Consider the following 72,089-nt stretch of genomic DNA (forward strand, 5'->3'; position numbering starts at 1 on the left):
AGCTGATAAGACTGATAAGAAGTCAATCCAACAGTTGGAGTGACTTCTTATCAGTCTTATCAGCTGTTTGAACAATAGCAAAATACTTTTTTTTTAGTTGTTTCACAACAAAAGTTGTATGGGGCTTAACAGACAAGATTGGCAGATAGTTGTACAGATAGTTGGTAGGTGTGTATGAACCTTTAGGCACCCAGGAATGGGAGCAAATAGCAGTCATGGACTGCAGTGAAACCTTGATGCCCTCCCTGCCTCCTTCCTTAGTGATCCCTCCGGGTGATATTACATGTGCAGAAAGCCTAACCTTGCCCACTTCACCCCGATGCCTAACCTCGACAGAGGCGTCAAAGTATAAAACAGTTGAAAAGGAGGTAGCGGTGGACTTACCTCCAAGGAAGGACACAAACGATCTGATTCAAAGAACGAAAACTTTATTCAAACAAAACTCCACTATGCAACGCGTTTTGCGGGAGGCAGTGCCGTGACAAGGTCCTCCAGCACCCAAGGCTGAGACACCAAAGTGCGCCCCCCATCCCTCCCACCCCAGCCGTCACAATTTTTGCTACTAGACTAAGAGGTTCCCCAGGGCCCCAACACATGAATCTCTAGTTATCTGGCGTGCAATCACTGCCATATATCTTCATTTCTTATTTCTCTCTGCTTCATACACAATAGAGGAATGATAGCTGAGTGAGTTGTGCGCCCCTCCTACACTGCGCCCTGAGGCTGGAGCCTCTCTCGCCTCTGCTTTGGCCCGGCCCTGGCGGGAGGATAACCAGCTTCCTCAGATAAAATAAACTGGAGTGTCTGGTGCCCCTTGGTTAACCACTTGCAGACCGTTGGTCTCTGGTCCCTTAAGAACCGGAGACTTTTTTTTTTTTAACTGGAGTAGTAACCACTCTGAGTGGCTCACAGTGATAACAGGGTCAGGACAGGAGTCAATGAAATCGGCCCCTGACCGAGATACGGAGCTTTGCTGTCAGCGTGACATCAAAGCGAGCGGGCTGCAGCGATGACCGAGCGGCGGGATGGTGAGAACGACGGGTCCACGCGGTGAGAGTGACGGAAATCTACGCCCTGGCAGGAATAACAGGACATATACAGGACATAGATTTCAATTACTGCTCTCCAGAAGCAGTTAATAAACTTACAGGTAACAGTGCATAAATATTAACTGGAAAAGCTATAAAAAGTAAACATGAGCAGCGGCACAACAAAACTGAAATGAAGGCGTTAAATACTAGTGGGTGGAGTCCAGTGTTTCCATAGAGAAAGGTGTAGGAAGGGCTGAGGGCCATGCTCAAGGCATTATGATGCCCAGTAACCACTCCCTTCCGGTCTATTTCCCTAGTTCGGTCCATGTATTCGAGGGACTAGACCTGACACGGGGCAATCCAGCATATCATTACCTAGAAAGACATTGTGAATCCATGGAGTCTAACCTTGCCCTGGTCGGGACCCGTAGGTCCACAGGAAAGCCTAAAGTGTATGCTAAAGTGTTTCTATTTTGGTCGGAGATCCCTTTAAGCCAAGGTAGAGATTTCCTTTTAAATGAAAAAGGAGAAACAAATGAGGTATCCACTAAGGAGGGTGGAGGATGGTGATGAGGGTGGAGGAAGCAGATGTACAAGGATGGGGGCACAGTGATTCCCAAGGGGGGCCAGTGCCCCAGCGTGCCCCAGTGTAGCACCGCCCATGGATGAGGGTGCAGGAAGTAGACATACAAGGATGGGGGCATAGTGATTCCCAAGGGGGGCCAGTGCCCCAGCGTGCCCCAGTGTAGCGCCGTCCAAGGATGAGGGTGCAGGAAGCAGATGTACAAGGAGGGGGCATAGTGATTCCCAAGGGGGGCCAGTGCCCCAGTGTGCCCCAGTGTAGCGCCGTCCAAGGATGAGGGTGCAGGAAGCAGACGTACAAGGCCGGGGGCCAGTTATGGCTTCATCTTTTGATGTTCTCATATAAGGAGTTCTCGGACGTTACATTTCTTGGCTTCTGTAAGAAGAGAGAAGACAGCGAGTGCTCAGACATACCGGAAAATATCACTAGAATACATGGATAAAAGTCTTACAAAGGGACACAGGAACGATGTCACTATAACAACCATGTCTACAGGAGGTTGCTGGGGTCTTTAACCACTTGACCACTGAGCGGTTTTACCCTTTGAGCACCAGAGCAATTTTCACCTTTCAGCGCTCCTTCCATTCATTTGTCTATAACTTTATTATTACTTATCGCAATGAAATGAACTATATCTTGTTTTTTTCGCCACCAATTAGGCTTTCTTTAGGTGGAACATTATGCCAAGAATTATTTTATTCTAAATGTGTTTTAATGGGAAAATAGGAAAAAATGTGGGGAAAAAAACATTATTTTTCAGTTTTCGGCCATTATAGTTTTTATATAATGCATGCTACTGTAATTAAAATCCATGAAATTTATTTGCTCATTTGTCCCGGTTAATACACCATTTAAATGATGTCCCTATGACAATGTTTGGCGCCAATATTTTATTTGGAAATAAAGGTGTATTTTTTTCAGTTTTGCATCTATCCCTAATTACAAGCCCATAGTTTATAAAGTAACAGTGTTATACCCTCTTGACATAAATATTTAAAGAGTTCAGTCCCTAAGGTAACTATTTATGTTTTGTTTTGTTTTTAATTGTAATTTTTTTTTCTTTTTAATACAAAAAGAAAATAATTTGGGGAGTGTGGGAGGTAATGAGTTAATTTATAGTGTAAAAGTATGTATTTGTATATGAAAAATGTTTTGGATGTAGTTTTACTATTTGACCACAAGATGGCCACAGTAACTTTTTGTAAATGCGTCCTGTAAGCGCAGGAAGTGCGCTTACAGGAAGTTCAACAAGGCTGGGAAACTTTTTTTTTTTCACAATGATCGCGCTGCTTCTCATAGAAGCAGCCGATCGTTGCTGGGGGGCTGAGATCAATGAACGGGAACGGTTTTTCCCGTTCATTGATCTCCGGGCGAGCGTCCGGCAGCACGCATGAGCGTTGGAGCGCGCGCACGAGCGAGCGGGAGCACGGACAGCGGCGGGATATCTAGGCTCCTGGTGGGCAAAGGGTGTTAAAAGGAGCATAGATACACGCACCTGTGGGGTTAAAGTGGTTAAAATCTCAACGTCCCCCAGCTTCCTTTCCAAACAAATAAACATACTCTTAATATAAAACTTAATAAAACAAAGTAATGCCACTTATCCACCCTCCAGCTGTCCACTAACGGGTGAGAAGAGCCATGGGGGCAATAATGTTATGGGTGGGTCATAATGGCCATACTTGCTAAAGCATTCCTAGTAGAAACGCCCCCCCCCATTCATGGGCACCCCCAGCAAAACTTAGATGTGTCCCTTACAGCCTGGGGGCCCATCTCACAAGGGTCATAAAACAAGTGTGGCCATCAGGATCTTCTCACCCCCATAACAAGTGTAGCCACAAAACTCCTGATCTGAGGTATAGTCCCCTGTACTGGAGGAGGGGTAGGGGCCCTCACTGCTTGATCTCAGGGGCTTCTCCCCTCTAGTTTAGCCCCTGGTCACCACATGGTGGGTGTGAGCATGAGGAGGTCCCCCTCAAAGTTATTCTGCAGAACTCATAATTTGTAGATACACTCCTGCTGCTCTAGGAGATTTTCTTTTATCCCTCCTCTCCCCCCCCCAAAAAAAAAAGATTGGTCCTCATAGACTCAGAGGCGTATCTAGAGGGTTGCAGACATGGCTTGTGCCATGGGCACCACAGCACCATGGGCACCATTGCCTGCCCCTGTTCTGCACCGGCATGCCTGCCTCCATGCCTCCCTGTCATTCAGACCTCAGATCAGATGACTGCTGTTATCTGGGGAACTTGACTACCTAACCTATGCATGTAGGGAGCACGTTGCTTAGTGTTAGAAAAGAGGACAGAGAGGGAATAACAAGAGCTATTTCCAAAAAGGTACCCTCAGCAATATCCTGAACCAAAACACGCAAGCAACCATAGCACATGTACACAATAAATGATGCTGTTTTTAGAGGGGAAGGGGGCTCTGACTGAGGGAGGGGGGGGCGCAATTTCAGTGTTTGCCATAGGCGCTATTTTACCCAGATACGCCCCTGCTCATAGTTACAATTCCTCTGCCTCAAAGTCTGTCTCACACACCTCATTCCACAACTCCTTATAGTACGCTCCACAGTCCCCTCTTACCCCACTGCTGGATCCGGGGATCTGCCCTCAGCAGGTCAGGATCCAATGTGGGAGGGGCTAGTGGCGGTCATTTCCACGCAACCCTCTCTGAATGGCAGCAACAGGAAGGAGGGTGGTGACTTCTATAGCCACACCCTTTCTCCAATAGTATACAAAAGAGGGAGGAGCTGTATGCCTCTCCCCATCTAGGGAAACCGAACCCTGAGGATGGTTTCACACCAGATACCACCATTAGCGGTGCGGTGAGTCGCACCGTTAAAAAAAAGGCCTTCAGGGAACACCGCACTACTGTGCGTTGTTCCCTGTCTGACCATCGGCCAAGCAGGGAGTGACCTGCGCTTGCCCTCACTTCCTGCTTTGGGTATGCGGAAGCCTATTGTTAAAAAAGGCTTCCACGCATGCGCGCCGTGATGTCGCATCAGTGATTTAAAAAAAAATCTATGCGTCACCGTAGACTACCATGACTTCCGGGTCGACACAGATCGACGCAACTTGACGCTTCGCTGCAGTGGTATCGTAGTTGTGAACCTGCGTTGGGGATGCGGCGAAAACGTTACTTTCGTCGCACCGTAACGTCACAGTATGAACGTCTCCATACACTTTCATTGCCCGGCGGTGGGGTGCGGTAAAAACACTGCACTGCCTCGGTGTGAAAGGGCCATGAAGATCCCAGGACCTGAAATACACTGGATGATGTTATTGTGGGCCTTTATCAGGGACTTCCTGCATATGTTGGATGGGGGGCTCTTCTGTATGTGGGGAGGGGCCTGAGGGGGGAGGGTTGGGATGCAGGACAATCGCTTGACTTTTTACACTCACCGGTTTAATAGGAGGCCTTTCAGAGGCAGATGAGGGCTTTTTCATTACCGGAGGAGGTTTCGCCTGGAGAAAGATGACTCCGAAGGTAAATTGCAGTTACACTATATTAGTTTCATTATGGATATAAATAGCACCATCACCTTCCGTGTAAGATAAAAACAATATGTGGCTATACAGGGTGACCTCACACTGTGCTTTTTGTTTGTTTGTTTACCTTATTTACATTTACAAGGAAAACCAAACAAATGGCATCTGAGCAGTGCTTCTGTGACATGACAAAAGCACTGCTTCATGGACCTCTGTTGCCAAAATCTTAAAATGTAAAATACATGTAAACCACATACAAATAAGAAGTATGTTTCTTCCAGAGTAAAATAAGCCATAAATGACTTCTCTCCTATGTTGCTGTCACTTACAGTAAGTAGTAGAAATCTGACATTACCGACAGGTTTTGGACTAGCCCATCTTCTCATGGGGGGTTCTCAGGGTTTTCTTTATTTTTAAAAGCACTTAGAGAATGGCAGTTGCTCCGTCCAACTGCCAAAATAGTGTGCAGCGAGCAGGGAGGCTGGCCAGCATCTAGATATAAATCTTTTTCAGGGAATGTCTTTATAAAGAATAAAGGCCATGCTGTGAATTCCCCATGAACAGATGGACTAACCCAAAACCTGTCTGTAACGTCAGATTTCCTCTTTAAAGTGGTAAGAAACTCAACATTTCTTCTAAAAGATTATTTACAGCATAAAACCTACTACCGCAAAACAAAAATTGCAGCAGAACAGCATTCAAACAGTTAAACATGGCACCTTGTTAGCTCCTTGCTTCAGTGGGCAGCTTCTAGCCACATCCGAAGAGGTGACAACAACATAATTTTTTGTTTACATTCCTTTGTCAGATACATTTAGTAAACATTAGCAAACTGCTGAAACTGAGCTGTACTGAGTTGAGAAGCAGAAAGAGCTGAGAAGTGATCACTAGGTAGATTTCAATATACAAATACAGCAGCTATGCAAGAAAATGCAATGGCAGCTTTCAGAGCAGATAAACTATGCTTTTGTAATTTGTAATTTGTAAACAGACAATGGGCACAATTCACTATCATCGTGCTGGTGATAATAAGGCAAGTGAAAACTTATAACCACACATTGATCGGTATTTTAAGTGTTGATTCAATAATGAAGCTTGCCTTATTAACATGTAGTGATAAGCTTTCACAGTGAGAGTGTAGTTATTGTCACATGCAGTAGATAGGGAGGGGAGGAGCACACACAGGCAGGATGCAGCTCCGCCCCTCCTGCTGCCAGGACGATTACAGCTAGCCTAGGTAGGCCAGCCAGGAAAGGATATATATATAAAGGTGCTCAGCACACAGGACAGTTGGAACAGTGTCTCATGCTCCCTGTCACCTCCTTTCAACCAAAAAGATGGCTGCCATCATGAAATCAAACATTTGCCTGTTCTTTTAAAACAGTGTGGGTAAGAGATTATATTGCCTATCTATTTTAATTAGCATAACTAATGTAACATAATGACAGTATGTTTGTTTAAGCTGGAGTTCCTATTTAACGACCGCTCAGGCCAGGTGATAAATCATCACACACATTACACTTGCATTCCTCTCTTTGAATTAACAGCCTGTCTTTAACTTTAGAATTCTGTTATTTTAAAGAATGAAACCTTAACTTTAGAGATCGCTCCTTAACTTAACCCATTCAGGTTCCGTCGTTTTCACGTGAGAAATGTTCACCTCCCATTCATTAGCCTATAACTTTATCACTACTTATCACAATGCACTGATCTATATCTTGTTTTTTCCGCCACCAATTAGGCTTTCTTTGGGGGGTACATTTTGCTAAGAGCCACTTTACTGTAAATGCATTTTAACAGGAAGAATAAGAAAAAAATGGAAAAATTCATTATTTCTCAGTTTTCAGCCATTATAGTTTTAAAATAATACATGCCTCCATAATTAAAACTCGCGTATTGTATTTGTCCATATGTCCCGGTTATTACACCGTTAAAATTATGTCCCTATCACAATGTATGGCGACAATATTTTATTTGGAAATAAAGGTGCATTTTTTCCATTTTGCATCTATCACTATTTACAAGTTTAAAATAAAAAAAATATAGAAATATTTCATCTTTACATTGATATTTAAAAAGTTTAGACCCTTAGGTAAATATTTACATTTTTTTTTTTTTTTTTTTTATTGTAATGGTTTTTTTTTTTTATACTAAACATTTTATTTGGGCACTTTTGGGAGGGTGGGAGGTAAACAATAGATTTATAATGTAAATGTGTGTTAATTCTTTCTTTTTTTTTTTTTTCAGGTGTGGTATTACTTTTTGGCCACAAGATGGCGGCCATGAGTTTGTTTACATGACGTCACTCTAAGCGTAGCACGCGCTTAGAGTGACGCATCGGGAAGGAGACGGCCAGAAAAAGCACAGCTTCCGAGAGAAGCTGTCGCTTTTTCAGCGGGGGAGAGGAATCAGTGATCGGGCTCCATAGCCCGATACATTGATTCCTTGGCTACCGAATCCGCGGCCGGGAGTGCGCGTGCACGCGCACGATCGGCCACGGGAGCGCGCGGTAGCGCGCATGGTTCCTGGACGTAGAAACTACGTCCAGGAACCAAAATAGGTTAAAGACAAAATCCTTATTTTAAGGTTTGCCTGAGGAAAATTGCTTAGTGAAAACTGCATGCTTTATCACCATGGTGATAACAGTAAAAACAGCTCAGAAACGTTATTAAAGACACTTCTGTATTCCTGTAAGACAGGCGTCCGTACCGTACCTGGGATACCTGTGGCTTGGCCTTCCTTAGAGGACTGGGTCCAGCAGGATGGTGGATTTCTGCTTGATGTTTCTAAGGATGAATGAAACAAATCCCTTTAGGCTGCTTTCACAGTGGGACGTTACAGGCGCACGTTAGAGCAGCCTGTAACGCAGCCCACCGCACAGCAATGAAAAATCAATGGGCTGTTCACACTGCCCACGTTGCGTTACACATACCTCCCAACATTTTGAGATGAGAAACCGGGACACTTAAGCCACACCCCCTGACACACCCCCAACCACACCCCCTGACACACCCCTAGTCAAAATATATATATATATATCTGACTGGTGGGGAGAAGGGTGAGGGTGCCCATGGCCCTGGATGTGGAGGTGAAAAAAGGATTGAGGCGCCAGCCGGCGGCTTTGGTGTGTGGGATGCGGTCTGGGATAATAGTGTCCCTCCCTCCCTCTGAATGTGCCCCCCCCCAGTGTCCCCCTGTATGGCGAGATATGAGCGCAGCAGAGTGGCAGTCTTACCATTCCTCATCGCGTACGGGCATCTCGTCTTCTCCGCTTCCTGCTTCCTGTGACGTCACAGGAAGTAGATGGAAGCAAGAGATGCCCGGTACGCGAGGAAGATGGTAAGACTGCCACTCTGCTGCGCTCGTATCTCGCCATACAGGGGGACACTGGGGGGCACATTCGGAGGGAGGGAGGGACACTATTATCCCAGACCGCATCCCACACACCAAAGCCGCCGGCTGGCGCCTCGATCCTTTTTTCACCTCCGCTGCCTGCCGGGACACAAGGGGGGGTATCCCAGGACAGCGGGACCCCTCCCCCAACCCGTGACAGTCCCGGCGAAAACGGGACGGTTGGGGCCCCTGGCGTTAGAGTGTAACGCTGCACGTTCTATGAAAGTGCTGCATGCTGTGCGTTATAGGTGGTTTTAGCTGCGTTAGACTGTTTGCACATGCTCAGTAATGTTGTTTTATTGTTTTTTGTGTGCAGGAGAGGAGGAGGGGAGAGTCCACTATTTTGCCTAGCCACATGGCTAATTAAAGGGGCATTATTGCTAAAATCATCTTTTTTAAACCTTTTAGCATACATATTAGTTGATGGAGGACTGATTTTGCACGTTATTCATTTTTATTTGAAAGTATTTGTTTGCAGGCAATATACATTTAGATACATATAGCCACGTCAGCAGTTGTACCTTTCCGACGCCAATGTAGTTCATACCATTCTGCAATAGGGAGGCAGCTTGTAGTGGTGTGCGAGTTGTCAGTTATATTGTACCCCTCTGGACATTTCAGTTCGCTTTTCCCACCTTGTAACCGCTCTATAGAGCAGTTACTGAGCACAGCAGCCGACATAAAGTGATGGTTGCAGCCTCCTCCGTGCAGGGTGCGACGTTATTCAGAGTGGCTGTGTGTAGTTACGCTGTCCGGCCGCCAAGGACCCCTTTCCCTATGCTGGCAATGAAACGGACACCTATTGTTGTCCGTTTCTATGGTAACCATGTCCGGCTTTCCTATCTGCGCAATCTAGCGGCGGCATCAAAGAGCACACACAAGCGCTACAGCTGTGTGTTGCTCTGCGTGGTGTATTGCTTCCTAAAACCTTTTTTGAATGCCTACCTGCTTCCACAACACAAACACCTTTAAAACAGCTTTGCAGGCATTCAAAAAAGGTTTTAGGAAGCAATACACCACGCAGAGCAACACACAGCTGTAGCGCTTGTGTGTGCTCTTTGATGCCGCCGCTAGATTGCGCAGATAGGAAAGCCGGACATGGTTACCATAGAAACGGACAACAATAGGTGTCCGTTTCATTGCCAGCATAGGGAAAGGGGTCCTTGGCGGCCGGACAGCGTAACTACACACAGCCGCTCTGAGTAACGTCGCACCCTGCACGGAGGAGGCTGCAACCATCACTTTATGTCGGCTGCTGTGCTCAGTAACTGCTCTATAGAGCGGTTACAAGGTGGGAAAAGCGAACTGAAATGGCCAGAGGGATACAATATAACTGACAACTCGCACACCACTACAAGCTGCCTCCCTATTGCAGAATGGTATGAACTACATTGGCGTCGGAAAGGTACAACTGCTGACGTGGCTATATGTATCTAAATGTATATTGCCTGCAAACAAATACTTTCAAATAAAAATGAATAACGTGCAAAATCAGTCCTCCATCAACTAATATGTATGCTAAAAGGTTTAAAAAAGATGATTTTAGCAATAGTGCCCCTTTAATATTCACTGCACTGCAATGCTTTCTCTTCCTGCTAGCAATGATTCATATGAATCATTCTCTGCCTGCTAGCAATGATTCATATGAATTTTTCTCGGTTCTCTGCCTGCTAGCAATGATTCATATGAATTATTCTCGGTTCTCTGCCTGCTAGCAATGATTCATATGAATCATTCTCGGTTCTCTGCCTGCTAGCAATAATTCATATGAATCATTCTCGGTTCTCTGCCTGCTACCAATGATTCATATGAATCATTCTCGGTTCTCTGCCTGCTAGCAATGATTCATATGAATCATTCCCTGCCTGCTAGCAATGATTCATATGAATCATTCTCTGCCTGCTAGCAATGATTCATATGAATCATTCTTGGTTCTCTGCCTGCTAGCAATGATTCATATGAATCATTCTCTGTTCTTTGCATGCTAGCAATGATTCATATGAATCATTCTCGGTTCTCTGCCTGCTAGCAATGATTCATATGAATCATTCTCTGTTCTCTGCCTGCTAGCAATGATTCATATGACTCATTGCCGGTTCTATCGAACGAAAACAGAGCACCAAGAGCCGCATAATGCAGCTCTATGTAGCGTCCACCTTTAGCACCACCGTGCGTTGCGTTAGGAGAATGTTATACGACCTTAACGTCCCCTGCAACGCAACGTCCCACTGTGTAAGAGCCTATATGGAGGCTGCCATATGTATTTCCTTTTAAGCAATACCAGTTGCCTGACTATCTGGCAGTCCTGCTGATCCTCTGCCTCTAAGGGCCCGTTTCCACTAGGGCGAATCCGCATGCGTTGACCGCATGCGGATTCGCATAACCAATACAAGTGGATGGGGCTGTTTCCACTTGTCAGTTTTCCTGAGCGTTTTTCTGTGCAGGATTTTTCTGCACGGCAGAGCTCACAGAATTCGCCTGCGTGTGGAATGCAGGCGAATCGCAGGCAATGTATTTAATAAGGAAATCGCATGCGTTTTTTGCATGCGTTTTTTCCCGCGATTTCATGTGCGACTTCGCATAGGTACCCATGTTAATTCACACAAGCAGTGACATGGTTAAAATCGCATATTCCCTGCCTATGCGAAATCGCGGCAAAAAGCGCATGCAGAATCGCATCCGCATGCGATTTCGTCAGCGGTGGAATCCAGGCGATTCCGCACCGTAATAGTGGATACGAGATCTAATAGATTTAGCCATAGCCCCTGAACAAGGATGCAGCAGATCAGGTGTTTCTGACATTATTGTCAGATCTGACAACATTAGCTGCATGCTTGTTTCTGGTGTGATTCAGACACTACTGCAGCCAGATAGATTAGCAGGACTGTCAGGCAACTGGTATTGATTAAAATGAAATAAATATGGCAGCCTCCATATTCTTCTCGCTTCAGTTGTCCTTTAAGGGTACTTATACATTAGTCAATTTTTCGGGCCATCGACCTTCCGACCTGATTATTTTATTAAATTATTGTGAATCAGTGTCATACTATGTCAACCTGATTAATTTCCATCTGAAACCGGTCAAAAGTATCGATTGGGCATGGCGGTAAATCTTGGTCGCTAGGGCTCGATCAGGTGAACAGTGATAACAGAATTTGATTTCCTGATGACCAACAGTTCCGAGAGGCCCCTGGTCGCAAGCGCCTGTACCTGTGATGTCACTGCATGTGCTGGTGTCATGATGTATAGATACTGGCGCTGGAGGCAAGAGTCCTGCCAGCGCATAGGTGATCCTTCCACTTTGCACACGGGCACGGGGAGGGGGGCACACACATACACTTAGGGGGTGGCAACAAGACAACTTCTAGTAGATTTAATACTGGAATCTATTAGAAGTGTGTGTGTCGTTAGTGAGCAGGCAATCACAGTAATCGAATCTGTTGGAACAATCAGTGTATGGGCACTTTAATGAGCAGAGACGTGATAACTGTCACTCACCACATTCTTCCTCTTGGGGGCGTCCTCCTCCATCACATCGTACACATCCTCAGAGTGCGCCTGCAGGCTCTGCCCGGGAGAGAACAGCAGAGGTTACGTATTGTCATGTGCCAGGGGGCGTCAGTGCAGCCTCTGTGCAGGGAGATACTGCCACGCCCTCTGTGCCTAGCATAACTCTGCCCCCGGACCTCCCACCAGCTCTGACGTGGGGCAATATATAACAGAATCACTGTAATATGAGAACTGTAACTGGGGGGAGGGGGCACTGTGCCAGGGGGCGTCAGTGCAGCCTCTGTGCAGGGAGATACTGCCACGCCCTCTGTGCCTACCATAACTCCGCCCCCAGACCTCCTACCAGCTCTGATATGGGGCAATATATAACAGAATCACTGTGATATGAGAACTGTAACTGGGGGGAGGGGGCACTGTAACTGACAATATTGTCAGAACTGACAAGATAAGCTGCATGCTTGTTTCTGGATTATTAATCCATCTCTGAGGACGGCACATGGAATGGGGGCTGACCTTGGGAGCGGTCACTGGGAAAAAAAATAAAAAAAATTTTAACCACGCCTACTTTTTTTAAAACTTTGTAATCTAAAACTCCTCCAAAAATATCCCTCCACCCCCTTCCACACAGGGTTCTAGACTTTTTGCAGCCTGAGGCAAACTTGTGAAGATGCCCCCCTCCCGAGCTGTAATGATCGCACGGCACCCTACAATTTGCACCGCACGTTATAGCTGCGGTGAGCCCCCACAAAAAATCACCCTCAGTGTAGGTAGGTAGCCAGGTATAGGTACCTCCAGTATAGGTAGCCAGGTATAGGTACTTCCTGTATAGGTAGCCAGGTATAGGTACCTCCAGTATAGGTAGCCAGGTATAGGTGGCCTTAGTATAGGTAGCCTGGTATAGGTACTTCCAGTATAGGTAGCCAGGTATAGGTACTTCCAGTATTGGTAGCCAGGTATAGGTGCCCCCAGTATAGGTAGCCAGGTATAGGTACCTCCAGTATAGGTAGCCAGGTATAGGTACTTCCAGTATTGGTAGCCAGGTATAGGTGCCCCCAGTATAGGTAGCCAGGTATAGGTACCTCCAGTATAGGTAGCCAGGTATAGGTACCTCCAGTATTGGTAGCCAGGTATAGGTACCTCCAGTATAGGTAGCCAGGTATAGGTACCTCCAGTATTGGTAGCCAGGTATAGGTACCTCCAGTATTGGTAGCCAGGTATAGGTACCTCCAGTATTGGTAGCCAGGTATAGGTACTTCCAGTATTGGTAGCCAGGTATAGGTACCTCCAGTATTGGTAGCCAGGTATAGGTACCTCCAGTATAGGTAGCCAGGTATAGGTGCCCCCAGTATAGGTAGCCAGGTATAGGTACTTCCAGTATTGGTAGCCAGGTATAGGTGCCCCCAGTATAGGTAGCCAGGTATAGGTACCTCCAGTATAGGTAGCCAGGTATAGGTACCTCCAGTATTGGTAGCCAGGTATAGGTACCTCCAGTATAGGTAGCCAGGTATAGGTACCTCCAGTATTGGTAGCCAGGTATAGGTACCTCCAGTATTGGTAGCCAGGTATAGGTACTTCCAGTATTGGTAGCCAGGTATAGGTACCTCCAGTATTGGTAGCCAGGTATAGGTACCTCCAGTATAGGTAGCCAGGTATAGGTGCCCCCAGTATAGGTAGCCAGGTATAGGTACTTCCAGTATTGGTAGCCAGGTATAGGTGCCCCCAGTATAGGTAGCCAGGTATAGGTACCTCCAGTATAGGTAGCCAGGTATAGGTACCTCCAGTATTGGTAGCCAGGTATAGGTACCTCCAGTATAGGTAGCCAGGTATAGGTACCTCCAGTATAGGTAGCCAGGTATAGGTACCTCCAGTATTGGTAGCCAGGTATAGGTACCTCCAGTATAGGTAGCCAGGTATAGGTACCTCCAGTATTGGTAGCCAGGTATAGGTACCTCCAGTATAGGTAGCCAGGTATAGGTACCTCCAGTATAGGTAGCCAGGTATAGGTACTTCCAGTATTGGTAGCCAGGTATAGGTGCCCCCAGTATAGGTAGCCAGGTATAGGTACCTCCAGTATAGGTAGCCAGGTATAGGTACTTCCAGTATTGGTAGCCAGGTTTAGGTGCCCCCAGTATAGGTAGCCAGGTATAGGTACCTCCAGTATAGGTAGCCAGGTATAGGTACCTCCAGTATAGGTAGCCAGGTATAGGTACCTCCAGTATTGGTAGCCAGGTATAGGTACCTCCAGTATTGGTAGCCAGGTATAGGTACTTCCAGTATTGGTAGCCAGGTATAGGTACCTCCAGTATTGGTAGCCAGGTATAGGTACCTCCAGTATAGGTAGCCAGGTATAGGTGCCCCCAGTATAGGTAGCCAGGTATAGGTACTTCCAGTATTGGTAGCCAGGTATAGGTGCCCCCAGTATAGGTAGCCAGGTATAGGTACCTCCAGTATAGGTAGCCAGGTATAGGTACCTCCAGTATTGGTAGCCAGGTATAGGTACCTCCAGTATAGGTAGCCAGGTATAGGTACCTCCAGTATAGGTAGCCAGGTATAGGTACCTCCAGTATTGGTAGCCAGGTATAGGTACCTCCAGTATAGGTAGCCAGGTATAGGTACCTCCAGTATTGGTAGCCAGGTATAGGTACCTCCAGTATAGGTAGCCAGGTATAGGTGCTTCAGTATAGGTAGCCAGGTATAGGTGCCCCCAGTATAGGTAGCCAGGTATAGGTACCTCCAGTATAGGTAGCCAGGTATAGGTACCTCCAGTATAGGTAGCCAGATATAGGTACCTCCAGTATAGGTAGCCAGGTATAGGTACCTCCAGTATAGGTAGCCAGGTATAGGTACCTCCAGTATTGGTAGCCAGGTATAGGTGCCCCCAGTATAGGTAGCCAGGTATAGGTACCTCCAGTATAGGTAGCCAGATATAGGTGCCCCCAGTATAAATTGGCCAGGCACTCTCTTCACTTCCTGTTTCTGCCTTGTGCCGCCCCCAGACTTCGGCCGCCTGAGGAAGTTGCCTCATTTGGCATCATGGGCGGACAGGGCCTGCTTCCAGACAGTCCCCTACGTACACACGACTCAAGTTACACCACTTCAGAGATGCAAACAAAGTTGTCTTCGTGTACAAAATATACAGTGCTGCTTTTTTATTACATATTTTTGTTGTTACATGTTACACTATCGTATAAACTGCTATAAGGTGTTTACAACCTTTTAAAAGCACATTCAAAGCAAACAAATCACATTGAGGCCCTTGTATCTTTATTTAAAAAATGTGCTGTTTTGTTGGACTACATTCCATACACAGAAAGGGCAGATATGCTTCAGAAATTCCCACAATCTCCCCCAGCTGTAAATTCCTCATTTGACATATAGCAGCGGTAAATTACAGTAAAAACAGAAAATATGGCTTTGTAGGTGTGCTGTAGACCATCTACTGCCAGTGGTGCTCAAATACCCCTTTTTAAAATTCGAGTTTGGTCGAATTCGAATAGTAAATTATTCGAGGTCAGTCGAATATTCGAGTCGAATAATTTTTACTATTCGATTCGACCTCGGACTTCGAGCTGACTATTCGAGTCGGTATTCGAGCTTATTATTCGAGCTGACTATTCGAATTGGCCTTAAATAGCTTCCCAACACTTGTTTTGAGGGTGAATGATGCAAGAAACATCTTTTTTTCCAAGTAACAACAGCAAGTGATTATGTGGGGATGTTCCTTTAAAAAAAAAAGGTGGAAAGAGAAGTTGTGTCCAGAATTTTGTTCAGTACTGTATATACTTCTTCTTCTTCTTCTTCTTTATCTTCTATATCTTCTTCTTCTATATCTTCTTCTATATCTTCTTCTTCTTCTTCTATATTGTCTTCTTCTTTTTCTTCTTCTTCATCTTCTTCTTCTTCATCTTCTAATCTTCATCTTCTTCTTCATCTTCTTCATCTTCTTCTTCTTCATCTTCTTCATCTTCTTCTTCTTCTTCTTCATCTTCTTCTTCATCTTCTTCTTCTTCTTCATCTTCTTCTTCTTCATCTTCTTCTTCATCTTCTTCATCTTCTTCATCTTCTTCATCTTCTTCATCTTCTTCATCTTCTTCTTCTTCTTCATCTTCTTCTTCTTCTTCTTCTTCTTCTTCATCATCATCTTCTTCTTCTTCTTCTTCTTCTTCTTCTTCTTCTTCTTCTTCTTCTCCTTCTCCTTTTTCTATATCGTCTTCTTCTTCTTCACTTATTTCTCTTTCCATTTTTTTTTTAAAGAAATGCAGCTATTTTTGAGCGTAACAAATAGCTGGTGGGCGCACGCATGTTGGAAGCGCCATTGTATGTGCTCCCTGGCAGTGGAAACACACAGACAGCAGGAGGTAAATTCAGCAGCAGGAGAAGGAGGATGAGTGTGTGGCAGCAGGCAGTCAATGAGGCAGGCAGCGTGACATAATAGCCCTGGTACCTAGCGGTGATACCAGGGCTGTAAATAAACACAACAGGAGGTCCCAGACAGCGGTCGTGCAGCCCACATCGTGTCCAATACACAACTGGGACAACACAGTTTTCAACCCGGGCACCTCAGAAAAATTAAACCTTTTTTTTTTAATGGTTTTTTGGTTTTGGTTTTACAACCAATTACACAGATATAGCTATTATTTGACGTAATAGCTGGTGGCAGAGTGGCAGCAGAAGGTAATTCTGTGTACCCTGGCAGTGGGAAACACAGACAGACAGCAGCAGCAGCAGGAGGAATGGAGAAGTAATTATGTGAGCAGCTATTGTTTGACGTAATAGCTGGTGGCATAGTGGCAGCAGAAGGTAATTCTGTGTACCCTGGCAGTGGGAAACACAGACAGACAGCAGCAGCAGCAGGAGGAGGAATGGAGGAGGAGCAGTGTGAGTGTGGCAGCAGGTAGGCAGCGTGACATAATAGCCCTGGTACCTAGCGGTGATACCAGGGCTGTAAATAAACACAACAGGAGGTCCCAGACAGCGGTCGTGCAGCCCACATCGTGTCCAATACACAACTGGGACAACACAGTTTTCAACCCGGGCACCTCAGAAAAATTAAACCTTTTTTTTTTTAATGGTTTTTTGGTTTTGGTTTTACAACCAATTACACAGATATAGCTATTATTTGACGTAATAGCTGGTGGCAGAGTGGCAGCAGAAGGTAATTCTGTGTACCCTGGCAGTGGGAAACACAGACAGACAGCAGCAGCAGCAGGAGGAATGGAGGAGTAATTATGTGAGCAGCTATTGTTTGACGTAATAGCTGGTGGCATAGTGGCAGCAGAAGGTAATTCTGTGTACCCTGGCAGTGGGAAACACAGACAGACAGCAGCAGCAGCAGGAGGAGGAATGGAGGAGGAGCAGTGTGAGTGTGGCAGCAGGTAGGCAGCGTGACATAATAGCCCTGGTACCTAGCGGTGATACCAGGGCTGTAAATAAACACAACAGGAGGTCCCAGACAGCGGTCGTGCAGCCCACATCGTGTCCAATACACAACTGGGACAACACAGTTTTCAACCCGGGCACCTCAGAAAAATTAAACCTTTTTTTTTTTAATGGTTTTTTGGTTTTGGTTTTACAACCAATTACACAGATATAGCTATTATTTGACGTAATAGCTGGTGGCAGAGTGGCAGCAGAAGGTAATTCTGTGTACCCTGGCAGTGGGAAACACAGACAGACAGCAGCAGCAGCAGGAGGAGGAATGGAGGAGGAGCAGTGTGAGTGTGGCAGCAGGTAGGCAGCGTGACATAATAGCCCTGGTACCTAGCGGTGATACCAGGGCTGTAAATAAACACAACAGGAGGTCCCAGACAGCGGTCGTGCAGCCCACATCGTGTCCAATACACAACTGGGACAACACAGTTTTCAACCCGGGCACCTCAGAAAAATTAAACCTTTTTTTTTTTTAATGTTTTTTTTAGTTTTGGTTTTACAACCAATATAGCTATTGTTTGACGTAATAGCTGGTGGCAGAGTGGCAGCAGAAGGTAATTCTGTGACCCTGGCAGTGGGAAACACAGACAGACAGCAGAAGGGCAGTACACAGCAGCCCACTGTAGGTGTAAAATGTGTGGCTGCAGGCGACGTAATAGTCAAAGTGAACCAGGCTGGCTTAGTGAGCAGGAGCCAGGAGGTGGTAAAGGGTGGTAAGGCACATTAACGATGGTTCTAAGTTCCGGCAGCCAGTTCATGTCCCCCTCTCGCCGACAACAGGGGCCAGGAACTCGCCTTCCACCCACGCCTGGTTCATCTTGAGAAACGTCAGTCTGTCCACAGACTTGTGAGACAGACGTGAGCGTTTCTCGGTGACCACGCCACCAGCTGCACTGAAGCAGCGCTCGGACAGCACGCTGGAAGGGGGGCAGGACAGCACTTCCAGGGCGTACTGCGCCAGCTCGCTCCAGATCTCCAGGCACTTGACCCAATACTCCATGGGATCAACAGGGGCATCGCTGTCAAGCCCGCTGTAGGACCCCATGTAGTCAGCCACCATGCGGGTCAGGCGCTGGCTGTGACCGGAGGAGGATGCTGCTGCATGCACCTCCTCTCTAGTCACTGCTGCCGGAGCCTCTACAGTCCTGTAGAGCTCGTGGCTGAGAGACAGCAGGTCTGTGGGGCGCTTGCTGCTGGATGCAGGCACCTGCTGCTGCCTCTGTGCTGGCTGCTGGACAGTGGGGGTGGAAGGCTGGGGGAAGGCTTCCTCCAAGCGCTCAACAAGGGCCTGCTGCAAGCTCCTTATTTGTTGCGCTGGGTCTCCTCCTGCAGGCGGCAGGAACTGGCTCAACTTCCCCTTGAGGCGTGGGTCCAACATCATGCTGATCCAGATGTCCTCCCTCTGCTTCATCTGGATCACCCTGGGGTCCCTGCGCAGGCACCTCAGCATGTGCGCTGCCATTGGGAAGAGGCGGGCCACGTCTGCTGGCACATCGACGGCAGTGCTGCTGTCCTCATCCTCCTCCTCCTCCTCTGCCTCGTCAGCCTCATCCTCTCTCCACCCCCGCACCAACTCAGCTGCACTGTGCTGCTCCCCCTCATCAGCAGCAAGGTCAGGGACCTCCACCAAGTCCTCCTCCTCCTCCCCCTCAGAGGTGGACTGTGCAGCTGCTTGCCGCTCCTGCTGGTCCAAGGCTGCCGCTCCCTGTTCCAGCAAAGCATCGAGGGCCCTGTTCAGCAGACAAACCAGGGGCACCCACTCGCAGACCATAGCATGGTCCCTGCTCACCATGTTAGTGGCCTGCAGAAAGGGAGCCAGCACTAAGCACACCTGCTGCATGTGCCTCCAGTCATCATCGGGGACGATGGACGGGATGTTGCTGGTCTTGTCCCTTCTCTGAGCGGCGGAAACAGTGGCCAGGGCAAGGTACTGGTTGACAGCGTGCTTCTGTTCAACCAGACGCTCCAACATCGCCAGGGTGGAGTTCCAGCGAGTCGGAACGTCAAGGATCAGCCGATGGCGTGGCAGATCCAGCTCCTTTTGCACGTCTTCCAGGCTCGCACAGGCTGCAGCCGAGCGCCGGAAGTGACGCACAACGTTCCTTGCCGTTTCCAGCAGTTCGCCCATCCCCTGGTAGGTGCGCAAGAACTTCTGCACCACCAGGTTCAGCACGTGGGCAAGACAGGGGATGTGGGTCAGGTTTCCCCTGTCTATTGCGGCAACCAGATTGGCCCCATTGTCGGCCACCACCTCTCCGACTCTGAGGCCTCTGGGGGTCAGCCAAATCCTCTCCTGCTCCTGGAGTTTGGCCAACACATGGGTTGCCGTCAGCTTGGTCTTCCCAAGGCTGACCAAGTGCAGCAGCGCTTGGCAGTGGCGGGCCTTCACGCTGCTGCTGAGGCGGGGGGTTTGGCCAGGTGTGCCGGAGGATGGCAGAGGATCGGAGGAACCTGCTGCAGTTCCCCTGACCCTGCGGGGTGGCACCACCCACTGTGTTGCTGCTGCTGCTGTGCCCGCTGCTGCTCTCCCATCCTCACCCCCTTCCACCAAGCTGACCCAGTGGACAGTGAAGGACAGGTAGCGGCCTGTCCTGAAGCGGCTGCTCCAGGAGTCCATGGTGACGTGGACCCTTTCACCAACCGCGTGCTCCAGCCCTCGCTCCACATTGGCCATCACAAAGCGGTGCAGTGCAGGAATGGCCTTGCGGGAGAAAAAGTGTCTGCTGGGGAGCTGCCAGTCTGGGGCTGCGCAAGCAAGCAGCGCACGAATGTCGCTCCCCTCCTGCACGAGCGTGTACGGCAGGAGTTGGGAGCACATGGCCCGTGCCAGCAAGCCGTTCAGCTGCCGCACGCGACGGCTGCTGGGAGGCAGAGCCCTAACCACCCCCTGGAAGGACTCGCTCAAAAGGCTCTGGCGTGGCCTTTTGCTGGCACGGGAATCAGCAGACACAGCGGAGGAGGCCACTGAGGACTGGCTGCCAGAACAGGCCTCAGTGTCGGCGGCAGGAGTTGCAGAGGGGGGAGGAGCAGTGCGTTTCCGCACTCCTGCTGGTGCTGCTGGAGGAGCAGGAGGGCGGGTGGCTGCTGTTGCTGCTGCTGCTGCTGCTGAAGGCTGTGCAGTGATGGGTGTGGTGCCACTGCCAGCACCAGAGGCCTTCAGCCTCTGGAACTCCTCATGCTGGTGGAAATGTTTCGCAGCAAGGTGGTTGATGAGCGAGCTGGTGCTGAACTTTAAGGGGTCTGCACCTCTGCTCAACTTCCGCTGACAGTGGTTGCAAGTGGCGTACTTGCTGTACACAGTGGGCATGGTGAAAAATCGCCAGATTGGTGACAAAAACAACCCCCTACGGCCTGGAGCCTCTGCTGCCTGTCTCCCTGTGGTGGTTGGGGGGGGGGCCTTGGGTGCGGCTGGTGGTGGTACTGGCAGATGCTGCTGCTGCTGCTGCTGAGCCTGAGACACCAGCAGGCTGTGGGACCTGCCTACTGCTGCCAATGCTTGCAATGATGCGCCTCCTTGCAAGGCCCACAAGAGCATCCTCCTCCTCCTCCTCAGAGCTGCTGAGGACGACATCCCCTGGAGGTGGTGGCACCCAGTCTCTGTCTGTCACCGGGTCATCATCATCCTCCCCCTCCTGAAACATGTCCTGCTGGGATGAGGACCCCCCAAACTCCTCTCCTGATGCATGGATGGGCTGCTTGACTGTCGCCACAGTCTTGCTGTCCAATCCCTCATCCCCCAAAGTGCCCATCAGCATCTCCTCCTCAAAATCGCCAACAACAGCAGACAATACCCTGATGGTGCCTGGGGTAAAAATACTGCTGAGTGACAGGTCGCCAACTTGTGACGGTGAACTGGCCTCCTCCCCAGACCCTGCTGGGCGGCTGCTGCGAACAGGGGTGGTGGTGGTGGTGGTGAGGGTGGAGGCCTCGGATGCAGAGCTGATGGCGGGCTGCTCATCCTCCGTCATGAGTTGCACCACAGTGTCTGCATGCTTTTCCTCAATGGGACGTTTCCGACCCGGCTGGAGGAAAATCGGAGCAGGTGCTACACGCTGCTGCTGCTGTGTCTCTGCAGCGTGAGTTGCAGATGCTCCTGCTGGGTGGCGCCCAAGGCGTCCACGGCCAGTGGCTATGGGAGGAATGTTAGCCACTGACGCTGCTGCTGCGGAACTGTGCATGGTGGCGCGGCCGCGGCCTGCCACAATGCTGCTCCCTCTCCTCCTGATTCCCTTGCTGCCCTTCCCCTTGCCCAAACCGCGCTGGCTGCCACTTCCAGACATCTTCGATGTTTTGGGCGTATAGACAAAAGTTTTTTAAAAGGGCGGGTGAAAAGTGGGGTACTTTAATGGAGTGGGTTGGTGGGTGAGGTGACTGAGTGAGTGTCCCTAGTACAGTAAGTAAGTAGTAACAGTCAGGAAGTACAACTAGCAGTTACAATAATCAGTAGTAATCACAAGTAAATTTAGTGTGTGTACACTACAGACAGTGAGTGCACGCATGCGCAAACACGCGCAGGAGCTAGCCTATGAACAGTGACTGAGTGAGTGTCCCTAGTACAGTAAGTAAGTAGTAACAGTCAGTAAGTACAACTAACTAATTACAATAATCAATCAGTAATCAGAAGGAAATAGAGTGTGTGTAGTGTGTGTACACAGACAGTGAGTGCACACACGCAGGAGCTAGTAGCCTATGAACAGTGACTGAGTGTCCTAGACTCCTAGTACAGTAAGAGTAAGTAGTAACAGTAAGTACAACTAACTAATTACAATAATCAATCAGTTATCAGAAGGAAATAGAGTGTGTGTAGTGTGTGTACACAGACAGTGAGTGCACACACGCAGGAGCTAGTAGCCTATGAACAGTGACTGAGTGTCCTAGACTCCTAGTACAGTAAGAGTAAGTAGTAACAGTAAGTACAACTAACTAATTACAATAATCAATCAGTTATCAGAAGGAAATAGAGTGTGTGTAGTGTGTGTACACAGACAGTGAGTGCACACACGCAGGAGCTAGTAGCCTATGAACAGTGACTGAGTGTCCTAGACTCCTAGTACAGTAAGAGTAAGTAGTAACAGTAAGTACAACTAACTAATTACAATAATCAATCAGTTATCAGAAGGAAATAGAGTGTGTGTAGTGTGTGTACACAGACAGTGAGTGCACACACGCAGGAGCTAGTAGCCTATGAACAGTGACTGAGTGTCCTAGACTCCTAGTACAGTAAAAGTAAGTAGTAACAGTAAGTACAACTAACTAATTACAATAATCAATCAGTTATCAGAAGGAAATAGAGTGTGTGTAGTGTGTGTACACAGACAGTGAGTGCACACACGCAGGAGCTAGTAGCCTATGAACAGTGACTGAGTGTCCTAGACTCCTAGTACAGTAAGAGTAAGTAGTAACAGTAAGTACAACTAACTAATTACAATAAGCAATCAGTTATCAGAAGGAAATAGAGTGTGTGTAGTGTGTGTACACAGACAGTGAGTGCACACACGCAGGAGCTAGTAGCCTATGAACAGTGACTGAGTGTCCTAGACTCCTAGTACAGTAAGTAGTAACAGTAAGTACAACTAACTAATTACAATAAGCAATCAGTTATCAGAAGGAAATAGAGTGTGTGTAGTGTGTACACACTACACAGACAGTGAGTGCACACACGCAGGAGCAGCTAGTAGCCTATGAACAGTGACAGTGAGTGTCCTAGTACAGTTACAGTATATAACTACAATACTAATACAATCAGTAGTAAAGGACAGCAGAAATACTGGTATAGATGAGAGAAATAAACAGAGGACAGGAGAGAACAGCTGCCCACACAGGCAGGCCCTGAGGCCTAAAGCTGTAAGCGTGCAGCAGCTGTCTGAGTCTCTCTCTATGTAACACAAAAGCTACTAACTAAAATACAATGTCTAACTAACTAACAACAATATAGGTGTGTATAGGAGGTGTATGTGAGCAAAAACGCTAGGTAAATGACCACAATAGAGCTCTTGCTAAGCCAAAGCACAAAGGAGCAACTCTCTCTCTGTACAAGTCTCAGGCAAGCATGGAGAAACCTAACATGGCGGCCGCTATTTATAGGGTAGGGGCTGGCCAGGGTCCCCCTCTGTGATTGGCTGCCGTCAGAGGGCCTGGGAGCCCTCTGATTGGCTCTAAGGACATCAATCTGGGCTATGACGCTATTCGAGCTCGGTACCGAGCTCGAATAGCGCCGGTTTGCTCGAATAGCTCGAATAGTGAATGGGCTATTCGAGTGTACTCGAATAGCCCATTCGAATAGCTACAGCTATTCGGAGCTCGAATACCGAGCTCGAATAGCTAAAAAAGAGCTCGAATATTCGAGCTACTCGAATATTCGAGCTCTGCTGAGCACCACTGTCTACTGCTTTGAAGGGGAACTGAAGGTAGAGGGATATGGAGGCTGCCATATTTATTTCCTTTTAAGTAATGCCAGTTACCTAGCTGTCCAGCTGGTCCTCTGCCTCTTATGCTTTCAGCCATAGCCCCTGAACAAGCATGCAGCAGATCAGGCGTTTCTGACAATATTGTCAGATCTGACAAGATTAGCTGCCTGCTAGTTTCTGGTGTGGTTCAGTCACTATTGCAGCCAAATAGATCAGCAGGGCTGCCAGGCAACTGGTATTGCTTAAAAGGAAATAAATATGGCAGCCTTCATATTCTTCTCTCTAGCCACAGCCCCTGAACAAGCATGCAGATCTGGTGCCCTGACTGAAGTTTGACTGTATTAGCAGCATGCTGGTTTCAGGTGTGTGATTCAGACATTACTGACCAGAAAGATCAGCAGGGCTGCCAGGCGACTTAAAAGGAAATAATTATGGCAGCCTCCATATACCTCTCACTTCAGGTGACCTTTAAAGATCAATCTGTATTGCATGCTATGGTGACTACAAATCATAAATTACTTTACTGCTGTACCAACCACCCCGGGCCCCTTAGTGAAATTGGCATGGGGCCCCATACCTGGTTTCCAATATCTCCACCTCCCCAGTCACACACGCCCTTTTCCCCAGAACCCTCTCCCCACCCTGCAGAGTAGCGCAGTGAAGCAGTGGAGCAGTGAGTAGAGTAATAGTTACACTGCAGAGTAGCACAGTGGAGCAGTAAGTAGAGTAATAGTTACACTGCAGAGTAGCGCAGTGGAGCAGTGAGTAGAGTAATAGTTACACTGCAGAGTAGCGCAGTGGAGCAGTGAGTAGAGTAATAGTTACACTGCAGAGTAGCACAGTGGAGCAGTGAGTAGAGTAATAGTTACACTGCAGAGTAGCACAGTGGAGCAGTGGAGCAGTGAGTAGAGTAATAGTTACACTGCAGAGTAGCACAGTGGAGCAGTGGAGCAGTGAGTAGAGTAATAGTTACACTGCAGAGTAGCGCAGTGGAGCAGTGGAGCAGTGAGTAGAGTAATAGTTACACTGCAGAGTAGCACAGTGGAGCAGTGAGTAGAGTAATAGTTACACTGCAGAGTAGCGCAGTGGAGCAGTGAGTAGAGTAATAGTTACACTGCAGAGTAGCGCAGTGGAGCAGTGGAGCAGTGAGTAGAGTAATAGTTACACTGCAGAGTAGCACAGTGGAGCAGTGAGTAGAGTAATAGTTACACTGCAGAGTAGCACAGTGGAGCAGTGAGTAGAGTAATAGTTACACTGCAGAGTAGCACAGTGGAGCAGTGAGTAGAGTAATAGTTACACTGCAGAGTAGCACAGTGGAGCAGTGAGTAGAGTAATAGTTACACTGCAGAGTAGCGCAGTGGAGCAGTGAGTAGAGTAATAGTTACACTGCAGAGTACCGCAGTGGAGCAGTGGAGCAGTGAGTAGAGTAATAGTTACACTGCAGAGTAGCACAGTGGAGCAGTGAGTAGAGTAATAGTTACACTGCAGAGTAGCGCAGTGGAGCAGTGAGTAGAGTAATAGTTACACTGCAGAGTAGCGCAGTGGAGCAGTGGAGCAGTGAGTAGAGTAATAGTTACACTGCAGAGTAGCGCAGTGGAGCAGTGAGTAGAGTAATAGTTACACTGCAGAGTAGCGCAGTGGAGCAGTGGAGCAGTGAGTAGAGTAATAGTTACACTGCAGAGTAGCACAGTGGAGCAGTGAGTAGAGTAATAGTTACACTGCAGAGTAGCACAGTGGAGCAGTGAGTAGAGTAATAGTTACACTGCAGAGTAGCGCAGTGGAGCAGTGAGTAGAGTAATAGTTATCTGCTCCAGTGCTGCATCGGGTCTCTCCCCTATACTTCCTGGCAGCCGCACGCTCTGTGCTGCCTGTTATCCTCCTGATCACGTGACACATATTGGGAGCTGGAGGTGCTATACAGCTCGGCTGCACTGCTCTGCACAAGGGGGAGGAGGAGCCAGCCCCATAACCCCTGCATGGCTAGAGTGACAATACTGATTTCCACCAATTCCTAATGTAATGCTGGGTTCACAGTTTGTAAGGCCACATCTGGAATATGGAATTCAGTTCTGGGCACCACATTACAAAAAAGATATTGCAGTTTTAGAGCAGGTGCAGAGACGAGCAACAAAATTGATACGTGGGATGGAAGGTCTCACTTACCAAGAAAGGTTAGATAAACTGGGTTTATTTAGTCTAGAGAAAAGACGCCTTAGAGGGGATCTAATTAACAGGTATAAATACATCAGAGGGCAATATAATAGCTTGGCGGATGAGCTTTTTGTCCCTAGGCCTTCTCAAAGGACTAGAGGACATGATCTGCGCATGGAGGAAAAACGTTTTAGCCATTTATTTAGGAAAGGGTTCTTTACAGTAAGAGTGATTAAGATGTGGAATGCATTGCCACAGGAAGTCGTTATGGCAAACTCTCTACCTGCATTTAAAGGGGGCTTAGATGCTTTCCTTGCGTTGAAAGACATCCATGGCTACAATTACTAGGTAATGCCTAATGATGTTGATCCAGGGATTTTATCTGATTGCCATCTGGAGTCGGGAAGGAATTTTTCCCTTTTGGGGCTAATTGGACCATGCCTTGTAAGGGTTTTTTCGCCTTCCTCTGGATCAACAGGGATATGTGAGGTAGCAGGCTGGTGTTGTACTTTGTTCTCTGGTTGAACTCGATGGACGTATGTCTTTTTTCAACCCAAATAACTATGTAACTATAGCAGTAGGGTATTGTACCGTGTTAGCAAGCTGGTGGTACAGACAGCTTATATACATGCAACATCAAAAGGGAAAACAGATATTTTTTTCAAGCATAAATACGTCATTAAGATGCCTTAATACAAACAGACTATCTAAATGGGGTAAGATAAGGATCCTTGTTTACTCCCTGCTCACAGACCTGGTATTAGGATTGACCCAGAGGTATCGTAAATTCTTAGTTCACAAGTTCAGCTAGAGTGGCTGAGACAGTTCATATATCATCAATCTCATACCAATATAGAAAGTTGTTGTCCTTATTCAAACCCTTCTGCACAGCTTTGAACCAATTTATAAATTTTGTTTCTGCTATTAATCGGTCATTTGACGTTTTGAAGCCGCCCTTCAGGGCAGTGACACGAAGATCATCCATGCTGTGTCCGTTGGACCGAAAGTGTGTAGCAACTGGGAGTCCAGATTTGGTATCATTAATAGTGTGCCTGTGCCCATTCATACGTTTGCGCAGTGTTTGTCCAGTTTCTCCCACGTACATGACATTGGGGCATTTAGCACACATGATCAGATATACCAGATTGGTGGACCCACAGGAAAATTTACCTTGTACTCTGTACTCCTGTTGTGAACCTGGTATCGTTACCCTGTCAGTGGAGTAAATGTGTCTGCAGGTCTGCAGGTCCCACATATTTTTTGTCGGCAGGGTGTTTTGTTGAGGCCTATTCAAAGAGCTCCTGACAATCATCTGTTTTAGATTGTGTGGTTGCCGATATGACAAGAGTGGAGGTTTAGGGAATATCGTTCTCAGTCTGTGATCCTTGTGTAAAATGGGATGAAGTTCCTTAGCAATCCTCCTTAAGATTTCCAGGTGTGGGTAGTAGGTGACAACCAAAGGGACACGTTCCTCTTTCTGGTTTTGCTTATATTTCAGGAGTTCAGTCCTGGGGATGTTGCTGGCTTTCCTGATTTGGGCCTTGTTTAATGAAAGTGTTCTTAAGGTGATCCAGGTGCTTGTCTCTGTCCATCCTGTCAGAACAAATCCGGTTGTACCTTATTGCTTGGCTGTAAATTATAGAGTCCTTAATGTGCTTGGGATGAAAACTGTCATATCTTAGGTATGTGGGACGGTCTGTAGGTTTGCGATACACAGAGGTTTGTATGTTGTTACCCCTGATGTATATGGTGGTGTCCAGAAAGTTAATCTCTGTGTGAGAGTAGGTAAGTTTCAATTTGATTGTAGGATGGAAGGCATTGAAGTTCCTATGGAACTGGAGAAGATCATCCTCACTTGCGGACCAGATGATTAAAATATCATCAATGAAGCGGAAGTAGGCCATGGGTTTTATGCCACATGCATTGAGGTATTCCTCTTCGATTTTGGCCATGAATAGATTTGCATACTGTGGAGCAAATCGCGAACCCATTGCCACGCCCATCTGCTGTAAATAGAGGTCCTGTCCAAAAGTGAAATAATTATGAGTGAGAATGAATTTTATCAGTCCAGCAATAGGCTTTACAGGTATGCCCTGACCCTGAAGATATTTACGGCAGGCCGCAATACCATCATCATGGGGAATGTTCGTGTACAGGGACTCCACGTCCATCGTGGCCAGTATGGTTCCCTCAGGTACTGGGCCGATGGCTGTCAGTTTGTTCAGGAGGTGGGTGGTATCCTGTAAGTAGCTGGGTCTTTTACAGACAAGAGGTTTCAAGATGTTTTCCAGCCACCCTGAGATGTTCTCTGTAAGAGTTCCGCTCCCTGAGATTATGGGCCTGCCTGGGTTTCCCTCTTTGTGGATCTTGGGAAGCATGTAAAAGCAGCCTGTTCTAGGCTCTTCAGGGATAAGGGTCCTTACATGTTGTCTGATGTTTGCAGGCAATCTGTTAACCATCCTATTAAGTGCCATCCTGTAGCCTTTTGTGGGGTCCCCCTGTAATTTGGCATAGTGAGCGGTGTTGGATAATTGTCTTTGTGCCTCCTGGATATAGTCACTGGTGTTCATTATGACTATGGCACCACCTTTATCCGCTGATTTAATAATAATGTCCTTATTCTCCTTAAGGGATCTGATGGCCTGTCGCTCCTGTGGTGTTACGTTCTGGGCCAGTGTCTTTCTTTTACTCAGGATCCTGTCAGAGATTCTGTGTCTGAATTTGTTGATGTATTTATCCAGGGCCGGGTTTTCTCCTTCTTTGGGGGTCCATCTTTTTTTCTTCTTTTTAGATCTGGTGCGTTTTGGTCCATTATCCATTGTATCACAGGCTTCCTTATCATGATAGTGTTCCTTGAGTCGCAGCTTTCTGAAAAATTCCTCCATATCTCCACAGAGTGCAATCCTGTCTATGGGTCTCGCAGGGCAGAATGACAGGCCTTTGGAGAGTACTGACATTTCAGCTTCAGTAGCCTGATAAGAGGAAAGATTCATTACACCTGTGGGTTGCTCTTTTTCTGCTGCTTGTGCATCCAGGCGTCCACTCTTAATTCTAAGTCTCTGAAGTTTTTTCTTTTTGTTGTTAATTAGGAATCTCTGTAGTTTCCCATAGAAGGTCTGTAGTTTATCCCATGTATATCCAGTGGGGTCATCATTCAGAGACAGTTTCAGGCTCTGTATCTCATCCTTTGTAACCCTCTTACGGTTATAGCAGACTCTTATAAGGTAATTCCGTATTCTCTCCGAGCTCCTCCTGCAGATTTCTTCTGCAAACCTGCTATTGTATGTATGCAGGGTGGGATTCTGTATCCTTAGTCCTTGAGGTATAAGTTTTTCCTTTTTGCATGTAGTCAAGAAAAAAATGTCGCTGTCCAGTTTTGCAAGTTTCTTCAGGTCTTTCTTTAGTTCCAGGAAAGTGCGGTACATTGCGGTATCTTCAAGCATAGTAGTAGCAATACGGTATTGTACCGTGTTAGCCATCAGTAAAAGCAAGACGTTTTAAATCAGGATGATACACTTTATTGGCTAACTACAAATGAATAAGAATAAACAAGCTTTCGGCCTTGCAGCCTTCGTCAGGTTTACATCCTGTTAGTTTGCAAGCTGGTGGTACAGACAGCTTATATACATGCAACATCAAAAGGGAAAACAGATATTTTTTTCAAGCATAAATACGTCATTAAGATGCCTTAATACAAACAGACTATCTAAATGGGGTAAGATAAGGATCCTTGTTTACTCCCTGCTCACAGACCTGGTATTAGGATTGACCCAGAGGTATCGTAAATTCTTAGTTCACAAGTTTAGCTAGAGTGGCTGAGACAGTTCATATATCATCAATCTCATACCAATATAGAAAGTTGTTGTCCTTATTCAAACCCCTCTGCACAGCTTTGAACCAATTTATAAATTTTGTTTCTGCTATTAATCGGTCATTTGACGTTTTGAAGCCGCCCTTCAGGGCAGTGACACGAAGATCATCCATGCTGTGTCCGTTGGACCGAAAGTGTGTAGCAACTGGGAGTCCAGATTTGGTACGTCAAATGACCGATTAATAGCAGAAACAAAATTTATAAATTGGTTCAAAGCTGTGCAGAAGGGTGTAAACCTGACGAAGGCTGCAAGGCCGAAAGCTTGTTTATTCTTATTCATTTGTAGTTAGCCAATAAATGGTATCATCCTGATTTAAAACTTCTTGCTATGTAACTATGTAACATATGCAGGCCCAGATTTACCTCACAGGAGCCTATAGGCACAGACTTTACCCTCCATGCACTTACACGCCCTCTGCCGAACCGCACAGCAAGTGTGCTGGCTGGCCCAGCTGTCACCTCTCCCTTACTTCCCTTGCCCATCATAGGTAGCTACAGGTGTCCCTCAGTATTAGGTAGCCTGAGGTCCCCTCAGTATTAAGTAGTTAGTGGTGCCTCCCACTGAAGGGAGATCCCATCAGTAGAATGCAGAGAGTCAGGTGAGTAACCTCTCATTTACACTCCGCTCTGCATAGGGAAGGAGGGCGGCACTCGGAGAGGGGACTGAACCGCCTTTCCATCATCAGGCGCCTGTAGGCACGTGCCTATAATGCCTTATGGAAAATCCGGCCCTGTACATAGGATACTCAATAACTATTTGCCTGATATCAAACATTTATCACTTTGCTACAAAACATTACCCCGCTATATATCAGTATAACCTGGTGAATATAAAGGTGGCCACACACCTCTCAATCTGACACCAGATCGCCCAACAGATAGATCAAGTGTGATCCGAGTTGTTCAATGCCGGATACAGGAGGGGAGGAGTCACAGGAGCCTGCAGCATTAACCACGGGCGATGGGGAGGGGTGCACACACTCGGCCATAGGGAAATCTAATGCCATTACCGCCACACAGCCGATGAACCCCATTGGGCTGAGATTTTGCAGCATGCCTGATCGATTTCGGCAGCCATGTTGCAGCAATGATCTCTGTCAGATTCGATCATTGTGATCCAGGGTTATCCACAAGGCAGTGAGGGAGTTGCCTAGGGCCTAGAGAGAGACCAGGGGCCTGTTTGATGCTAGCCTCACCAAATCTTACCAAAAAAGACAGATGACCATGAAAGGTGGGCCCAAAGTTGCTACTTGTCTAGGGCCCCATTGAACCTCAATCCATCTCTGTTATGATAGAATCGGCTGGGTATCGATGCTGAAAACCAAGTGATGTATGGGGGCCTCAAAATCTACAGGGGCCTCAAGCTGGGCTGCCCTGTGCTCTGCAGCCCCCTTCTGCCTCGAGTCACCAGACCCCGCCGAATCTTACCGCTCTCCTGCCGCGTAGCGTCCGGGCACCATGGTTAGCTCCGCCCAGCGCCTCTCATGATGTCAGAGGCACCTGGTGGGGGGATCCCACAAATGATGTGCCTCTTAGGGCCACAGAAACCTTAGCAGCACCCCTGTGTATGGACACCCTTAGAGTCATAGTGGAGCAGGAGAGGTGGGGCTTACCGTATAGAGAGCCTCCCCCGTCGCCTCTGCCGGCTGTTGGGTGGGCGGTCCTGAGGTGTTCCGATTGGAAGATAGTCCTCCGTTAGGCTTCGGGGACGCCCCCTATAGGTGAGAAACATAGAGAATATTTTACTATCTCCCCCAAAGGACTGATCTCATGATGACTAGTGTACTGTAAAAGAGGCCATGTTAAAGAGGCCCTGTAGTGACATACAATGCAGTAAATTATTCAGGACACCCACTTTTATGGTAATTATCCTGGTTTCAGCATCAGAAACACTTCCTGTATCTATACATTGCTGCCTATTGGTATGTAGTCCCGCCCTCCGAGTGATGTCACAGCCAAGGCAGATTAATAATGCGGAATTCTCCTCCCAGAGCATTCTGGGAGACGAGGTATATTTTCACTGGCTTTGGAACTCTCGGTAAACAATTTCAGAACTGGCGCCTCAGTTCATTCTCTTACCGAACAAAATCCCAAAGACATGATATTTTCGGTGATCAAAATAGCCTTTCCTCCTATAAATATTATTATTATGTATTTATCCAGCGCTGACACATTATCACAGCTTCCATGACACTGTTCCACCATAAGTGACAGTCACAAGGGACAGATTAGGGACAAGCTGGGCCTGCAGCAGTTGGCATTGCTATTACTATGTTCCCTACAACTAAGGAATATCATGCGCAGGGAACTGTTTTACTGTCTTTTCTGTGTTTTCTTTATGACTATTGTTCTGACATTTTGAGGCCTCACAACAGCCATCATTGTTCTTAAAGGGGAACTGAAGAGAGAGGTATATGGAGGCTGTCATGTTTATTTCCTTTTAATCAATACCAGTTGCCTGGCAGCCCTGCTAGGCTATTTCTCTGCAGTAGTATCTGATTAAAACCAGAAACAAGCATGCAGCTAGTCTTGTCAGATCTGACTTATAAGTCTGAACCACTGAAACACCTGATCTGCTGCATGCTTGTTCAGGGGCTATGGCTAATAGTATTAGAGGCAAAGGATCAGCAGGACAGCCAGGCAACTGGTATTGCTTAAAAGGAAATACACATGACAGCCTCCATATACCTCTCTCTTCAGTTCCCCTTTAAATGTGTGAACCTGAGGTGAGTAGGATATGAGGCTGCCATATTTATCTCCTTTTAAATAATACTTTTTGCCATTGCCCCTGAACAAGCATGCAGCAGAGCAGGTGCGGTGATTCAGCTGACTCTGGTTTTATTGGATTAGCCATATACATGTTCCAGGGATTAGACACTAACATTACTTATGCCAGAAGATCAACAGGGCTGCCAGGCAACTAGCATTGTATATGTTACAGCCAGAACCCGAAGTGTGGCCAGTTCCCGTTCAGACATCGCTTCTGCCAGCACCCGCTCTGCAGGAACGGCAGGATTGCCTGCCGCGACGAACGACTCAGGGGGACACATGTCCCCCCCCCCCCCCCGCTCCTAGTATTGGGGAGGAGAGGAAGCAGGGGGGAGGAGAGAGAACGTGAGCCGCCGGCTTCATTTCATTAAATGAAGTAACTTTTGCTACATTTGGCCAGAGACGGCCAGAAAACACATTAATCTTCAGAGGGAAACATTTCTAACATTGGCCGGAGCGCAGCGGCCAGATCGCACATTGGCCGGCCAGAACCCGAAGTGGCCACACTTTGGGTTCTGGCCGTAACATATACAAAGAAATAAATATGGCAGCATATCCCTCTCAACTCAGGTTCCCTTTAAAGAGACTCCGTAACAAAAATTGCATCCTATTTTTTATCATCCTACAAGTTCCAAGAGCTATTCTAATGTGCTCTGGCTTACTGCAGCACTTTCTACTATCACCATCTCTGTAATAAATCAACTTATCTCTCTCTTGTCAGACTTGTCAGCCTGTGTCTGGAAGGCTGCCAAGTTCTTCAGTGTTGTGGTTCTGTGATGCATCTCTCCCCTCCAGGCCCCTCTCTGCACACTGCCTGTGTGTTATTTAGATTATGGCAGGTTCTCTCTGCTCTATTATCTTTTACAAGCTGGATAAATCCTCCTCTGAGCTGGCTGGGCTTTCACATACTGAAGAATTACATACAGGAAGAGCTGTCTGCACTCTGCAGGAAGAAACAGCCTGACACTTCAGTGGAAGATAGCTGCAGGGGGAAAGAAACACACAAATGATCTCTTGAGATTAAAAAGGAAGGGTGTATACAGCCTGCTTGTGTATGAATGTATTTTCTATGTGTGGACATACTGTACATCAACCTACTTCCTGTTTTGGTGGCCATTTTGTTTGTTTATAAACAAACTTTTTAAAACTGTTTTTAACCACTTTTAATGCGGCGGGGAGCGGCGAAATTGTGACAGAGGGTAATAGGAGATGTCCCCTAACGCACTGGTATGTTTACTTTTGTGCGATTTTAACAATACAGATTCTCTTTAAGGAGAGCATTAACAGTACAATTTTTAGTGAACGATTGTATTGTCAATCAGATTATTTCGATCAGATTGTATGAAAACAGAGAAGATGATGGGCCTAATCGATCCTGAACAATCACATTATCGTTCATGGTTCCACATGGCAGATTTTTTCATAGATACAATCACAAATGCTATAGATACGATCGCAAGTTGTATTATTTAAGGTGACCACTAACAGGTCAATATTAAGCAAGAAACTGCCCAAGCGATCAGATAAATGCGATTGGATTGGTGGAAAAGATATCTCATTGATGTCCCAAATCGACTGTGAATGATTCTAAAGGTGGCCACACACGATACAATAAAATGATCTGATTTTACGGCAATTCAATAAAAACGATCGGATCTCCTGAAAAAATTGAAAGCTTTTTTTCATTCGACTGAAAAATCCGATTGGATTTCTCGTTTTCTTCGATTTTTATAGATCCGGAATGCCAGATATTTTTCTTCATCTTTCTAAAGATTGTATGGTGCGTGTTAGATTGTCAATTTATAAATATACACACCCTAGCAATTTTCTCAGAGTTTCCAATCATTTTTATCATAATTGGGGAAAAATTGAACATAGGTGTGTGGTACATTGGTTATATTTTTGAAATGTTACAATCAGTCAGAAAAATTGATTGCAATTCTTAAATTGAACAGATATTTAGAAAATTGTATGGTGTGTGGCCATCTTAAAGGGGAACTGAAGAGAGAGGGATATGGAGGCTGCCATGTTTATTTCCTTTTAAGCAATACCAGTTGCCTGGCAGCCCTGCTGATCCTCTGCCTCTAATACTATTAGCCATAGCCCCTGAACAAGCATGCAGCAGATCAGGTGTTTCAGACTTTAAGGGCCTGTTCAGACTATATGCGTTCCTAGCCGTTTTCAGGGAACGCGTACTGGTACCAAAAACGCATAGAAACGGCTCGTAATGCTTTTTAATGGGGTAGTTCACATGTATGCGTATGAGACGCATACGTTTCTCATCCGCATTGCTGCACGCAGTTCTGTGCGATACGCATAGAAACGGACGCAATGAAAGTCTATGGACGCGTATCAAAAACGCGTACTATTGCGTTTTTAGCGTCCGTTTTCCTCTGCGGTTCCCATAATTCTTTTTTTTCCCCTGGGTCACGTGTTTGTGCAAAACGCAATAGAAAACGCATTCAAACGCAAGAAAAACGCATGCGTTTTTTCAACTTGCGTTTCTTTGAATTTATACGCGTTCTACAAACGCAGCAAGTCTGAACAGGCCCTAAAGTCAGATCTGATAAGACTCTCTGCATGCTTGTTTCTGGTGTTATTCAGATACTACTGCAGAGAAATAGACCAGGAGGGCTGCCAGGCAACTGGCATTGATTAAAAGGAAATAAATATGGCAGCCTCCGTATACCTCCTACTTCAGTTCCCCTTTAATGGTGATCGTTCAATGGCAATTTAGTAAAATGGAAAAACTTTTTTTTTATAATCGGTTGGGATGCATAAGAAGTACAGATTAGTTTGTTGATGGTGCCAAAAATCAATGTATTACATTTTATTTCCTCATATATCTGATCGCTCGGGCGACCATTCAAAATTGTATAGTCAGCGGGCACCATAAGAAATTCCCCTTTTTACCTCTTTCTTGCTCTCAAGAGCCATTTTCTGCTAGGAAACTGTTTTATAGTTGCAATTTCTTATCAGTGAGGGTCACACTGTAGTCACTTCCTGTCTGAGTCAGGACTGAGTCAGCCACTTACATACCTGATATTTAACTCTTTCAGGCAGAGAATGAAAAAAAAAGGAACACAGCATAGCTATTTGTGTGCTAGGCACTGTACATACACATGTCTATCTCATCATGTCTCATGTCACTTCGGGTATTCTTTAAAATCACAATGCAGCAATCCAACACAACCCAAAAAAGAAGGTGGTAACATTAATTCTGTGTTTCCGTCGCATACAGTAGATACAGTAAAGCATACAGGCAATGAAATGTATGCTTCCCTGTACTTGGTAACATGTGCAGCAGTGTGTTACCATAACGCTACACGTTACAATGCAACGCTAACGTCGCACTGTGAGCGTCCCATAGTATTAGCATTGCAGTGCGGTAATCTGGGTTATCAGACTTTATAACGCAGCTCCGCCACGTCCCACTGTGAACGTAGTCTCAATGATCTTATTGAACATGTGATAGTTTGCTAAAAATTGTAAAAAAAAAAAAAAAAAAAAGATCACTTTTATCAGTGTCCTCTGATTACTGGTTGTCAAATAAATAAAATACTTGGTCAGGAACCCAAACACCAGTCACTTCTTACTCCACAGACTGTCAGTGCTACAGTCTGCAGCCTTCTCTGAGAAATTCAGTCTGTGCCAGTGCCCTTGCAGTCTGACCAGCAGGATGATGTAACCCAGGCATCAGTAGCCCCACCCACAGTGTCCGAAACTAACTCCCTGAGCCCAGCTGCTTCTGATCAAGTGATGAATGTTTCAAGACAAGGTTTTTGGAAGCAGGGGACTCATTTCACAAGTTGGGGGTGCAGGTAGAGTCTATGGGCCTGATTCACAAAGCGGTGCAAAGTGTTTGCACGCCTGTGAAAAGCCCTTTATTACGTCTAAACTCAGTTTAGGCGTGATAAAATGAAACTCGCGCGAAATCCCGCGCGCAAAGTTTTGCGCGCGCAATCGCGCGGCGCACGGTGCAGTGCGCGCAATGTGCCCATTAAACCCTATGGGCGCTGCGTGCGGAGTTGTGCGATTGCGTGCGCAAAACTTTGCGCGCGGAACTTTGCGCACGATAAAGAGCACAAAACGGTGCTAACTCAGCTGTGCAAAGCTTATCACGCCTAAAGTCTTTTAGGCGTGATAACTGAGTTATCACCGCTTTGTGAATCAGGCCCTATGGGAGAATAAAGACTTTGCAGCTGATTGTGGAAACTCATCCAGTTCTCTCTACGGATATTTCATAGCTTCAATTTTTAAATTTTTCACATTGCGTTCGGCTCCCGTGTCCATCCGCATTGGGCTGTTTTTGAGACGTCTTTTTTTCCGATTCCCGGCGCTTGGATTGGCGATTCGCTTTTGTGCTTAGCGGTTTTCTAAGCGGTTTTTCCCGAGCAGTTTTGTAATTCACTCCCTGATGCAAGTCAGGAAGTGAACTCTTTGACCCGGAAAAGAATAAATACAATGTATTTATTCTTAAAAAAACGTGAATGCAATCGCTACACAAATCGATTTTGTGAGCGTTTTGTGTTTCTCCTATATTTTCCATTGAGGCGGAATCGCCCCCAAAATGGTCCAGGCAACGCTTTGCTAGCCGCACAACCCGCGCTGATATGAACTTTCTCATAGACATTCTATAGCCACACAGTCGGAGGGCGTTTTTAAAAACCGCAAGCGGGCGAAAAAAAAGCAGAAAGCGCCTGCAGTGTGAGCAAACCCTCAAAGGGAGTCTGAAGCAAGACTGAAAACAGATCCTCCCCTAAGGAGAGGGAAGGTTCTAGGCTGCTCCATATTGTGCATGCGCGAGAGAGCACCCTTGTGCATGCGCAGTACGGAGCGGCCCGTCTTTGGGAGCAGTCGGGCTCCGGGAGAGAAAGCAGTCGGTGGGAGACAAGCAAGGTAACGCAACAACAAAGAAAGTGTACAGGGCCCTGCGCACTAACTGCGTCACCGTGCAGCGGAAGTTTCTGATTCGCCACCGACCAGCTGCAAAGTTAACCGCGCATTTCTGTGCGACATCTGTCAATGCGCAATGCAGAAATGTTACATTTGTTGGCGGCGGCAGGGCGACGCACAACACAAAGATGACAGAGGAGTCGGGAATCCCGGTGATGTACTTCCTGCCCAGCAGGGAGCCATCGTAAAGCGAGGGGCGGTGAAGGGAGTGCAGGGGGGCGTGCGAGCAGCGTGTGGGGGGACCCTTTCGGACCTGCAGGGTTATACGATTTTTTGGCGTTCGATGCGAGGGGGCGGAGCATCATACCACAATGCTCCGGCCAGATATAAAGCCAGCCTTGAAGTAAAAGTCACCTATCCAGATCACCGGTCTGTACCGGCAAGCGATTGAGATGTCTACTTAAATGTTTATTGTTTTGTGTTGAAAGTTGAACAGAAAAAGAGGAGGCAGGAAAAAAGGGCGCCGGCTGTGGGTGGAGAAAAGGGCGCCGCCATAGACTCTAATGCAATTATCGTTATTACGGTGGCCAAAGCAGAAAAAAGGGCGCCAGAGAAATATCGTTATCAACATTAGCACATTATAGTTTTTGAAATATGTTATCGTTTTAGAAGCTTGCAGCGTTATAGTTTTGTCAAATTATTTTGTTTGTATGTACAGATTTTATGTTATCAAAGATATGTGTGTAGGGGTGTTTCTGCAGGGGGAGTGGTTAGGGTTAGGCACCACCCAGGGGGCGGTTAGGATTAGGCAACTCCAGAGGGGGGGGGGGGTAAGAGTTAGGCACCACCGGGGGGGAGAGGGGTTTAGGGTTAGGCACCACCTGTGCGGCAGTTAGGCAACACAGGGGGGGGGGGGGGGGATTAGTAGTTAGCGTTAGGCACCACCTGGGGAGGGTTCTGTGTGAGAGTAGGGATGGGTTAAGCTGTATTGTTGAATTATGTAACAATTTTTAACGTTAATATCTTTTTTCTATCTCCCGATAATTTTGTTAACAATTTTCATCGTTATTGAGATTTCGTTATCCACTGGCGCCAGTTTGTTATCCATCCAGGCCCTTTGTTCCTGGCGCCCTTTTTTCATGCACCCGAAATAGGCATTCACTACAGAATGGCCGAGTCAGCAGAAGCATGCCACGACACAATAATGTATGTGAAATGAAAATAACATAACAACTAGAAAAACAGGCTTCTTGCCCCAAGGGAAGGAAAATACGCCAACAACACATAACCTATAAACAAAAACAATACACAGGAATCAGGCAGGAACAGGCACCTACGAAGCAGAGAGTACTGAGAGTGCCTGGTGAGCAGAACTTCCTAATGACAATAAATCTGTTACTTCCCATAATTCAGCTAAACTGGTTTAGAAAAAAAGTGAAATTTTATCTATAAGAAAATAGGGGTTAGCGAGAGCTCAAATGTCCATTAAGACTTAAAGGATACCCGAAGTGACATGTGACATGAAGAGATAGACATGTGTATGTACAGTGCCTGGCACACCAATAACTATGCTGTGTTCCTTTTTTTTTCTTTCTCTGCCTGAAAGAGTTAAATATCAGGTATGTAAGTGGCTGACTCAGTCCTGACTCAGACAGGAAGTGACTACAGTGTGACCCTCACTGATAAGAAATTCCAACTATAAAACACTTTCCTAGCAGAAAATGGCTTCTGAGAACAGGAAAGAGATAAAAAAAGGTTCAATAGTTCATAGATTTTAGCTCTAGCATACTTCAATGAATGTGTAATTGAGCAAAAGCAATAAAACAGTTACAACTTAAAAATATTTAAATATAAAATAAAACTGTGGAAACATCTTAAAAAGTCATTTTTAGGAGAAGGAAGATCTTTACAACCATTCATTTCATTAGTTTATTGTCGCCTCGGGTATCCTTTAAGACCTGCTTAGTAGAGTCCTGCTAGCAGACAGAGGTCTAGGTAAATCATTTGGCAGAGAACCCCCCAATATTTTGGAGCACGTTGGGTAACATTAGTCACTCAGAGGGTGGAGCTCCACACCCCACACCCCCAGGAATACCAGCCTGTGGGGGTGGGGATGAGAGGTTAAAACGAGGTTTTCTCTTTTTATTATTTTATTTTTAAAAAAAAATCCATGTTTTATATTTCATTTGACCAAAAAATTAAATTAACCATATAAGTCCCAACAAATAAAATCCCTGAGCGCCAAGCGCCAGACTGGAGGGCCTCGAAAAGGACGGCGCGGGCCAAGGATGACTGCAAGGGGCTGCAAGAAACCCCAGGTAAGCTAAATTGCTTTTTTTTCAGGCTGCAGATTTCCTTCAATACATTCTAGATTTCTGCTATAATAAACAGAGATTCCTGATGCAGCCCAGAGATGAATAAAGAAGCGACAGGCCCTGTGGACGGGTCTCCTGCTGTTAATTGGCTCTGCATCGATTTGAATGGGGAGGAGCATAGACACAGTGCTCTAACAAACTGCAGGCCGTGGCTGGGGCAGTCTGTGCTGCAGGAAGTGATGTCATCTGAGAGAGACATGAAAAGGAGCTCTGCCTGGAGCGGCTGGTTCCCTCTGCCAGATACAGGTCCTTCTCAAAAAATTAGCATATTGTGATAAAGTTCATTATTTTCTGTAATGTACTGATAAACATTAGACTTTCATATATTTTAGATTCAAATACACACAACTGAAGTAGTTCAAGCCTTTTATTGTTTTAATATTGATGATTTTGGCATACAGCTCATGAAAACCCAAAATTCCTGTCTCAAAAAATTAGCATATTTCATCCGACCTATAAAAGAAAAGTGTTTTTAAAACAAAAAAGGTCATCAAATAATTATGTTCAGTTATGCACTCAATACTTGGTCGGTAATCCTTTTGCAGAAATGACTGCTTCAATGCGGCGTGGCATGGAGACAATCAGCCTGTGGCACTGCTCAGGTGTTATGGAGGCCGAGGAGGCTTCGATAGCGGCCTTAAAGTGGATCCGAGGTGAACTTTTACTCATTGCATAATTGTGTTCCTTTCCTATTGTTTATAGGGCATTCCTCAAGCCAAATACTTTTTTTTGTTTTTAATACTCTAAATTCCCTATAAACTAAATAAACCACGCCCACAGGTTTTCAGAGAGCCTTGGCAGTAGCAAGGGCTCATGGGAGCTCAGTCTGGGCAGGAAGAGGAGGAGGTGTTACTAGCCATTGATTTCAGAGGCGGAGAAGGGAGGAGGGGGGATTAGGTTTTTTTCACAGGCTGAGTGCTTAACCACTTTACCCCCACGCGTACGGATTTCTCCGTCCCTTTTTCCATCCTTTCACCACCAGGGTCGGAGAAATCCGTACTTTCCCCGCCACTGCCCGCGCTCCTGCTCGCTCTAGCGCGCACACTCGCTCGTAAACACGCCGCCAGCCGCTCGCCCGGAGATCAATGAACGGGACAATCCATTCCCGTTCGTTGATCTAAGCCCCGCAATGATCCGCTGCTTCTCCGATAAGCAGCGCGATCATTGTCAAAAAAGAAAACTTTCCCAGCCTCCTTGTACTTCCTGCAAGCGTCTGTAATAAAAAAAAATAAAAATTACAATTAAAAAAAATACATAAATAGTTACCGTATATACTCGCAAGCAAGCCGACCCGCATGTAAGCCGACCCCCCCACTTTTACCCCAAAAAACAGGAAAAAATGATTGACCCTCATGTAAGCCGGCGGTAGGAAACGTTGGCCGCGTGATCCCCCCAGTATGTCCCAGTATAGCTAGTATAGTGCCCAGTATAGGTAGGTAGTGCTCAGTATAGCTAGTAAAATGCCCCAGTATAGCTAGTATAGTGCTCAGTATAGCTAGTATAGTGCTCAGTATAGCTAGTATAGTGCCCAGTATAGGTAGTATAGTGCTCAGTATAGCTAGTATCGTGCTCAGTATAGTGCCCCATTATAGCTAGTATAGTGCTCAGTATAGCTAGTATAGTGACCAGTATAGCTAGTATAGTGCTCAGTATAGCTAGTATAGTGCTCAGTATAGCTAGTAAAATGCCCCAGTATAGCTAGTATAGTGCTCAGTATAGCTAGTATAGTGCTCAGTATAGCTAGTATAGTGCTCATTATAGCTAGTATAGTGCTCAGTATAGCCAGTATAGTGCTCAGTATAGCTAGTATAGTGCTCAGTATAGCTAGTATAGTGCTCAGTATAGTGCTCAGTATAGCTAGTATAGTGCTCAGTATAGCCAGTATAGTGCCCAGTATTGCTAGTATAGTGCTCAGTATAGGTAGTATAGTGCTCAGTATAGGTAGTATAGTGCTCAGTATAGCTAGTATAGTGCTCAGTATAGCTAGTATAGTGCTCAGTATAGCTAGTATAGTGCTCAGTATAGCTAGTATAGTGCTCAGTATAGTGCTCAGTATAGCTAGTATAGTGCTCAGTATAGCCAGTATAGTGCCCAGTATTGCTAGTATAGTGCTCAGTATAGCTAGTATAGTGCTCAGTATAGCTAGTATAGTGCTCAGTATAGCTAGTATAGTGCTCAGTATAGCTAGTATAGTGCTCAGTATAGCTAGTATAGTGCTCAGTATAGCTAGTATAGTGCTCAGTATAGCTAGTATAGTGCTCATTATAGCCAGTATAGTGCTCAGTATAGCCAGTATAGTGCTCAGTATAGCCAGTATAGTGCTCAGTATAGCTAGTATAGTGCTCAGTATAGCTAGTATAGTGCTCAGTATAGCTAGTATAGTGCTCAGTATAGCCAGTATAGTGCTCAGTATAGCTAGTATAGTGCTCAGTATAGCTAGTATAGTGCTCAGTATAGCTAGTATAGTGCTCAGTATAGCCAGTATAGTGCCCAGTATTGCTAGTATAGTGCTCAGTATAGCTAGTATAGTGCTCAGTATAGCTAGTATAGTGCTCAGTATAGCTAGTATAGTGCTCAGTATAGCTAGTATAGTGCTCAGTATAGCTAGTATAGTGCTCAGTATAGCCAGTATAGTGCTCAGTATAGCTAGTATAGTGCTCAGTATAGCTAGTATAGTGCTCATTATAGCCAGTATAGTGCTCAGTATAGCCAGTATAGTGCTCAGTATAGCCAGTATAGTGCTCAGTATAGCTAGTATAGTGCTCAGTATAGCTAGTATAGTGCTCAGTATAGCTAGTATAGTGCTCAGTATAGCCAGTATAGTGCTCAGTATAGCTAGTATAGTGCTCAGTATAGCTAGTATAGTGCTCAGTATAGCTAGTATAGTGCTCAGTATAGCCAGTATAGTGCCCAGTATTGCTAGTATAGTGCTCAGTATAGCTAGTATAGTGCTCAGTATAGCTAGTATAGTGCTCAGTATAGCTAGTATAGTGCTCAGTATAGCTAGTATAGTGCTCAGTATAGCTAGTATAGTGCTCAGTATAGCCAGTATAGTGCTCAGTATAGCTAGTATAGTGCTCAGTATAGGTAGTATAGTGCTCAGTATAGCTAGTATAGTGCTCAGTATAGCTAGTATAGTGCTCAGTATAGCTAGTATAGTGCTCAGTATAGCTAGTATAGTGCTCAGTATAGCTAGTATAGTGCTCAGTATAGCTAGTATAGTGCTCATTATAGCTAGTATAGTGCTCAGTATAGGTAGTATAGTGCTCAGTATAGCTAGTATAGTGCTCAGTATAGCCAGTATAGTGCTCAGTATAGTGCTCAGTATAGCCAGTATAGTGCTCAGTATAGCCAGTATAGTGCTCAGTATAGCTAGTATAGTGCTCAGTATAGGTAGTATAGTGCTCAGTATAGCTAGTATAGTGCTCAGTATAGCTAGTATAGTGCTCAGTATAGCTAGTATAGTGCTCAGTTTAGCTAGTATAGTGCTCAGTATAGCCAGTATAGTGCTCAGTATAGCCAGTATAGTGCTCAGTATAGCTAGTATAGTGCCCCAGTTTAGCTAGTATAGTGCTCAGTATAGCTAGTATAGTGCTCAGTATAGCCAGTATAGTGCTCAGTATAGGTAGTATAGTGCTCAGTATAGGTAGTATAGTGCTCAGTATAGCTAGTATAGTGCTCAGTATAGCTAGTATAGTGCTCAGTATAGCCAGTATAGTGCTCAGTATAGCTAGTATAGTGCTCAGTATAGCTAGTATAGTGCTCAGTATAGCCAGTATAGTGCTCAGTATAGCCAGTATAGTGCTCAGTATAGCTAGTATAGTGCTCAGTATAGCTAGTATAGTGCTCAGTATAGCTAGTATAGTGCTCAGTATAGCTAGTATAGTGCTCAGTATAGCTAGTATAGTGCTCAGTATAGCTAGTATAGTGCTCATTATAGCTAGTATAGTGCTCAGTATAGCTAGTATAGTGCTCAGTATAGGTAGTATAGTGCTCAGTATAGCTAGTATAGTGCTCAGTATAGCTAGTATAGTGCTCAGTATAGCCAGTATAGTGCTCAGTATAGCTAGTATAGTGCTCAGTATAGCTAGTATAGTGCTCAGTATAGCTAGTATAGTGCTCAGTATAGCTAGTATAGTGCTCAGTATAGCTAGTATAGTGCTCAGTATAGCTAGTATAGTGCTCAGTATAGCTAGTATAGTGCTCAGTATAGCCAGTATAGTGCCCAGTATAGCCAGTATAGTGCCCAGTATAGCCAGTATAGTGCTCAGTTTAGCTAGTATAGTGCTCAGTATAGCCAGTATAGTGCCCAGTATAGCCAGTATAGTGCTCAGTATAGCCAGTATAGTGCCCAGTATAGCCAGTATAGTGCCCAGTATAGCTAGTATAGTGCTCAGTTTAGCTAGTATAGTGCTCAGTATAGCCAGTATAGTGCCCAGTATAGCCAGTATAGTGCTCAGTATAGCCAGTATAGTGCCCAGTATAGCCAGTATAGTGCCCAGTATAGCCAGTATAGTGCTCAGTATAGCTAGTATAGTGCTCAGTATAGCTAGTATAGTGCTCAGTATAGCTAGTATAGTGCTCATTATAGCTAGTGAAGTTCCCCAGTTTAGCTAGTATAGTGCTCAGTATAGGTAGTATAGTGCCCCAGTTTAGCTAGTATAGTGCTCAGTATAGGTAGGTAGTGCTCAGTATAGCTAGTAAAATGCCCCAGTATAGCTAGTATAGTGCCCCCAGTATAGTGCCCCCAGTATAGCTAGTATAGTGCCCCCAGTATAGCTTGTATAGTGCCCCATTATAGCTAGTATAGTGCCCCATTATAGCTAGCATAGTGCCCCAGTATAGCTATCATAGTGCCTCAGTATAGCTAGCATAGTGCCCCAGTATGGGTAGGTAGGTGGGTGGGTAGGTGCTGTCCCTCCCCGCTCCCCCCGCCGCCGCTGCTATTACCTTAGGCGGCGCCGCTTCCTCTATCCCCGTCCTCCTCCGGTAACTAATTCACAGCAGCGCGCCTCTCGCTGCTGTGATGACGAGGAAACCATAGAGAGCGGCTTCCTGTAGCGGCGATGCCGTTACTATGGGAACCGCTCTCTATGGTTTCCTGCGTCATCACAGCAGCGGGGGTCGCGCTGCTGTGAATGAGTTACCGAAGGACGGGGATAGAGGAAGCGGCGCCGCCTAAGGTAATAGCAGCGGCGGCGGCCGCGGGGGGAGCGTGGAGGGACAGCACCTATCCACCCACCCATGACTCGCAAGCAAGCCGACCCCCCAACTTTTGGCCCACTTTTGGGGGGTCAAAAATTCGGCTTGCTTGCGAGTATATACGGTACCTTAGGGACTGAACTTTTTAAATATTTATGTCAAGAGGGTATAACACTGTTACTTTATAAACTATAGGCTTGTAATTAGGGATGGATGCAAAACTGAAAAAAATGCACCTTTATTTCCAAATAAAATATTGGCGCCAAACATTGTGATAGGGACATAATTTAAATGGTTTTATAACCGGGACAAATGGGCAAATAAATTTCATTGGTTTTAATTACAGTAGCATGCGTTATTTAAAAACTATAAAGGCCGAAAACTGAAAAAAAATAAAATTTTTCCCACATTTTTTTTCCTATTTTCCCATTAAAACACAATTAGAATAAAATAATTATTGGCATAATGTCCCACCTAAAGAAAGCCTAATTGGTGGCGAAAAAAACAAGATATAGTTCATTTCATTGTGATAAGTAATGATAAAGTTATAGACGAATGAATGGAAGGAGCGCTGAAAGGTGAAAATTGCTCTGGTGGTCAAGGGGTAAAACCCCTCAGTGGTGAAGTGGTTAAGATGCAGATAAGCCTGCCTCTGTGTAATGTTTACAAACAACATGGCTGCTGTCATTGTATCACAGGAAGAAATAATCATTTTCTATTAAAGCTGTTTGCAGCCAGATTTGCTGTTTAAACTATCTAAACTGTAGATAAGATATATAGACAAGTTACTTGTTATAGTTAGTTTTTCATCTTGGATCCGCTTTAAAGTCTGAAACTCCAGAAGTGAACCGGAGGCGGGGCCGGAGCATCGGTGAGTGGCTGCGCGGGCACAGGATGTCTGCGGGGGGGGGGGAGCGTAGGTGAGTGGCTGCGCGGGCACAGGATGTCTGCGGGGGGGGGGGGGGGGGAGCGTAGGTGAGTGGCTGCGCGGGCACAGGATGTCTGCGGGGGGGGGGGGGGAGCGTAGGTGAGTGGCTGCGCGGGCACAGGATGTCTGCGGGGGGGGGGGGGGGAGCGTAGGTGAGTGGCTGCGCGGGCACAGGATGTCTGCGGGGGGGGGGGGGGGAGAGCGTAGGTGAGTGGCTGCGCGGGCACAGGATGTCTGCGGGGGGGGGGGGAGCTTAGGTGAGTGGCTGCGCGGGCACAGGATGTCTGCGGGGGGGGGGGGAGCGTAGGTGAGTGGCTGCGCGGGCACAGGATGTCTGCGGGGGGGGGGGGGAGCGTAGGTGAGTGGCTGCGCGGGCACAGGATGTCGGGGGGGGGGGGGGGGGAGAGCGTAGGAGAGTGGCTGCGCGGGCACAGGATGTCTGCGGGGGGGGGGGGGGAGCGTAGGTGAGTGGCTGCGCGGGCACAGGATGTCTGCGGGGGGGGGGGGGGGGAGCGTAGGTGAGTGGCTGCGTGGGAACAGGATGTCTGCGGGGGGGGGAGCGTAGGTGAGTGGCTGCGCGGGCACAGGATGTCTGCGGGGGGGGGGGGGGAGAGCGTAGGTGAGTGGCGTGGCTGCGCGGGCACAGGATGTCTGCGGGGGGGGGGGAGCGTAGGTGAGTGGCTGCGCGGGCACAGGATGTCTGCGGGGGGGGGGGGAGCGTAGGTGAGTGGCTGCGCGGGCACAGGATGTCTGCGGGGGGGGGGGGGGGAGCGTAGGTGAGTGGCTGCGCGGGCACAGGATGTCTGCGGGGGGGGGGGGGGGAGAGCGTAGGAGAGTGGCTGCGCGGGCACAGGATGTCTGCGGGGGGGGGGGGGGGAGCGTAGGTGAGTGGCTGCGCGGGCACAGGATGTCTGCGGGGGGGGAGAGCGTAGGAGAGTGGCTGCGCGGGCACAGGATGTCTGCGGGGGGGGGGGGGGGGAGAGCGTAGGAGAGTGGCTGCGCGGGCACAGGATGTCTGCGGGGGGGGGGGGGGGGGGAGAGCGTAGGAGAGTGGCTGCGCGGGCACAGGATGTCTGCGGGGGGGGGAGGGAGCGTAGGTGAGTGGCTGCGCGGGCACAGGATGTCTGTGGGGGGGGGAGAGCGTAGGAGAGTGGCTGCGCGGGCACAGGATGTCTGCGGGGGGGGGGAGCGTAGGTGAGTGGCTGCGCGGGCACAGGATGTCTGCGGGGGGGGGGAGCGTAGGTGAGTGGCTGCGCGGGCACAGGATGTCTGCGGGGGGGGGGGGGGGAGCGTAGGTGAGTGGCTGCGCGGGCACAGGATGTCTGCGGGGGGGGGGGGGGAGAGCGTAGGAGAGTGGCTGCGCGGGCACAGGATGTCTGCGGGGGGGGGGGCCGTAGGTGAGTGGCTGCGCGGGCACAGGATGTCTGCGGGTGGGAGAGAGCGTAGGAGAGTGGCTGCGCGGGCACAGGATGTCTGCGGGGGGGGGAGCGTAGGTGAGTGGCTGCGCGGGCACAGGATGTCTGCGGGGGGGGGGGGGGGGGGCGGAGCGTAGGTGAGTGGCTGCGCGGGCACAGGATGTCTGCGGGGGACCATTAGAAGCCCAGGGTAAGTTCAACTTATTTTCCGCTGACCCCCTACAGTGTCCCTTTAATGGGTTATGTGGTGACCACATGCATCTGGTCATTACAAAACGAAACAGTAACTGGAATACAACTGTATCTGAAAATCCTTTAATTTCTCTTTACCTGCTTTTTCCAGAAGAATGGCACCACCAGGTAGGTTCCCGTCCCAGATAGCAGCAGCAGGACAACACACAGAGCAATCAGGACCGAGCACAGAGTATCAGCAGGTCCAGAGGGTTCTACATAGCCAGAATCTAGAGACAAAATATCCAATTAGATGTGACCTCATCCCTCCTCCTGCAGGGCGACAGAAGAAAATTATAACTCTGCCCCTCCTCCTGCAGGGTGACACAGACAGGAGGGAGCTGCCAGTCCACCCCTCCCCCTGCAGGGTGACAGACAGAAGGGAGCTGCCAGTCCACCCCTCCCCCTGCAGGGTGACAGACAGAAGGGAGCTGCCAGCCTGCCCCTCCTCCTGCAGGGTGACACAGACAGAAGGGAGCTGCCAGCCTGCCCCTCCTTCTGCAGGGTGACACAGACAGAAGGGAGCTGCCAGTCTGCCCCTCCTCCTGCAGGGTGACACAGACAGAAGGGAGCTGCCAGTCTGCCCCTCCTCCTGCAGGGTGACACAGACAGAAGGGAGCTGCCAGTCTGCCCCTCCTCCTGCAGAGTGACACAGACAGAAGGGAGGTACCAGTCTGCCCCTCCTCCTGCAAGGTTACACAGACAGAAGGGAGCTGCCAGCCCGCCCCTCCTCCTGCAGGGTGACACAGAGAGACGGGAGCTGCCAGTCTGCCCCTCCTCCTGTAGGGTGACACAGACAGAAGGGAGCTGCCAGCCTGCCCCTCCTCCTGCAGGGTCACACAGACAGAAGGGAGCTGCCAGTCTTCCCCTCCCCCTGCAGGGTGACACAGACAGAAGGGAGCTGCCAGTCTTCCCCTCCTCCTGCAGGGTGACAGACAGAAGGGAACTGCCAGTCTGCACCTCCTCCTGCAGGGTGACAGACAGAAGGGAGCTGCCAGTCTGCCCCTCCTCCTGCAGGGTGACACAGACATAGCTACCAGTGTGCCCCTCCCCCTGCAGGGTGACACAGACAGAAGGGAGCTGCCGGTCTGCCCCTCCTCCTGCAGGGTGACACAGACAGAAGGGAGCTGCCAGTCTGCCCCTCCTCCTGCAGGGTGACACAGACAGAAGCTGTCAGCCTGCCCCTCCTCCTGCAGGGTGACACAGACAGAAGGAAGCTGCCGGTCTGCCCCTCCTCCTGCAGGGTGACACAGACAGAAGGGAGCTGCCAGTCTGCCCCTCCTCCTGCAGGGTGACACAGACAGAAGGGAGCTGCCAGTCTGCCCCTCCTCCAGCAGGGTGACACAGACAGAAGGGAGCTGCCAATCTGCCCCTCCTCCTGCAGGGTGACACAGACAGAAGGGAGCTGCCAGTCTGCCCCTCCTCCTGCAGGGTGACACAGACAGAAGGGAGCTGCCAGGGTCCCCCTCCCCCTGCAGGGTGACACAGACAGAAGGGAGCTGCTAGCCTGCCCCTCCCCCTGCAGGGTGACACAGACTCTCACCTCTGACATGTATGTAGGTGCCGCTGCCAGTTTTGGTGGAGCTGTGACATGTGACTTGGCAGAGGTAGGCTCCGGACTCTCTAGCAGTGATTGTGTGACTTATAACGATTTTCGATGTTCCATTGTTCCTGGCTCTCGTCTCGCTGGCTCCGATGGTCTGCCGGGAGTCATGGTGGAAGATGCGAGATGTCACCTGCTGCTCGGGGTCCGTGTCCTGGAAGGTGACAGCACAGCTGATGTCTGCCGGTTGGTCGGTGAAGCTGACGAGAATCTGAGGACTCTGTGTGATGCTGCAGCCTGTACAACACAAATACCATTACTATCTGTCATTAATAATTTATCTGCCCTAAAGCCTGCTACACACAGCCAGTTTTGGTTTGACAATTTTACCACCACCATGAAGTATGAGGCCAACAGATTCTGAACCCTCATATAACATGGAGGAGGAAAAATTGTCCAATCAAAATTGGATGCTTCTATACACACTAATACGAAAGGTGTCCATTAACAATACAATATTGCAGATGATCAATCCTATCCAACCACCGAGGTAATCAATTAAAACAGACAGAAGTCTGCACACAATGCAGCTAGTTTACTATCAGTACAGGCACAGAGAAACAGCTTCTACTATACATACTGGAGGCAGCAGAGATCAGCACACACTGCAGCTAGTTTACTGTCAGTACAGGCACAAAATAATAGCTTATACTGTACATACTGGAGGTAGCAGAGATCAGCACACCCTGCAGCTAGTTTACTATCAGTACAGGCACAGAGTAACAGCTTATACTGCGCATAGAGGAGGCAGCAGAGATCAGCACACACTGCAGCTAATTTACTATTAGTAAGGGTGCAGAGTAACAGCTTTCACTGTACATACTGGAGGCAGCAGAGATCAGCACACACTGCAGCTAGATTACTATCAGTACAGGCACAGAGTAACAGCGTATACTGTACATACTGGAGGCAGCAGAGATCAGTACACACTGCAGCTAGATTACTATCAGTACAGGCACAGAGTAACAGCTTATACTGTACATACTGGAGGTAGCAGAGATCAGCACACACTGCAGCTAGATTACTATCAGTACAGGCACAGAGTAACAGCTTATACTGTACATACGGGAGGCAGCAGAGATCAGCACACGCTGCAGCTAGATTACTATCAGTACCGGCACAGAGTAACAGCTTATACTGTACATACGGGAGGCAGCAGAGATCAGCACACGCTGCAGCTAGATTACTATCAGTACAGGCACAGAGTAACAGCGTATACTGTACATACTGGAGGTAGCAGAGATCGGCACACACTGCAGCTAGATTACTATCAGTACAGGCACAGAGTAACAGCGTATACTGTACATACTGGGGGTAGCAGAGATCAGCACACACTGCAGCTAGATTACTATCAGTACAGGCACAGAGTAACAGCTTATACTGTACATACGGGAGGCAGCAGAGATCAGCACACGCTGCAGCTAGATTACTATCAGTACAGGCACAGAGTAACAGCTTATACTGTACATACTGGAGGCAGCAGAGATCAGCACACACTGCAGCTAGATTACTATCAGTACAGGCACAGAGTAACAGCTTATACAGTACATACGGGAGGCAGCAGAGATCAGCACACGCTGCAGCTAGATTACTATCAGTACCGGCACAGAGTAACAGCTTATACTGTACATACTGGAGGCAGCAGAGATCAGCACACACTGCAGCTAGCTTACTATCAGTACAGGCACAGAGTAACAGCTTATACAGTACATACGGGAGGCAGCAGAGATCAGCACACGCTGCAGCTAGATTACTATCAGTACAGGCACAGAGTAACAGCTTATACTGTACATACTGGAGGCAGCAGAGATCAGCACACACTGCAGCTAGTTTACTACCAGTACAGGCACAGAGTAACAGCTTATACAGTACATACGGGAGGCAGCAGAGATCAGCACACGCTGCAGCTAGATTACTATCAGTACAGGCACAGAGTAACAGCTTATACTGTACATACTGGAGGCAGCAGAGATCAGCACACACTGCAGCTAGCTTACTATCAGTACAGGCACAGAGTAACAGCTTATACTGAACATACTGGAGGCAGCAGAGATCAGCACACACTGCAGCTAGTTTACTGTCAGTACAGGCACAAAGTAACAGCTTATACTGTACATACTGGAGGTAGCAGAGATCAGCACACCCTGCAGCTAATTTACTATCAGTACAGACGCAGAGTAACAGCTTACACTGCGCATAGAGGAGGCAGCAGAGATCAGCACACACTGCAGCTAATTTACTATTAGTAAGGGTGCAGAGTAACAGCTTTCACTGTACATACTGGAGGCAGCAGAGATCAGCACACACTGCAGCTAGATTACTATCAGTACAGGCACAGAGTAACAGCTTATACTGTACACACTGGTAGTAGCAGAGATCAGCACACACTGCAGCTAGTTTACTTTCAGTACAGGCACAGAGTAACAGCTTATACTGTACGTACTGGAGGTAGCAGAGATCAGCACACACTGCAGCTAGTTTGCTTTCAGTATAGGCACAGAGGAACAGCTTATACTGCACATAGTGGAGGCAGCAGAGATCAGCACACACTGCAGCTAATTTACTATCAGTAAAGGCGCAGAGTAACAGCTTATACTCTACATACTGGAGGTAGCAGAGATCAGCAGACACACTGCGCATAGTTTACTATCAGTACAGGCACAGAGTAACAGCTTATACTGTACATACTGGAGGCAGCAGAGATCAGCACACACTGCTTCTAGTTTACTATCAGTACAGGCACATAGTAACATCGTATAATGTACATACTGGAGGTAGCAGAGATCAGCACACATTACAGCTAGTTTACTATCAGTACAGGCACAGAGTAACAGCTTATACACTACATACTGGAGGCAGCAGAGATCAGCACACACTGCAGCTAGTTTCCTATCTGTACAGGCACAGAGTAACAGCTTATACTGTACATACTAGAGGTTGCAAAGATTAGCACACACTGCAGCTAGTTTAATATCAGTACAGGCACAGAGTAACAGCTTATACTGTACATACTGGCGGTAGCAGCATTCAGCACATACTGCAGCTAGTTTACTATCAGTACAGGCACAAAGTAACAGCTTATACTGTACACGCTGGAGGTAGCAGAGATCAGCACACACTGCAGCTAGTTTACTATCAGTACAGGCACAAAGTAACAGCTTATACTGTACATACTGGAGATAGCAGAGATCAGCACATGCTGCAGCTAGTTTACTATCAGTACAGGCACAGAGTAACAGCTTCTACTATACATACTGGAGGCAGCAGAGATCAGCACACACTGCTGCTAGATTACTATCAGTACAGGAACAGCATGACAGCCTATACTGTACATATTGGAGGTAGCAGAGATCAGCACACACTGCAGCCGGTTTACTATCAGTACAGGCACAGAGTAACAGCTTATACTGTACATACTGGAGGTAGCAGGGATCAGCACACGCTGCAGCTAGTTTGCTATCAGTACAGGCAGAGAGAAACAGCTTATATTGTAGGTACTGGGAGTAGCAGAGATCAGCACACACTGCAGCTAGTTTACTATCAGTACAGGTACAGAGTAACAGCTTATACTGTACATACTGGAGGTAGCAGAGATCAGCATACACTGCGGCTAGTTTACTGTCAGTACAGACACAGAGTAACAGCTTATACTGTACATACTGGAGGTAGCAGAGATCAGCATACACTGCGGCTAGTTTACTGTCAGTACAGACACAGAGTAACAGCTTATACTGTACATACTGGAGGCAGCAGAGATCAGCACATACTGCAGCTAGTTTACTATCAGTACAGGCACAGAGTAACAGCTTATACTGTACATACTAGAGGCAGCAAAGATTAGCACACGCTGCAGCTAGTTTACTATCAGTACAGGCACAGAGTAACAGCTTATACTGTACATACTGGAGGTAGCAGAGATCAGTACACGCTGCAGCTAGTTTACTATCAGTACAGGCACAGAGTAACAGCTTATACTGTACATACTAGAGGCAGCAAAGATTAGCACACGCTGCAGCTAGTTTACTATCAGTACAGGCACAGAGTAACAGCTTATTCTGTACATACTGGAGGTAGCAGAGATCAGTACATGCTGCAGCTAGTTTACTATCAGTACAGGCACAGAGTAACAGCTTATACTGTACATACTGGGGGTAGCAGAGATCAGCACACACTGCAGCTAGGTTACTATCAGTACAGGAACAGAGTAACAGCTTATACTGTACATACTGGGGTAGCAGAGATTAGCACACACTGCAGCTAGTTTAATATCAGTGCAGGCACAGAGTAACAGCTTATACTGTACATACTGGAGGTAGCAGAGATTAGCACACACTGCAGCTAGTTTACTATCAGTACAGGCAGGAAGTAACAGCTTATACTGTACATACTGGAGGTAGCAGAGATCGGCACACGCTGCATCTAGTTTACTATCAGTACAGGAACAGAGTAACAGCTTATACTTTACATACTGGGGTAGCAGAGATTAGCACACACTGCAGCTAGTTTAATATCAGTGCAGGCACAGAGTAACAGCTTATACTGTACATACGGGAGGCAGCAGAGATCGGCACACGCTGCAGCTAGTTTACTATCAGTACAGGCACAGAGTAACAGCTTATACAGTACATACGGGAGGCAGCAGAGATCAGCACACGCTGCAGCTAGATTACTATCAGTGCAGGCACAGAGTAACAGCTTATACTGTACATACTGGAGATAGTAGAGATCAGCACATGCTGCAGCTAGTTTACTATCAGTACAGGCACAGAGTATCAGGCAGCAGACATCAGCACACACTGCAGCTAGTTTACTCAGTAACCTGACTGATCCCCCCCATATAGAGACACCCCATCCCCCCAGCTGCCCCGGGGTACCTTGGCTCAGCCCCGCGGACAGTACGAGGACAGCAGTGATCAGTGGACAGTCCATGGCGGAGTGTGCTCTCTCTTTCACACCATAGTTCCTTCCCCTTCTCACTTCTCCATTTCTCAGTTTTTAGTCATTTTCAGGAAATGGGTATTTATAGGATGAGGCAATAAAGTTGCTCTATCACAGGCGACGGCGTTTATAACAGCACAGCCAGAGCTAATACTTGTAGAAAACACGCCGGTGTTGGCATTAGAGTGCAAGCTCCTGTGCCGCAGGGTCTAGTTCAGTGACCGCTTCAGAAATTCACACTTGCATGTACAAACTCCGGTGTAATAATATAAAATAACACAGAAGGCATTTGCCAGTATTCAGCATCACATGAGCAAAACGTCAGTCGCACAATGCATCACTGCGCCATGTGTCTGGCTCTCTAGGGCACCTGTAGAAAGCCATATACAGTATATAATCCAACTCACAGACGCCTGATTCAGCATCATCAGTGCAAGGCATGGACTGGATATACTGATGTATATGAGAGGTCTTAAAGGGACAGGAGAGACTGTTATAAAGGATTAGCTTAAAGGGAACCTAAACTGAGAGGGATGTGGATGTTTCCTTTTTAACAATACCATTTGTTTGTCAGTCCTGCTGATCTCTTTGGCTGCAGTAGTGGCTGAATCACACACCTGAAACAAGCATGCAGCTAATCCAGTCTGACTTCAGTCAGAGCACCTGATCTGCATGCTTGTTGAGGGGCTGTGGCTAAAAGTATGAGAGACACAGGATCAGCAGGAGAGTCAGGCAACTGGTATTATTTTAACCACTTCGCCGCTCGGGTACAGTATATCTACGCCCCTTTTAACTTAATTTGCCCGCCCGGGGCATAGATATACGCATCCCCGCCACTACCGCCGCTTGCCGCACTCCTGCCCGCTTGTGCGTACGCTCCCGCGCTCGTGCATGCCGCCGTCTGCTCGCCCGGAGATCATTGAACGGGAGGAACAAACAGTCCCCGCAGCAAAGTTCGTCTGCTACCATGAGAAGCTTTGCGATCATTGTGTAAAAAAAAACGTTTCCCATACTCAATATACTTCCTGTAAGAGTACTTACTACGCTTACAGGACCATTCACAAAAAATTACTGTGGCCATCTTGTGGCCAAATAGTAAAACTACAGTCAAAAGCATTTTTTAAATACAAATACATATTTTTACTTTTTAAATTAACTCATTACCTCCCACACTACCCAATTGTTACCATTTTTTGTGTGTAAAAAATAAAAAACAAAAAAATTACAATAAAAAAATTACATAAATAATTACCTTAGGGACTGAACTTTTTAAAAATTTATGTCAAGAGAGTATAACACTGTTACTTTATAAATTATGGGCTTGTCATTGTCAATAGGAATGGACGCAAAACTGAAAAACATGCACCTTTATTTCCAAATAAAATGTTGACGCCAAACATTGTGATATGGACATTATTTAAACGGTGTAATAACTGGGACAAATGGGCAAATAAATTACAAGGATTTTAATTACGTTAGCATGCATTATTTAAAAACTATAATGGCCGAAAACTGAAAAATAATGACTTATTTCAAATTTTTCCCTTTTTTTTCCAATTAAAACACATTTAGAATAAAATAATTCTTGCCATAATGTCCCACCTAAAGAAAGCCTAATTGGTGGCGAAAAAAACAAGATATAGTTAATTTCATTGTGATAAGTAATGATAAAGTTATAGACGAATGAATGGAAGGAGCGCTGAAAGGTGAAAATTGCTCTGGTGGTCAGGGGGTAAAACCCCTCAGTGGTGAAGTGGTTAAAAGGAAAATTCCACATCCTTCTCAGTTTAGGTTCTCTTTAAAAGTAGGGTTCTTGTAGAAGGGCTTTAGGAAAGTGGACCTGAACTCTTGCACAGGACAGAAGAAAAACAAAGAGAATGACCCTGTATGTATTTAGAGAGTTTAGCCTGTCTAATTTCCCCTCATCTGTGACTAATTACAACTGTAATTTCATCTCTCAGCTATGTCAGCTGGCTGCCTTGGCAGAGCAGCTAATTTGTAAACACAGGGTGTTAACCCTATGGGCCTGATTCTCAAAGCGGTGCTAACAGGTAGCACGCTGGTGAAAAGCCCTTTATCATGCCTAAACTCAGTTTAGGCATGATAAGTTTAGGTGTGATAAGTTTAGGTGTGATAAGTTTAGGCGTGATAAGTTTAGGTGTGATAAGTTTAGGCATGCTAAGTTTAAGCGCCAACTGCGTTAGCACCGCAGTGCACAGCTGATCAAAAGTTTTACGCTAGCAAAGACTGGTGCACTTTGTATAAAGTTTAATGGCGCTGCTTTGCGTGCGGGACTTTGCAAGCGATCTAAACTTATCTAAACTTAGCATGCCTAAACTTATCACACCTAAACTTATCACACCTAAACTTATCACGCCTAAACTGGCTTTTCACCAGCATGGTGCAATGGTTATCACGCCTAAAGTCTTTTAGGCATGCTAACTGGGTTAGCACCGCTTTGTGAATCGAGCCCTTTGTCTGCTTTCATTAAAGCAGGAAGTAGACACACTGCAGATTTATTGCAGAATGTGTATCAGCTGTAACAAAGAAATGTTTTTCTTTAAAGGTTATTATGCTGTTGCTTATCTTTTAGAGCAGAGAGGAAGTTCTGAGTTCAGGTCCATAGTAAAAGCCCCCTTAGGGGTGTGGCTACCAGTGAAACCTTGATGCACCCCCTCCCCCTCAAGTGACCCCAGCATGCTCCTATAACAAGCATGGCCATGTATTCCACCACCAATTCTATCCCCCTCCCCTCATAGCAAGCAGTGCCACCTCTATATCCGCCGACTACCCTGAGCCACCCAGAGCTGGAAAACCCACAAGGCAGAGAGGCAGCTGCCTAGGGCTTAACGTGTGTTCAGGTCCCTGGTTGCTATCTCCAGGAAACTTGTGTCAGCCAAAAGCTCCACCTGCTTCCTATCTGCCTTTTTTGTTTTTGGTGAGGTGAAGTTTGGAGCAGTCAGAGGAGCTGTCAGCCTGACCCCTGTATGCAGCCAGCCCTAGGCTCCCGCCTATTTGCCTTGGTAATCTGGTTCTACTCTAGAGCAGAGGGGTTTTTTTAGGTCTTCTAGTGGTTTCTCGTTGTCTGTGACTTCACAGTGTTATCAGCAGACATTCTGCAAAGCGAGAACAGATGGGTGAAACCATGACCTCATGGGGCATTTGACATCATGTGACCTCTGCAGAGGATTCTGGGATCCAAAGCCCATTAGGCATGATAAGTTTAGGTGTGATAAGTTTAGGTGTGATAAGTTTAGGCATGATAAGTTTAGGTGTGATAAGTTTAGGCATGATAAGTTTAAGCACCAACTGCGTTAGCACCGCAGTGCACAGCTGATCAAAAGTTTTACGCTAGCAAAGACTGGTGCACTTCGTATAAAGTTTAATGGCGCTGCTTTGCGTGCGGGACTTTGCAAGCGATCTAAACTTATCTAAACTTAGCATGCCTAAACTTATCACACCTAAACTTATCATGCCTAAACTTATCACACCTAAACTGGCTTTTCACCAGAGTGGTGCAATGGTTATCATGCCTAAAGTCTCTAACTGGGTTAGCACCGCTTTGTGAATCAAGCCCCTAAACTTATCGGGCCTGATTCACAAAGCGGTGCTAACAGTTAGCACCGTGGTGAAAAGCCCTTTATCACGCCTAAACTCTGTTTAGGCATGATAAGTTTAGGTGTGATAAGTTTAGGTGTGATAAGTTTTTAGGTGTGATAAGTTTAAGTACCAACTGGGCTAGCACCGCAGTGCACAGCTGATCAAAAGTTTTGCGCTAGCAAAGTCTGGTGCACTTTGCATAGAGTTTAATGGCGCTACTTTGCGTGCGGGACTTTGCGTGCGATCTAAACTTATCTAAACTTATCATGCCTAAACTTATCATGCCTAAACTGAGTTTAGGCATGATAAAAATGGTTATCACGCCTAAGGGGCTCGATTCACCAAGCGGTGCTAACCCAGTTATCACGCCTAAAGGACTTTAGGCGTGATGACCTCTTCACCACTGAGTTAGCACCGTTTTTGCCTGCACTTCGCGCGAAGTTATCGCGCGCAAAGTTTTGCGCGCGCACCCGCACAGGCGCGCGCGCAAAGTCCCATAGGGTTTAATGGGCGCATCGCGCGAAGTGCGGGGCGCTTCGCGCGCACGCACGCGGGAGCGCGCGCAAAACTTTACGCGCGGAAACTTCGCGCGAAGCCCTTCTTATCATGCCTAAAGTGACTTTAGGCGTGAAGAGGGCCTTTTCACCACGGTGCTAACACTTTGCACCGCTTGGTGAATCGAGCCCAAAGTCTTTAACTGGGTTATCACCGCTTTGTGAATCGAGCCCATCATGCCTAAACTGAGTTTAGGCATGATAAAGGGCTTTTCACCAGCGTGCTAACTGTTAGCACCGCTTTGTGAATCAGGCCCTAGGTGTGATAAGTTTAGGCATGATAAGTTTAAGCACCAACTGCGTTAGCACCGTAGTGCACAGCTGATCAAGAGTTTTGCGTTAGCAAAGTCTGGTGCACTTTGCATAGAGTTTAATGGCGCTGCTTTGCGTGCTGGACTTTGCACGCTATCTACACTTATCTAAACTTAGCATGCCTAAACTTATCACACCTAAACTTATCATGCCTAAACTTATCACGCCTAAACTGCCTTTTCACCAGCGTGGTGCAATGGTTATCACGCCTAAAGTCTCTAACTAGGTTAGCACCGCTTTGTGAATCGAGCCCAACATGGAAAAATACACCTTTATTTCCAAATAAAATATTAACCGGGACAAATGGGCAAATAATATTTAATCTAAAGTAGCACATTTTATTTTAAAACTATAATGGCTGAACGCCAAAATATAATGATTTTCTAAAAAGAAATTCTATTCTTATTACTCCATTTAAAATGCATATATCATAACATAATTCTTGGAAAAAAGTACCACCCAAAGAAAGCCTAATTTGTGGTTAAAACCCCCCCCAAAAAACCCCAACAACCTATATTTGGCTACCTACACTGGGGCACCTGTATCTGGCTAACCTATACTGGGGGCACCTATACCTTGCTAAACTATACTGGAGCACCTGTACCTGGCTACCTATACTGGGGGAACCTATACCTGGCTACCTACTGAGGGCACCTATACCTTGCTAAACTATACTGGGGGCACCTATACCTGGCTACCTATACTGGGGGAACCTATACCTGGCTACCTATACTGGGGGAACCCATACCTGGCTACCTATACTGAGGCACCTATACCTGGCTACCTATACTGAAGCACCTATACCTGGCTACCCATACTGAGGCACCTATACCTGGCTACCCATACTGAGGCACCTATACCTGGCTACCTACTGAGGGCACCTATACCTTGCTAAACTATACTGGGGGCACCTATTCCTGGCTACCTACACTGAGGCACCTACACCTGGCTACCTATACTGGGGGAACCCATACCTGGCTACCTATACTGAGGCACCTATACCTGGCTACCTATACTGAAGCACCTATACCTGGCTACCTATACTGGGGGCACCTATACCTGGCTACGTATACTGGGTCACCTATTCCTGGCTACCTACGCTGGGGGCTCCTATACCTGGCTACCTATACTGGGGGCACCTATACCTGGCTACCTATACTGGGTCACCTATTCCTTGCTACCTATACTGAGGCACCTATACCTGGCTACCTATATTGAGGCACCTATACCTGTCTACCTATACTGGGTCACCTATTCCTTGCTACCTATACTGGGGGCACCTATACCTGGCTACCTATACTGGGGGCACCTATACTTGGCTACCTATATTGAGGCACCTATACCTGTCTACCTATACTGGGGGCACCTATACCTAGCTACCTATACTGAGGCACATATACCTGGCTACTTATACTGGGGGCACCTATACCTAGCTACCTATACTGGGGGCACCTATACCTGTCTACTTATACTGGGGGCTCCTATACCTGGCTACCTATACTGAGGCACCTATACATGGCTACCTATACTAAGGCACCTATAACTGGCTACCAATACTGGGGCACCTATACCTGGCTACCTATACTGAGGCACCTATACCTGGCTACCTATACTGGGGGCACCTATACCTGGCTACCTATACTGGGGCAACTATACCTGGCTACCTATACTTGGGGCTCCTATACCTGGCTACCTATACTGAGGCACCTATACCTGGCTACCTATACTGAGGGCACCTATACATGGCTACCTATACTGAGGCACCTATACTTGGTTACCTATACTGAGGCACCTATACTTGGCTACCTATACTGGGGCACCTATACCTGGCTACCTATACTGAGGCACCTATACCTGGCTACCTATACTGGGGGCACCTATACCTGGCTACCTATACTGGGGCACCTATACCTGGCTACCTATACTTGGGGCTCCTATACCTGGCTACCTATACTGGGGGCACCTATACCTGGCTACCTATACTTGGGGCTCCTATACCTGGCTACCTATACTGAGGGCACCTATACATGGCTACCTATACTGAGGCACCTATACTTGGCTACCTATACTGGGGCACCTATACCTGGCTACCTATACTGAGGACACCTACACCTGACTACCTATACTGGCAGCACCTATACCAGGCTACCTATACTGAGGACACCTACACCTGACTACCTATACTGGGGGCACCTATACCTGGCTACCTATACTGAGGCACCTATACCTGGCTACCTATACTGAGGCACCTATACCTGGCTACCCATACTGAGGGCACCTATACCTTGCTAAACTATACTGGGGGCACCTATTCCTGGCTACCTACACTGAGGCACCTACACCTGGCTACCTATACTGGGGGAACCCATACCTGGCTACCTATACTGAGGCACCTATACCTGGCTACCTATACTGAAGCACCTATACCTGGCTACCTATACTGGGGGCACCTATACCTGGCTACGTATACTGGGTCACCTATTCCTGGCTACCTACGCTGGGGGCTCCTATACCTGGCTACCTATACTGGGGGCACCTATACCTGGCTACCTATACTGGGTCACCTATTCCTTGCTACCTATACTGAGGCACCTATACCTGGCTACCTATATTGAGGCACCTATACCTGTCTACCTATACTGGGTCACCTATTCCTTGCTACCTATACTGGGGGCACCTATACCTGGCTACCTATACTGGGGGCACCTATACTTGGCTACCTATATTGAGGCACCTATACCTGTCTACCTATACTGGGGGCACCTATACCTAGCTACCTATACTGAGGCACATATACCTGGCTACTTATACTGGGGGCACCTATACCTAGCTACCTATACTGGGGGCACCTATACCTGTCTACTTATACTGGGGGCTCCTATACCTGGCTACCTATACTGAGGCACCTATACATGGCTACCTATACTGAGGCACCTATAACTGGCTACCAATACTGGGGCACCTATACCTGGCTACCTATACTGAGGCACCTTTACCTGGCTACCTATACTGGGGGCACCTATACCTGGCTACCTATACTGGGGCACCTATACCTGGCTACCTATACTTGGGGCTCCTATACCTGGCTACCTATACTGAGGCACCTATACCTGGCTACCTATACTGAGGGCACCTATACATGGCTACCTATACTGAGGCACCTATACTTGGTTACCTATACTGAGGCACCTATACTTGGCTACCTATACTGGGGCACCTATACCTGGCTACCAATACTGGGGCACCTATACCTGGCTACCTATACTGAGGCACCTATACCTGGCTACCTATACTGGGGGCACCTATACCTGGCTACCTATACTGGGGCACCTATACCTGGCTACCTATACTTGGGGCTCCTATACCTGGCTACCTATACTGAGGCACCTATACCTGGCTACCTATACTGAGGGCACCTATACATGGCTACCTATACTGAGGCACCTATACTTGGTTACCTATACTGAGGCACCTATACTTGGCTACCTATACTGGGGCACCTATACCTGGCTACCTATACTGAGGCACCTATACCTGGCTACCTATACTGGGGGCACCTATACCTGGCTACCTATACTGGGGCACCTATACCTGGCTACCTATACTTGGGGCTCCTATACCTGGCTACCTATACTGGGGGCACCTATACCTGGCTACCTATACTTGGGGCTCCTATACCTGGCTACCTATACTGAGGGCACCTATACATGGCTACCTATACTGAGGCACCTATACTTGGCTACCTATACTGGGGCACCTATACCTGGCTACCTATACTGAGGACACCTACACCTGACTACCTATACTGGCAGCACCTATACCAGGCTACCTATACTGAGGACACCTACACCTGACTACCTATACTGGGGGCACCTATACCTGGCTACCTATACTGAGGCACCTATACCTGACTACCTATACTGGGGGCACCTATACCTGGCTACCTATACTGGGGCACCTATACCTGGCTACCTATACTTGGGGCTCCTATACCTGGCTACCTATACTGGGGCACCTATACCTGGCTACCTATACTGAGGGCACCTATACATGGCTACCTATACTGAGGCACCTATACCTGGCTACCTATGCTGGGGGCACCTATACCTGGCTACCTATACTGGGGCACCTATACCTGGCTACCTATACTTGGGGCTCCTATACCTGGCTACCTATACTGAGGCACCTATACCTGGCTACCTATACTGAGGGCACCTATACATGGCTACCTATACTGAGGCACCTATACTTGGCTACCTATACTGAGGCACCTATACTTGGCTACCTATACTGGGGCACCTATACCTGGCTACCTATACTGAGGCACCTATACCTGGCTACCTATACTGGGGGCACCTATACCTGGCTACCTATACTGGGGCACCTATACCTGGCTACCTATACTTGGGGCTCCTATACCTGGCTACCTATACTGGGGGCACCTATACCTGGCTACCTATACTTGGGGCTCCTATACCTGGCTACCTATACTGAGGGCACCTATACATGGCTACCTATACTGAGGCACCTATACTTGGCTACCTATACTGGGGCACCTATACCTGGCTACCTATACTGAGGACACCTACACCTGACTACCTATACTGGCAGCACCTATACCAGGCTACCTATACTGAGGACACCTACACCTGACTACCTATACTGGGGGCACCTATACCTGGCTACCTATACTGAGGCACCTATACCTGGCTACCTATACTGGGGGCACCTATACCTGGCTACCTATACTGGGGCACCTATACCTGGCTACCTATACTTGGGGCTCCTATACCTGGCTACCTATACTGGGGCACCTATACCTGGCTACCTATACTGAGGGCACCTATACATGGCTACCTATACTGAGGCACCTATACCTGGCTACCTATACTGGGGACACCTATGCCTGGCTACCTATACTGAGGCACCTATACTTGGCTACCTATACTGGGGCACCTATACCTGGCTACCTATACTGGGGCTCCTATACCTGGCTACCTATACTGGGGGCACCTATACAGGGCTACCTATACTGGGGGCACCTATACATGGCTACCTATACTGGTGGCACCTATACAAGGCTACCTATACTCGGGGCACCTATACCTGGCCACCTATACTTGAGGCACCTATACCTGGCCACCTATACACTTCACCTATTCCTGGCTACCTATACTGGGGGCACCTATACCTATATACCTATATTGGGGGCACCTATAACTGGCTACCTATACTGGGGGGTTAAATACCGCATTGCAAATAACATTCTCAAGTCCATGGGGGGGGGGGAAGGAATTTTACATCCTCGCCGTAGGTGCTATTTAGCCTAGAAAGTACCCTGGTCGGTGATATATGAACACTGGTAGTAATAATATTGGTGATTTCATGACAGTTAAGAGAACGCTGTCAGTCTCTCGGTGTCACCACTTCCCCATCCTGCGTTATATCACGTTCCCGGCTGGTATAGTGGGACGTATATCACCGTCCCGTGAGACACGCCGTAACGCACGAATCTCTGTGACGCGCCAATCAATGGGGGTGTGTTATATTGTTCCCCGTGTGTGAATAATGACTGCATTCGGCTGTCACACCCCCTCCTGAGACCCCAGCTGTCACATGATTTGTGTCACTACGGGGACAGCGAAGGGCCACAAAGATCTCACCGCGACCACAATGCCAGCCACCCTCAGGTAAAAAGCGGCCCAGCTTTAAAAAAGAACATTACGGAAAGATAGTGGGGGGGGGGGGGGGGGGGGGCTGTGAATGAGTGCATTGCAAATACAATTTTTGGCCCGTGCTCCACCCTTCCTGTGGAATACCTTTCCACAACACATCCATCACTCTCCAACCATTGATTTCTTTAATTGCTCCCTAAAAGCATATGCTTTACCTTAGGCCATTCCCCCTGTGACCTCTGGCCAAGTTATACTCCCATAGCTCCCAACTGTCCCTCTTTGGGAGCCCTGTCCCTCTGTCCCTCTTTCCTCCTCATTTGTCCCTCTTTCAGGACTTTGTCCCTCTTTCTATGTAAATATATATTTCTCTACTAGAAAATGTGTTTGATTAACTCTAAACGTTATTCTCATTCTTTAAATTGATATATAATTGGTTTGAATTATAAAACAGCTTATTTTTCTTATGAAATCTTTATGGTATCCATGACTAGGGTGTGTGTCAAGGGCGTGATCAGGGGTGTGACAGGGGTGTGGCTTAAGTGCCCCTCTTTCTCATCTCAAAAAGTTGGGAGGTATGAACTCCTACTAGATAACCTAAACACACTGCCTCTAGGTATGAATAGTGCATAACCTTACCCCACCTCTTGCCCCCCCCCCCACATTCCTTTAGATTGTAAGCTTCCAAGGGCAATGCTCTCTCCCCCTTTTGTGCCTTGTTAATTTTGTCACTGTAATGACAAATTCTGTATTTTGTCACCAGTTCTGTATTTTGTATATTGGTGTATATCATTGTCTGTATTATCTAGTTCGGCCTATCTGGACAAACTTACTCGTCCAGATAGGCTCAGCTGCTGCCGCTACGTGGTGCGCACGATCGGGCGCGCTCCCGCCGCCCGCCGCTAGCCCCCCGATCAGTGAATGGGAATATAATTCCCATTCACTGATCTAAGTCCCTCGGAGCAATACCGATGCTTTCTATTCAGAGAGCGCTGTATTTCTGCCCCCAGGAAACTTTACCTTCTTCTTTTTAGAGATCGTTCGCATCCAGGACTTTTTTGACTGTAGCCATCTTGTGGCCAAATAGTAAACTGCACCCATATACATTTTTTATTAAACAATTAAATTATTTTACATGTAAAATTAGTTGTTTCCCTCCCACACCAAAAATTACCCAAATACATTTTTCATTGAAAAAAAAATACAAAAAAATACAACCCCCCCCCCCAAAAAACAACAACATAAATAGTTACCCAAGGGTCTGAACTTTTTAAATATGCATGTCAAGAGAGTATGTTATTATATTATTTTAAATTATAAGCTTAAAAATAGTGATGGACGCAAATTGAAAAAATGCACCTTTATTTCTAAATGAAATATCGGCACCATAAATTGTGATAGGGACATCGTTTAAATGGTGTAATAACCGGGACAAATGGGCAAATAAAATACATGAGTTTTAATTACGGTAGCATGTATTAATTTCAGAAATAATGATTTTTTTTATTTCTTTCTTAATCTTCCTGTTAAAATGGATTTAAAAAAAATTATTCTTAGCAAAATGTACCACGCAAAGAAAGCCTAATTAGTGGCGGAAAAAACAAGATACAGATCAATTAATTGTGATAAGTAGCAATAACATTATTGGCGAATGAATGGGAGGTGAACGTTGCTCGAATGCATGAGGTTTTCAACACTGCGGTGCTGAACCGGTTATTATGTATTTGTTTCTTACTTTGTACAGTGCCATGGAATATGTCTGTATTATTATGTATTTGTTTCTTACTTTGTACAGCGCCACGGAATATGTTTGAGCTTTATAAATCTATAATAATAATAATAATAAAAGCCTGCATGCTTGTTCAGGGGCTATGGCTAAACGTATTAGAGGCAGAGGATCAGCATGGCAGCCAGGCAATCTGAATTGTTTAAAAGGAAATAAATATGTCAGCCTCCATATACCTCTCACTTTAGGTGTATTTTAAAGCTGGTCATACATCGGTTTTTGTGATCAATCAACCACGAGGCAAGACAGCAAGACACAGAACGTTTATTACTCGTTGTGTCATTTGTTTGATCCACCATGACTCTGCGGGACATTATGTATATATATATACTAGTCAGGCAGCCCGTTACACATGGGGCGGGGCACTAGGGATCTGCCACGTTGTAGTGGAAAATGGGAAAAATGCAATAGAATTGCAGCGCAATGGTGGTGGTTACAATTGAATTGTGTTTCTCACTGAAAAACAATTTGACGGAGATTCCATCTCTATCTGTCTCTCCGTTTGTTACCAGTGGTGTCACTAAGGAGCTATGGGCCCCAGTGCAAGTTTTACATGGGGCCCCCTCTAGCATGCTATGCATAACAATTGATATGGTGCACCAAAACCTGCCAAGAACAACCACAGTGCAAGGAGGGGATGGGGAAACAGCTTGTTAATGATTACTACTATTTAAAGCATCTATAGAAGTGATTATTACCAGCACAGGACCAATAGAGAGCTAATATTGTGCTTGAGAGAGGGCCCCTCGGGGGCCCTACTCTGACCCAAGGGCCCCGATGCAGTCTCTACCTCTGCAACCCCTACTGCCACGCCCCTGCTTGTAACTGTCTGTGACCCAGATAGAGAGAGGCGCGTCCACTTCCTGTCTGCGGAGGAAATGAGAGAAATTCCCCCAGATCGCAACAAAGACTCCACTAAAGGCCCAAAAGAGATTCTGACTCCCTTTTCTCACACTCTCTGGAAGTAAAGTAATATTTCCACATGGATCTGGGCTTGAGGTTCACAGATTGTCGTTAATGTGTGACGATTGCCCCCCCCCCCCCCTCTTTGCACAGAGATTTTCCAGCATGCGGGACAGCAAAGTGCAATCATTCCGGCCCTCATAGAACGTCAGCCTCCCTCTGTGTAAGCATGGAAACGCAGTTACTCCGCAGGGTTCCTAATGGAGATGGCGGTATGGGAGGGTCCACATTTGCAGGCAGTCAGGTGTGGAATATGAGTAACAAGGGCTCCTGCTCTGTGCAGAACATTACTCCTCACTGATATATTGTATTTCATTTACTGTAGCTGGCCGCAGATTAAGGTGCAAAGGTTCCTTTTTAATAATACTAAATGAATTCTTGCAGAGCCCTGATACAAATTTAAATTAATTATTAATGGAAGAGGAATCAAATCTCGCTGCCTGTCATACCGCAGCTAGTCTGTAGGTGGTGCTGCTGCAGCAGGAGAGGAAAGTCCTGAGTTTTATAAAAATAAATATACATTTTAAGTTGCAGGCCTGTCACTGAGAGAGAAATCACCCCTCCTGTCCACCATATGTACTCCAGGAAGTGACCGCAAGTCTTATTTCATGGAAGGATGGAAGGATGGACGACAGTATCAAACTCAGGCCAGAACTAGGAGTGATTTCTATTTGCTAGTGATTTGAAAATATGCAATACTTGCAATACAATGCAATGCTATGGGGGAGTTTTATAAAATCACCTCCCTCCAGGTGGGATAACACCTATAGCATTACATTAGCAAGAGCTTCTCACATCACAAAGCGCTCAGAAAAGTGCTCCTCGTGGGTTTCTGGCCTTATTCCACAGGGTTCCTAGCACAGGCCCAATACAGGTGGGTGGGATGCTATCGTGCTGATTATTTGGAGTTGATGGATTATTTGGATGTTGTGGACAACCACCATCAGCACTAAAACCGGAGGACAAGCATAACAGACAGAGGATTGGCACTACACCCGGAGGACCAGCATGACAAGAAGAGGATCAGTACTACAGGCAGAGGATCAGCACTACAACTGGAGAAACATCATAAAAAAAGCAGAGGATCAACAGTTTAGCACTACAGGCAGAGGATCAGCATGACAGGCAGAGGTACAGCATGGCAGGCAGAGGATCAGCGCTACAGGCAGAGGATCAGCATGACAGGCAGAGGATCAGCACTACCGGCAGAGGATCAGCATGACAGGCAGAGAGGATCAGCACTACCGGCAGAGGATCAGCACTACAGGTAGAGGATCAGTAATACAGGCAGAGGATCAGCATTACAGGCAAAGGATCACCACGACAGACAGAGGATCAGCACTACAGGCAAAGGATCAGCACTACAGGCAGAGGATTAGCATGACAGGCAGAGGATCAGCATGGCAGGCAGAGGATCAGCATGATGTATAGCGATTTCCCCAGCGCTTCTATGAATAAAACACATTGGGCTTGATTCACAAAGCGGTGATAACTCAGTTATCACGCCTAAAAGACTTTAGGCGTGATAAGCGGTGCAAAGCTGAGTTATCACCGATTTGTGCTGCTCTTCGCGCGAAGCTCCCGCGCGCAAAGTTTTGCGCGCTGCGCGCACCGCGCTGCGCGCGCAAAGTCCCATAGGGCTCAATGGACGCTGCGCGCGAAGCACGGCACACTGCGCACGCAGCGCGGTGCGCTACGCGCGCAAAACTTTGCGCGCGGGAGATCGCGCGAGTTTCTTCTTATCACGCCTAAACTGAGTTTAGGCGTGATAAAGGGCTTTTCACAGGCGTGCAAACACTTTGCACCGCTTTGTGAATCAAGCCCATTGTATGCATTTCTGGGTCAAAGAGTTCACCTTCTGACTGACGCCAGGAAGTGAAAAAAAGAATCGCTCTGCCAAAGCGCTCAGAAAGAGCAGGGAAAAGTGCTTAAAAAAATCTCAATAAATAGCTCAGCGCTTGCGATAGCACTGCCGATTTATAATGTGAACAAGGCCGAAGAGGATCAGCACTACAACCAGAGGACCAGCTTGACAGGAAGAGGATCAGCACTACAACCAGAGGACTAGCTTGACAGGAAGAGGATCAGCACTACAACCAGAGGACTAGCTTGACAGGAAGAGGATCAGCACTACAACCAGAGGACTAGCTTGACAGGAAGAGGATCAGCACTACAACCAGAGGACTAGCTTGAAAGGAAGAGGATCAGCACTACAACCAGAGGACTAGCTTGAAAGGAAGAGGATCAGCACTACAACCCAGAGGACTAGCTTGACAGGAAGAGGATCAGCACTACCGGCAGAGGACCAGCTTGACAGGAAGAGGATCAGCACTACAACCAGAGGACTAGCTTGACAGGAAGAGGATCAGCACTACAACCAGAGGACTAGCTTGACAGGAAGAAGATCAGCACTACAACCAGAGGACTAGCTTGACAGGAAGAAGATCAGCACTACAACCAGAGGACTAGCTTGACAGGAAGAGGATCAGCACTACAACCAGAGGACTAGCTTGACAGGAAGAGGATCAGCACTACAACCAGAGGACTAGCTTGACAGGAAGAAGATCAGCACTACAACCAGAGGACTAGCTTGACAGGAAGAGGATCAGCACTACAACCAGAGGACTAGCTTGACAGGAAGAAGATCAGCACTACCGGCAGAGGACTAGCTTGACAGGAAGAGGATCAGCACTACAACCAGAGGACTAGCTTGACAGGAAGAGGATCAGCACTACTACCAGAGGACTAGCTTGACAGGAAGAGGATCAGCACTACCGGCAGAGGACCAGCTTGATAGGAAGAGGATCAGCACTACAACCAGAGGACTAGCTTGACAGGAAGAGGATCAGCACTACCGGCAGAGGACCAGCTTGACAGGAAGAGGATCAGCACTACAACCAGAGGACTAGCTTGACAGGAAGAGGATCAGCACTACCGGCAGAGGACCAGCTTGACAGGAAGAGGATCAGCACTACAACCAGAGGACTAGCTTGACAGGAAGAGGATCAGCACTACAACCAGAGGACTAGCTTGACAGGAAGAGGATCAGCACTACTACCAGAGGACTAGCTTGACAGGAAGAGGATCAGTACTACCGGCAGAGGACCAGCTTGAGAGGAAGAGGATCAGCACTACCGGCAGAGGACCAGCTTGACAGGAAGAGGATCAGCACTACCGGCAGAGGATCAGCATAAGGAACGTTTACTCTTAAAAGATCAGCAATAAACCAATAATTGTATTACCTTATATGTAACTCATGCTATGTTCACAGTGGTGCGTTGCCGTGTAACAGCCACATACCTTAGCTCGCCGCACTGCAATGCACCACCTGTGTCACGGTCGCGGCGAGTGCGTTGCGGTATACAGGTGAGCGGCAGCGTTACCGCAGAACAGTGACAGTGAAGCATACTGTTCATTGGCTGTGAGCTGCAATGTAAGGCCCCGCCCACGTTAGACGCGTTGCTGTCCGTATTTCGGAGGCGGACACGCACAAACCATCTGATATTCAATTTACATGCGTTACATTGGCAAAATGCACGGCTGACCCATTCACTTCAGTAAATGGAAACGCAGATGTCGTGTGATCGTATGCGTTGCCTTCTGAACGCATGGCCGTCTGCACGTCATGATGTGAATGAGGCCTAAGTGACACACCCACTGTGACCCTCATCACCATATATTGGCAGGAAGCCTCCGCCCCCCCATCTCTCTGCCAGGTGGGTATTCAGCAAGGAAATCCTATTCAGAGGGGCTCTGACAAACCTGCTGGCGGGAGGAGGATTGCTGGGAAGCCCGGGAGCCCTGCTGTCTGCATTCCCATAACTCCTGTATACCTGATCACAGTAATGAGTATTGTCACCTGGTCACTTCTGAGAAATGAGCCTAAAGGCCTTTCCACTAGCACTCGCAATCACAATCGCTAAACTATCCATAGTAGCGATTGCGTTTTGTCACATACGCAGTGCAAAGTCACGGTAAAAATCGCTTCCAAACGCGATCGCGCTTTGGACAAAATCGAATCGCGGTAGTGGAAAATACCTACTGCAATTCCTAGCAATATAAAAATCTTTAGCTGAATCACGGTGCAGTGATGAGGGGTCCTAAGAGGGAGGGAATCTATACAGCTGCCCCATGATGTCATATTGTGTACCCAGCTAACAGGATACACTGCATCTGTCACCCTTCTGTGCAGGAGGAGGGGCAGACTGGCAGCTCCCTTCTGTCTGTGTCACCCTGCAGGAGGAGGGGCAGACTGGCAGCTCCCTTCTGTCTGTGTCACCCTGCAGGAGGAGGGGCAGACTGGCAGCTCCCTTCTGTCTGTGTCACCCTGCAGGAGGAGGGGCAGACTGGCAGCTCCCTTCTGTCTGTGTCACCCTGCAGGAAGAGGAGCAGACTGGCAGCTCCCTTCTGTCTGTGTCACCCTGCAGGAGGAGGGGCAGACTGGCAGCTCCCTTCTGTCTGTGTCACCCTGCAGGAGGAGGGGCAGACTGGCAGCTCCCTTCTGTCTGTGTCACCCTGCAGGAGGAGGGGCAGACTGGCAGCTCCCTTCTGTCTGTGTCACCCTGCAGGAAGAGGAGCAGACTGGCAGCTCCCTTCTGTCTGTGTCACCCTGCAGGAGGAGGGGCAGACTGGCAGCTCCCTTCTGTCTGTGTCACCCTGCAGGAGGAGGGGCAGACTGGCAGCTCCCTTCTGTCTGTGTCACCCTGCAGGAGGAGGGGCAGACTGGCAGCTCCCTTCTGTCTGTGTCACCCTGCAAGGGGAGGGGCAGACTGGCAGCTCCCTTCTGTCTGTGTCACCCTGCAGGAGGAGGGGCAGACTGGCAGCTCCCTTCTGTCTGTGTCACCCTGCAAGGGGAGGGGCAGACTGGCAGCTCCCTTCTGTCTGTGTCACCCTGCAAGGGGAGGGGCAGACTGGCAGCTCCCTTCTGTCTGTGTCACTCTGCAGGAGGAGGGGCAGACTGGCAGCTCCCTTCTGTCTGTGT

The 72,089-nt window shown here is 47.3% G+C and overlaps 1 protein-coding gene across 1 annotated transcript; it reads right to left on the minus strand.

The window, feature by feature from the left end:
- Positions 1 to 411: 411 nt before the first annotated feature.
- Positions 412 to 54,225, minus strand: NFAM1 (NFAT activating protein with ITAM motif 1). The gene is made up of 8 exons (XM_068272027.1): positions 54,158 to 54,225; positions 49,224 to 49,520; positions 47,780 to 47,910; positions 31,478 to 31,579; positions 11,994 to 12,062; positions 7,817 to 7,888; positions 5,016 to 5,078; positions 412 to 1,989 (listed from the first exon to the last, which is right to left on the minus strand). Exons 1-8 carry the CDS (start codon positions 54,210 to 54,212, stop codon positions 1,936 to 1,938), a joined length of 843 nt encoding a protein of 280 aa, XP_068128128.1. The 5' UTR covers positions 54,213 to 54,225; the 3' UTR covers positions 412 to 1,935.
- Positions 54,226 to 72,089: the final 17,864 nt, after the last annotated feature.

This window comes from Hyperolius riggenbachi, chromosome 3, assembly GCF_040937935.1.
Source record: "Hyperolius riggenbachi isolate aHypRig1 chromosome 3, aHypRig1.pri, whole genome shotgun sequence".
Lineage (NCBI taxonomy): Eukaryota > Metazoa > Chordata > Amphibia > Anura > Hyperoliidae > Hyperolius > Hyperolius riggenbachi.

What these genes read in the sequence shown, in the direction of transcription:
- NFAM1 (XM_068272027.1), bottom strand. Translation starts at nt 54,212, where the DNA reads ATGGACTGTCCACTGATCACTGCTGTCCTCGTACTGTCCGCGGGGCTG. An exon ending in GTCCGCGGGGCTGAGCCAAG is followed by an intron (nt 49,521 to 54,157) that starts GTACCCCGGGGC and finishes TGTGTTGTACAG; the next exon opens with GCTGCAGCATCACACAGAGT. An exon ending in CCCCCAAGAGGAAGAATGTG is followed by an intron (nt 7,889 to 11,993) that starts GTGAGTGACAGT and finishes ATTCATCCTTAG; the next exon opens with AAACATCAAGCAGAAATCCA.